The sequence below is a fragment of the Chiroxiphia lanceolata genome, chromosome 5 (genome assembly GCF_009829145.1).
Source record: "Chiroxiphia lanceolata isolate bChiLan1 chromosome 5, bChiLan1.pri, whole genome shotgun sequence".
Lineage (NCBI taxonomy): Eukaryota > Metazoa > Chordata > Aves > Passeriformes > Pipridae > Chiroxiphia > Chiroxiphia lanceolata.
Window position 1 is genome coordinate 68125382 of NC_045641.1, and position 51799 is coordinate 68177180.

The window sequence follows — 51799 nt, forward strand, 5'->3', positions numbered from 1 at the left end:
CTGTGGCCCAGTTCTGCCACTCACCCTCCTGTAGGGTCTGGAACTGCTCCACCTTCTTAGGCTGCAGTGCTGGGGCAGCCCCAGGGCTTTCCTCCTCCCCTTTTTTCACCCAGGCCAACTTGGGCACTCTGGGGGGTCTCCGCTCCGTTTCTCTGTCTGGGTCCATGGCTACCTGCAGGAGACATGGCATGGAGAAGCCTGGCTCACCAAGTTCTGCACAAGTGCCTTGAAGGTACTTGCAATAGAGGAGCCTTGGGAATGCTCTGAGTCATCAAGTTCCACAGTCTGGCCTGTAGGGGACATGGGGCAGTTGGAGAGCTGCCAGAAGGAGCAACTTGTCCACTTTCCCCCAAGGAGTCCTTCCCTTCCCACCATACTGTTGTGGCCTCGAAGGCTGAGAGGGCCCAGCAGACCTGGTTTGAGGGCCCACACAGTCCCTACCCACAGGCTGCTTACTTGAGCAGAGAGAACTCTCTCCCAAAGAGCATCCAGGCTGGGAGCATCGGGCAGGTACTCAACAGGTATGCTGTCATCATCTGCAATGCCCTCAGTCCCTGCACGATCAGCCTCTATGGTGAGCTCAGGCAGTGCCGTGTTGGAGTTTGTCAAGTAATCGGTCACTGCCATGTCACAGTTTGCTGTGCCATCAATTGATGCGGTGCCGACATCAGGGTGTGCCTTGAGCTCAGTCGGTGTAGGGTCAGGCTGTGCCATGACCTTGGTTGGTGATGTCCTGGTCTTTCTACGCTGAATGCCCATGGATTTCCGCACTCTCTGCAGGAGAACAAAGGGCAGGGAAGAGAGGGATATGCCATGGAGAGCTCTGACAGTGATGCCAGGCTGAGCAGTGACAGCAGGCCCAGCCCACGTGGCGATGGCTACAGGTACCTGATCAGCTCTGTGGATGCGGCCACGGACACAGTCCTGCTCTTGTGTCCGGTTCTGGCCTGGATCTGGCAAAGAGTGAGTGCGGTCAGAGCTGAAGGGCTGCGGGACAGGCCAGAGAAGACAGCCCAGGCCTGTGCTCCACAGGCAGGGCCAGCCCTGGCATGCCCAGTGCATGGAGCTGTCGGGGGATCAGCCCCAGGCCCTCTTCCCCCCTCCCTTTCCCTGGCCATGTCCATAGGGGATCGGATGGGAAGAGGCCCATCTGGCTGCAGCCACCAGCCCTGTGGCCCAGCTCTGCCACTCACCCTCCTGCAGGGGCTGGAACGGCTCCACCTCTTCAGGTTGCTGTGCTCGGGTAGTCCTGGGGCCTTCCTTCTTCTTCCGAAAGGGCCTGAGTAGGCTCAGGCGTCTTCCTACCATCCCACAGTCTGGTCTTGAGGGTACCCGCAAGAGAGAGAGACACCTCGGAAGATCTCCGGGTCACCAAGTCCTGCAGGCTGCCCTCGAGGCCACCTTCCGCAGGGATTGGAGACTCCCCGGAAAATTTCCGGGTCACCAATCCTGCGGTCTGGCCTCGAGAGCAACTGAATGAGAGAAAAGCCTAGGAAACGCTATGGGTTAGCAAGTTGTGCAGCTCGGCCTCAAGGGCACTTGCCACAGGGATTGGGGACACCTTGCCAAAGCTCCGTGTCACCAACTCCCACGGTCTGGCCTTGAGGACACCTGCACCACAGAAACACCACCAAAACGCTCCGGGTCAGAAAGGAAGGAGTTGACTGCGTGGGGGCTCCACACAGCACCGCTCTATCCCGTCTGTCCCGTCGCATGCTCCGAGGAGCACTGAGGCGTGGCCACGTCACCACCAGTACTAAGTCCTCACGTGTCACAAAGGCCCTGTGACAGCCTATCCTGTTCCATGCCATCGGCGATGCCCATCGTGTCACGAAGGGCCCTGTAACACACTGCCACCTGCCCTGGGGCCTCCCCCAGCCCAGCCACCTGCCCCAGGTCAGAAGGAGTCTGTTCTCCAAAGTATCTAAGACAGTTGGACACGAACTTTAGGCACAGTTCAAAGACTAAGCAAACCCTCCCCTGCTGTGCCTGCCCGCGGCAGCAGAAGGAGCCCCCCTCGGTTGCCAACGCAGCCGCAGCAGGAAGGGCACGAGGCCTCCACAGAAGCTGGCACGGGCTCCCTGGGAGAAGTGCCGGCTGGTGGCCCTCCCAAACACGGGGCTGTGACACACAGAAGAAATGTGGGGGCAAGGGCACCAATGCTGCTCCAACCCTGTTGGTCGGGGCTGCACCAAAATCAGCAGCTCTGGTAGGGCCTCGCCGAAGGAGACCTGCCACCGCCCTGAGTCCTGGCAGGGGTGGTGCCCGTCTCCTGCCCCAAAGAACTGTACCCCTGGGGGACTTCTCTGCCAGAGGGCAGCCAAAGCCAACAGGCACTGAAGTCTGTGCTCTTGCAGGGGGCTGTTGGGAGTGGTAGCTGGAGCAATTGGTGGCAGCGCTCAGCATCTGTCAGAACACAGGAGCACTTTCTCCTTGCAGGAATGATTTTTGCATGGAAGTGATGACCTGCAGCAGAAAACCACCATCAGTTGCTGAGTTTCACATGAAGATTAGATTGCTCAGAAATCCTGTCAAGCTTCCTTGTGTTATTTGGACTTTTTTTCTGCTTTCTGCAAAATAAAAGCTGTCCAGTCTGACGTTCAAAGCTCCAGTTGCTGTGTGTCTGAATGCGACTCTCAGCTGATATCCAGGGCATTGGGGAAAAGCAAAGGGGACGGGGAGAACTCTGGGATGCAAACCTGTTCCGTGTCTCTGATTAAGGTGCCACCCCACTGGAAGGAGCAGCCAAGACAAGTGCTGGAAGCAGATGTGTTCTGCCAGTTGCTGCTCTGGCATGGACAGAGAGCACACGTGTTCCCATGGGTCCAGAACACTTGATCCAAGAACAATGAGGGGCCATGCATTGGTAGGGAATGGGCTCCAGCAAGCCCAAAGTAGGATCCTCTAGTAGCAAAACCTGAGCTTGTGAAATGGGCCATCTTTGCAGCAGACACCACAGTGCTCCCTCCATCCTGGAACCTGAGCCATATGAGGCCCTGCTTCAGCTTCTGCTGCTTCTTCCTTCCATTCCAGGAAGGCCTGGATTTAGAGTTTAGAAGCCCATACATGTGTTTTTAAGGTGCCTGCATGGAGGAGACTTTCAGCAACTGCACCCCAAGGCTCATATCCCATCACAGTCTCTAAGGATGGCCCCCGTGCCACTACCTTGGGACACCTGAGTCTGGAAGGTGACTCTGCCCTCAGGCATGGCCACAGAAGTGAGCCAGGATGACAGGCTGCCCCTGAAACTGCTAAGTGTTGTGAGGTTGGGCAGTCAATAGAAGGCTGTTGTGGCCACTTTCCCTGAACCCCTTTCCAAACCCCATGCAATTGTGCGCACAGTATCCCCACTTCTGGCATCCTGGCCGGTGTGGGTGCCTGGGTGAGGAGGCCCAGGCATCGTGGGTGCTGCTGCTCCTGTGCACAGCCTCCTGCTGTTCTCTGTGATGCAGGGCTGCTTGGGCAGCAGTGACTGCGCAGCCCTGCCCTGGGAGCCCCGGGCCCTCCCCATGCTGGCAGCAGCTCTGAGGGCCCAGAGCTCTGGGCCACAGCCCCGTGGCCTGGGCAGTCACAGGGGCCTGGGCTGACCCACAGCCCAGCCTCTGCCTCTGTTCCTTGCCGGCAGCACCCAGCAGAGGTGTCCCAGCAGGGCTCCCTTTCCCTCTTTGTCCCCAGCCAGGCCAGTCTGGCCCCTTTGGAGGTGTCCCCATCCCCCTGCCAAGGCCCCCAGGGCTTCTGCCACAGGGATGGGAGACACCACTGGCAAGCACCAGAGCAGCCAGCTGTCAGGGAGCCAGGGGGCTGCCTGGGGGCTGCTTATGGCCTCTCCCATGCATTGGTAGGGAATGGAAAGACCAAAGCCTGAGCCTCTAGCAGCAAAACCTGAGTTTGTCAACTGGGAACAAAGGAAAAAGAAGCAGAAGCTGAAGCAAAGCAGGCATTTATACAGCTTGGATTCCTACTAGACAAAAGGTGCCAGGACAGAAAGCTCTTGCTGCCCATGGAGTGCCCAGGCTGGCCTACCAACTGCATCTGAAACCCAAAGCTTACAGGCTTTCTTTCCTGGGAGAAAAAGCCTGTTGTTCGCTTTTTGGAGTGCAAGGCTGAAAAAAGCAAACAACAGCCCTTATCCCCAGCAAAGAAAGCCTGCAACCTTTGGCTTTCGGGTACAGTTGGTGGGCCAGCCTGGGCACTCCATGGGCAGAAAGAGCTTTCTGTCCTGGCACCTTTGGTCTGAGAGGAATCTTCATCCATATGCAATTTTGGGAGTGGGGCTGGCAGCTGCAGAACAGGCTGAATAAAGCAAACAACAGCCCTTATCCCCAGCAAAGAAAGCCTGCAACCTTTGGCTATCCAGTGCAGTTGGTGGGCCAGCCTGGGCACTACATGGGCAGGAAGAGCTTTCTGTCCTGGCACCTTTGGTCTGGGAGGAATCTTCATCGGTATGCAATTTTGGGAGTCGAGCTGGCAGTTTGAGGGCAGGGCTGAATAAAGCAAACAACAGCCCTTATCCCCAGCAAAGAAAGCCTGCAACCTTTGGCTATCCAGTGCAGTTGGTGGACCAGCGTGGGCACTGAGTTGACAGCAAGAGTTTTCTGTCCTGGCACCTTTGGTCTGGGAGGAATCTTGGCCCCCACGCAATTTTGGCAGTCAAGCTGGCAGTTTGAGCACAGGGCTGAAAAAAGCAAACAACAGCCCTTTCCTACAGCAAAGAAAGCCTGACATCTTTATTTTTCTGATGCAGTTGGTGGGCCAGCCTGGGCACCCCACGGGCAGCAAGATCTTTCTGTCCTGGCCCCTTTGGTCCAGCAGGAATCTTGGTCTGTATGCAATTTTGGAAGTGGGACTGGCAGTTTGAGCACAGGGCTAAAAAAGCAAACAACAGCTCTTATCCCCAGCAAACAAAGCCTGTCAGATTTGGGTTTCTGGTGCAGTTGGTGGGCCAGCCTGGGCACTCCACGGGCAGCAAGAGCTTTGTGTCCTGGCACCCTTTGGTCTAGGAGGAATCTTTGTCCATATGCAATTTTCGGAGTGGAACTGGCAGTTTGAGCGCAGGGCTGAGAAAAGCAAGCAACAGCCCTTATCCCCAGCAAAGAAAGCCTGCAACTTTTGACCCTCTGGTGCACTTGGTGGGCCAGCCTGGCCACTTCATAGGCAGCAAGAGCTTTCTGTCCTGGTACCTTTTGTCTGGGATTTATTCTCATCCATATTCAATTTTTGGAGTTAGACTGCCCATTTCAGCTCCGCAACTTCTGCAAGCAAACATCAGTCTTTTTTCCCTGGAAAGAAACCCCTTACCTTCATGGTTTCTGGTGCGGTTGGTAGGCTAGCCTAGGCACTCCATGGGCAGGAAGCATTCTCTGTCCTAGCATCTGAGCAGACCAGCTCAGCTCAGCTCAACTGCCCTTTGAGGCCTTCTGAGATGACCAAGAGGACAGCTGAGGTTCTTTGTCAGAGATTTATACTGCATGGAGAAGCTCCTCCCCAGTCAGCCCAGCTCAGCCCAGCTGCCCTGCAAGCTCTAATCATCTGATCGTTGGATGGACCTGAGGGCATTTTTGGGAGATTTAAACTGCTGGGAGAAAGTGCTCCCAGCTCAGCCCAGCTAAGCCCAGATGCCTTGCAAGGCATAATCAGCTCATCAGGGAAGGGAGTCCCGGTTGTTTCTGGGTCATATAAAGTGGTCCAGGGAGTTTAAACGACCTCGACTGTGGCGAACAGGAGCAGGCAAATGTGGGTGTGGCTTGTTAGGGAGGGCATGGCGGGGCCCAGGTCGCCCAGACAGGGAGAGCAGGAAGAGCACAGGCACCCTCCCAGCTCTCTTTGGTGGCCTGTAAGGTAGGTCTGTGGCTGTCTGTGTTTTTGTGGAGTAAGACTAGCAATTTAAGTTGAAGAGTTTAAAAACAGAATGAGGGTAATTAAACACTGGAAGGACAACCTTAACCCAATGTCTCTCATGTTCAGCTGGTGGGCCACCCCTAGTATTCCATGAACAGCAAGTGCTTTCTGTCCAGGCACATTTTGTCTGGGAGGCATCTTGATCTGTATGGAATTTTGGGAGTCAGAATGGTAGTAGCAATACAGAGTTGAAAAAAGTAAAGAACAGTCCTTATCACCATGAAAGAAAGCCTTCAACATTGCCTTTCTGATGCAGTTGGTGGGGCAGCCTGGGCACTCCGTGGGCAGCAAGAGCTTTCAGTGGTGGCATCTTTTCCCTGGGAGGAATCTTCATTTATATTCAATTTTGGGGACTTGGGACCATATATGGGAGTGCAGGGCTGATAAAGGTGAACAGGAGCCCCTTCTGCAAGAAAGAAACCCTGGAACTATTGACTTCAGGTACAGTTGATAAGACAACCTGGGCACTCGGTGGGCAACAAGAGCTTTCTGTGCCAGCACCTTTTCCCTGGGAGGAAACTTCATTTGTATGGGTTTCGGGCGGGGGGGCCAGCAAATGCAGCGCAGCGCTGAACCAAGGGTCCAGCAGTCCTGTGCCCCAGGACAGAAAGCCTGTGAGCTTGGGCTTTCAGGTGCAGTTGCTGGCGCAGCCTGGGCACTCCGTGGGCAGCCAGGGCTTTCTGTGCTGGCACCTTTTCCCTGGGAGGAATCGTCATTTGGATCGGTTTTGGGGCGGGGGGGCCGGCAATGGCGGGGCGGGGCTGACCAAAGGGGACAGCAGCCCTGTGCCCCAGGACAGAAAGCCTGGGAGCTTTGGCTTTCAGGTGCAGTGGGTGGCGCAGCCTGGGCACTCCGTGGGCAGCCAGGGCTTTCTGTGCTGGCACCTTTGCCCTGGGAGGAATCCTCGTTTGTATCGGCTTTGGGAATTGGGATCTGGCTATTGCACTGCATGGCTGAAATTAGGGAACAGCAGCCCTTTGCCCCGCAACAGAAAGCCTGTGAGCTTTGGCTTTCAGGTGCAGTTTGTGGTGTTATAGGTAAATAAAACTAGGTTGAAATATAGCAGCAAAAATTTTTTATAAGATTTATATAAAGTGCAAATAAGCAAAACAGTGCGCTGGGTGGCCAGGAAGACCTTTGCTCCACACGGCCCGCGAGCGCAAACAGAGAAAACAGTAACTTTTATACCCTTATCAATTCCCCTCCCACAGTCACTTGTTATCTCTTTATTGGATCCGAGTTCGTGGGTTTTGTTCTGGTTGGTCCTTTTTTGCAGGCCCAGTTCAGTTGCCAGGTACTTTTCCATCAATAGTTTTCTGAGTCCATAGTCCTTGAGGCCTGGTGTGTGGGACTTTCCAGATGTCCGTCCTGGTTCCTCTTTATCGTCCTTGTACTTGACCCTTTGTTCCTTATCCATCTCGTCTTTACCTTATAAGTACACTTCAGATAATATACTTTTAGAAAAACAGGATACAGCATACTTGTTCAGCAAAGCATAATAATTTGTCTTGTCAGCTAGAGAACTGCAAGCTGCACGACAGTCAACCTATAATACTGACATGACGGTTAACTATTCTGCAACTCACAATCCCCCAGCTTTATCCCCCTGTATAATATATTGTATATATTATACAATAATATATAAGAATATAGCATACAATTTGATGAGCAAATTATTTTACCATTGCTTACTTATTACAGTGGCACAGCCTGGGCACTCCGTGGGCAGCCAGGGCTTTCTGTGCTGGTACCTTTATTCTGGGAGGAATCCTCATTTATATCGGTTTTGGGGCGGGCTGGCCGGCAATGGCAGGGCGGGGCTGACCAAAGGGGACAGCAGCCCTGTACCCCAGGACAGAAAGCCTGTGAGCTTTGGCTTTCAGGTGCAGTGGGTGGCACAGCCTGGGCACTCCATGGGCAGCCAGGGCTTTCTGTGCTGGCATCTTTGTTCTGGGTGTAATCTTCTTCGTCTGTATGCAATTTTTGGAGTCGGGGTGGCAGATGTGAGGCAGGTCTGAAAATACGAAACAACAGTCCTTATCACCAGGAAAGAAAGCATGGAAGCTTTTGCTTTGTGGTGTAGTTACTGTGTCAGCCTGGGGACTCCATGGGCAGCAAGAGCTTTCTGTGCTGGTAACTCTAGACTGGGAGGAATCTTTGTTTGTATACAATTTTAGGAGTTGTGTTGGTAGTTGGGAGGCACAGTTCAAAACAGGAAACAACAGCCCTTATCCCCAGGAAAGACAGCCTGGAAGCTTTGGCTCTGTGGTGCAGTTGGTGTGTGTACTAGTGTGAATTTGTGCTGATACTTTTGGTCTGTGTTTGGCCCCAGCCACCTGCATTAGTTTATATGTCTCCCTGCCGAGTTCACTGATAAAACAGTGAATTCGTCCTTGGAGGGAGAAATTCTGTATAAACTGTTTTAATTGGTGTTCTGTGATTGGCTAATTATCCGCCAAGGGTATTTGAAGGAGAAAGTGATGAGGAGGGGAGGAAGGCTCGACCCCCGACTCAATTAGAAAAGACCCCCAAAGCATGCTGCGCGTGCGTCAGGGGATTTCCGAAGTTCTCACTCATGCGCTGAAGGGATGAACTTACATAACCAAGAGGGTGGGATTGGGAACCTCTGGTGGGGTGGTACTGGCCACACCTCCCCGGGCAGAGGTGCTCAATGGATTGTATAAAAGCAGACAAGTTTTCCGTGTGCTTGGGTTGGCTTGCTCTACACGAAGGATCAAGTTGCCTTTAGCGGGGACGCCTGCTGAAGTGGGAGCCTGCCAACCCTCCAGAAAACGCAGCTGCTGCAGAGGATTTTATAGTATCTGGAGTGGGTAAGATCATCCCATAAATGGCACCTAAGTGAATAGAGTGTCGTACTTCCTCTTTGGTTTTCTCTTTCTCCCGGATGCCCGTTTATTTCAGCCAGTTCTTTGTAATAAATATCTGTTTTATTGAACTTGCAACGGCGTCATGGTTTTCAGGTTTCAGTATGTTTGAACCCCTCCCTAGTACACAAAGCAAGCGATGTGCTGGGTCATTGCGAAGCTGTGGTAGTTTATAATGTACTGTTCTGTTGTTTGCACTGTTGTTTTTTGCGCTGTTTTCGTGACCGTCTTAAATAATTGGGAAGGGGGTGATGTAGGAGGCGTGTCCAGGGGTGCAGGGGAGGCACCCAGGGCAGGGAAGGTCAGGGGACATGCGCTGGAATTGATAACCTCATTGGTCACAAAGTCACATGGTTTTAATGGATAAAAAGAGCACCAGGTTTGAAATAAATGCTCTCTGATCACCACCTCAGCGGGGAGCAGACTCTATTTCTTTATTATATAAAGACTCAGCGCGACAGATTTCCTGATATTTTTTCCTCCCATCCCTGTTCCTTCGAGTGTTTACTTCAAAACCTGCTTACAGCTTTTGTAATATTTTTAATATCCTTTCTTCCTCTTGAATTTATCCATGGATTTGGACTTTCAGAATACTCCAAGCAATTTTCCTCTAGCAAAAATGCTCAGTTTACTAAGGAATATATCATAGTTTGGAAATCCAGCTTTTGTTTTCCAACAGTTTTGAAAATACCTGTTTCGTTAAAACATCCAAATTCAAAGACAAGCAGTCTGAAAATAATCCCCTCTGAGATAAATAAAATATTTACAATTAAATATACATTATGAAAGAGGAATGCAGTAAACAGTTAGGAAAAAAAATCTTTGTGAAAACAAGCATTTTTGCTAGTTTTTCACCCATTGGAGATTACTCAGGTAATGACTTTGTTATGGTTGTAGTAAAGAGGAAAATTAAAGCATAAACCCAGAGATGTGTGAGAGAGAGGCTTAGAAGGAAGATTGCAAATGGAAAACCCCACTTAAACTCCATTTACAGTAACTAGCATGTCTTTCCCTCAAACTATGTGTTCCATGGATTCACTGAATGTGCTTTACAGCTGAGCAGATGTGGATTTTGGTGGCCAATAAAGCGCTTGTTTACCTGGAATGTGTCCAGACCTAAATAACTGGGAGATATTTTTCTGATCTGTAAAACCGTTGAAAAGTAACTTTTGTGGGACCAAAATTATTTTCTAATATAACAAAGAGTTTCTACTACCAAGGCAGGAAAAAACATTGCTAAATGTTATATTTATCTTCCAAAAATAATGGAATATTTAATATTTTTGAAGCCAAGCACTTCAATTTTTCCTTCCAGGATGCTCTCTTAGGAGAAATTAAATGCTTTATGTTTGCCTCAACTCACTTTTTAAAAAATTATTATTAAAAATAAGAATAAGTCTTTCTTTTAAATTAATCATAATTTTTTTTATTGCAGTAATTCACAGGCATAAGTTCTGCTTGTGTCACAATCACAAAAGCATTTCAAAAGTGGAAATTGCAAGAATTATTTTGTAACAAGATAAGGACCATAAGGAAGGGTTGCTACCTTACTCTCTCTGAAGTCCACTCATTTTTAGACAAGTGCAGAGACCGATTTCATGCAAAAGGCATTTTACTGTCATGTGGAAAAGGGAACTGAAAACAGCAGAACAAAATAAAACCACTGTGGCAGCACTTCATTGGTATAAACTATTTTTCTTTCTGTATCTGCATAACATTAAACTGCCTGTTTAAAAATAAATTAAAATGAAGTGAAACAAAACAATGGCCTGGTTTTTATTTAGCAGCCTTGGTGGCATCTTTTTCCTCTAAACTGCAGCTCCTTTAACATCAAGCATCTACCCTTAGTGGTTGCCTGACAGTGAAAAAAACAGCAATTCCTGAGGATGTCCTGTCTTATTCCTTTAAGAACACATTAAGAAGCAACCTTTGGAGGGGAACTGATGTCTCCACTTCCTAGAGAGGAAATCAAGTGAATGAGTAAAAGTTGCTCAGAGCCCCATCCAACCTAGCCTTCAACACTTCCAGGGACAGAGCAGCCACAGCTTCTCTGGGCAACCCATTCCCGGGCCTCATCACCCTCACAATAAAGAATTTCTTCCTAGTATCCAATCTAAACCTACTTACTGTCAGTGTGAAGCCATTCCCCCTTGTCCTGTCACTCCAGGCCCTTGGAAATAGTCCCTCTCCACCTCCCTTTTTGGCTCCCTTCATGTCCTGGAATGCCACAATTAGGTCACCCCGGAGCCTTCTCTTCTCCAGGCTGAGCAATCCCAACTCTCTTAGCCTTTCCAGACTGAACAATCCCAGTTCTCTCAGCCTTCGAACATACTTTTATTTCAATATATTTGGAGCATGACCCCTGACAAAGGAGCCTGCAGAGGAAGTCTTTTCAACTTACAGAGAAGTAGATGCTGCCATTTGGAAAGACACCTCCTGTCACAATGTCCGATCCCAGCAAGTCTCCATGAGGGCTGAATCCAAATGCCACCCAGCCAGTTGTATGGACCTGCAGCTCAAATGTCATCAGCTCCTGTTCATCATGGTCCCAGCGGAGGTGGACTGTGTTGGAAGGATCCAGGGAGGTGGAGAAATGCAGTAGTGGAGCTTCAGGCTGACCAGAACAAAAGCATGGGAGGAACAAGAGGAAGAGCATACCCTGGATTCTTGAGAAGGACATTGCCATCACCAATAGTACCACTTCAATTTCTGAGTCTTGGTGACACCTTGGGCCCAGTTTATATGGAAGTGCAGGAGGCTGGGCCTGTTGCCAGAAAGGAGGGCTGGAAACTGACTGTTCTATATCTAATTTAAAATGTAGGAAAAATCAACACTTTACATAATATGCCCTGGCATCTTGCCTGAGTGAAACTGTACTAGGTCAGCTCATCTGTATCTTTAAACACTTTTAATAGCTGCTTTGTACGACAGAACCAAAAGAAAAAGCAACAAAATGTTTGCCTCCTCCCCCGTGCTCCTCTATGTGGGTGGATGTTGGCTCTTCTCACCAAGGAAAAGGGGCCCTTCTGACTAACTTTTCTTTCCACTGCAGATTCTGAAATGAGCCCTGATTATACTCTATTGTCTGGTGTGACGATTATTGGCAAGTTTGTAGGAAATGGGCTAACTCTTAGTGCATACTGTGGTAGTTTGGGCTAGGCCTTCCTTGGTGACCAAGGAAGGGTCTAGATTTACACAGTATTCCCTACAATTTTTAAGTAAACCAGACTATAAGAAGAAAGGAGGGAAGGCCTTCGTTCTCTTTCCTTCCGACGGCTTGGAGGTGCAGGTTCCCTGCTGTTGAGTCTGCCTTGTTGGGGAGCGAGGCCTGGTAAGGCCTTGTCAACCTTGGGAGGCGGAGGTTTGCCGGCGATCGTTCCAGAGCGACTCTCGGTTGTCCCAAGGAGAGTGGTGGGATATTTCTTTGCTAACTCTTTAGTTACTAGATCTCGGGCTACTGATTGGGATATATATATATATATTTTATTTTGGTTTTGTCCCTTTTCCCTTCCCCCTTCCCTTTCCCTTGTGAAATTGTATATATTTCAATTGTAACATAAGTGTAAATATATTTATATATATTGCTTTAGCTCTCTCTCTCGTTTCGGGTTTTCTTGGTTGTTTTTCTCCCTCTTCTCCCTGAGGTTTGGAGGGGGGGGGGAACTCTTGTGGTAAGGTTTGGAGACTTGGTAGGGAGCCAGCTTCAAACCATATCACATGCTTATCTGAGGAAGCTGCTGTGGCACATAAGGAGGAAGCTCCTGTGACAGCAATCTGGGCTGTAGTGGAAGAGTAGAGTAAGGAAAATGCCTTTGCTCCATGTGCTATTCCTTGGTGAGAGGGAGTGGAAGGAGAAAAGTGCATCATCTATTGTCCTGCCTGAGACCTCTCAATGTAATGACATGAAAAACAAAGACTCTCAGCAGGTTTCCAACCAGTCCTGCCAGGAAGTGCTTTGTGCATCATCTCCAATGTGCCCAGTTCCATAATCCACCACAAAACAGAGTCCAGGTCTGTGGATTTTGAAGGAAATGGCAAATTATTCCTATTTACTTGCTGGGTAAACCTAAAAAAGCCCATATGTATTAATCTGCTGGGACAAGTGCTCACAGAACAGATGAACAACAGAGAAGGAGAGATACCTGACCTGGTCTTCAGGTATTAAAGAGATTGAGTTGCACACAGATTGCTTGAATCCCAGGTCACGTGTCTCACAGTCCTGCTGGAGACAGTAAATGTATTTGTGGTTTCTTTTTTGAATTCTCTAATACAATGATGATATTTTTTATAATCTCTGCTCCAGAGAGGCCCAAGACACTCTTAGGGGGGAACTAGGCAGGGCTGAGGGATGCAGTAAAGGAAATTTGAAGGTTAGGACTGCACAGGGAGATCAAAACTGAGAGACTTTGATGCTTTTGTGGGGACTACCAAAGATAAAGTTAATGATGAAGTGGGGATGAAAAAAGGCAAAGGAATCTGCATTGCAGAGCTGCTGGTGTGAGAAATTTTAACTGTTCCTAGTTGTCCACTTTTAAATGGAAAATCCCTTTCTCACATGGAGGGGAGCGTGAGATTGGGGATGCAGTCGAGACACTGCTGGAATAAAAGACTGTCCCTGAATTACCAGAAGGGGTGGTTTAGCTGTGTGACAAAGATTTGAATTGCATGGTCTCTTTGAAGGAACAGGATGTGGTCTTTTGCATGCCACTGCTGAGAGGCGTGGGAGAGATGTGCAGGATCAGGAAGGTACCACACATTGGCAGTGAGCAACATGCCAAAGAAGATTATAAAATTATAGATGACGTGAGAAGAGGGAAGGAGCTAAAAACTGCTTCCTTTAAAAAGCTAAATGCTCATACAGGAACCAACTGTGAAAAGGAAGAGGAGAGTCAGAAACAAAGGATGCAAATGGCACCTCTGAGGATCTGCATCAGGCACCAGACAGAGAGAAGATGAAAGGAGTGAAGATTCACTGAGTTTTCTCTTTGGGGGTTATGGTGACATACAACACGGGAGATGAAGAAGAATGAAAATGTTATGCCCAGTACTCTTTTGAAACAACCCTGACTGTTCTACTGCTGAAACCCTTTGCTGACACCACACACGTCCCTGACACACAGCCAACTCTAAGCTCATGTCTCCTGAGCTCAACAACTCCCTGCTGCAGTGCGTGGTAGGAAGCACAGGAATCCTGTTATATATAACCAGATGAAGCAACGTCAGTATTTCACTTCAGAGTTTTTGAATTTTTGTTGAGATTATTTAACACTTCTACTTATTCTTTTAGATGAAATTCTAACAAAATATTAAATTAAAAAATATGTCGGAGCCATGTTTTGGAAATGTGGAAAGAAATGCAACCTTCAAAGAACGATTTGGGTTGGAAGGGACCTCAAAGATCATCTCATTCCAACCCCCCCTGCCATGGGCAGGGACACCTTCCACTAGATTTGTAGCAGGAGGATTGTGACAGGAAGCAAATGGGTTTGAGCATTTCCGTGCATTGCCTGGAAATAGGCATGGAATGGTGAAAATGAAAAGTGGACTCCAGCCAGGTCCCAGGAAGCAGGAACCCACTTACCTCCTATGCAAACACATAGAAGCCCACAAAGGAAATTATCTGTTATTAATGCTTGTTTCTTCCTGGCAGAAGCAACAGTTCAGCTTATGACCAACCTTTTGGACGTGAAGAACTAGCAGTTTTTATGTGCCTAAATGATTAACTGTAACACCTTCTTTTTGGTTTTGTTTTTTGTAGTTTTTTCTTTTAATTGTGCAATCGAGTTCCCTGTGTATAATGTGCATTATGTCCATCCCATTCAGTGCAGTGCCATGTGGATACTGGTGCTGATACAAAGAAGCTCCTATCAACTAACAGACAAGACTGGGTGTTTTGATGGAAATAATTCTTAGTGTTAAACCAGTGATTGGTTCTTGCAGGTAGTATCCGTGGAGTACAAGCTCACAGAGCTGGCAATTGGGAAAAAAATTAATTCTAAGAGTTTAAATTTTCCTAGGTTTTCCCTATCAAAAATACCTGTAATTTATCAATTAGTTGGACCTGTTTTTATACTGTGAAAATTCTGCTTTTAAAAAACTTAATCTTCAGTCTCTCTGCAGACTGAAAAATTAAAATGTCTTTAATCCATCCAGTCTGACAAATATTAAAGGTTTGATAAACAGACGAAAATCAGCATTACAGGTAATTTATACTCCTAGTTAGCACTTTGTCCTGGGGTGGGTGATCCCTGTTTACTCACACAGATGCTACAGGAGTCACAGTGTGTTATGGTACACCATAAATTCAAGACAAGGCAAAGCTGCAAAATGTTTGTGTTAGATTTCTTGCACTTTATTTTTTTTTTCTGAGACCTTCTTAAATGCACTAATTCAGTGAAGTAATTGCTAAACTCAGTCTCTTTTTTCAGTGTACTACAGAAATATTGCTGCACTCTCCTGGCTCAGATCTGCCCTCATCTAACATGTGGTGCTTTTTTATTGTTATTTGGGTTAGGGTATAACCCTGAACACTCTGTCCCTCCCAGACAGGTGTGCTCGAACCAGGTCACAAGTTTGGTGCACCCAGCACGCTGTTAATAAAGTTCTTTGTTTCACTTTATTTGGCCGTCTTCTAAATTTTAATTAGAGGTATTTCTCACACCAGGTAGGGATACAATATTCTGGATATAAACACGGAGCTCCCCACTACCACTCATTGTTCCGTGAGGTGTTTTTGGTGGAGTTATTACTCTTTTAGAGGGGGGGCATTAAAGAAGAGCCGATAGCGATGCATTCAAAATTGAACACAGGCAGCCTGGAGTGACAGTAGATGGCAATAAGACATTAGTGAAGAATCCAAAGGCAGTGTTCAGGCAACACCTCACCACCAGCTGCAGTTCTGCATTCCATAAATTGGGACTGTGGTGTTTCACAGAATCACAGACTCCTTAGAGTTGGAAGGAACCCCTGGAGATCATCCAGTCCAACACCTCTGCCAAGGCAGGGTCACCTGGAGCAGGTGACACAGGTGGGTTTGGGATGTCTCCAGAGGGGGAGACCCCATGCCCTCCCTGGGCCGCTGTTCCAGGGCTCTGCCACCCTCAGTGTAAATAAGTTCTTCCTTATGTTGAGGTGGAACTTCTTGTGTTCTAGTTTATGGCCATTGCTCCCCATCCTGTCCCTGGGCACCACTGAAAAGAGCTTGGCACCATCCTCTTGATGGTGGTTGCAGGTGATATCTTTACTGACTCTGAATAGAGGAATTAATTCACGATCCAGCACAATCCCCATGGTCTGGTGTGGGCTCTGGCAATCACTGTGCATTTGATTTATTGCAGTTAGGCAGCCCCTAGGAGGAGGGGTGAAGTACAGTTATTGCAAAAAACATTCAATTCCAGAAAGGCTATTTTTCTACAAAAAAAACATTTTCTTGATGAGGTTTCAGAGACAAAAGCATTCTGACAGCTTGGCCATCAAGCCTTTGTGTTCTCATAGTTTGATTTCCTAAATATCTGTATCTGGCATCCTGTAAATACCTGCTGCTGCAACAGTGCTGATCCCTGCAAATTCTCTTCAACACAAGGACATGGTTTCCCAGAACTTCTCCATACTGTGATACCCTTTCTAACCTTACACCCCAAAGCAATTATCTGTGCTGTCAAATGCCCAGCAACTGGAAGATAGAATCATAGAATCACAGAATGGCTTGAGTTGGAAGGGACCTTAAAGATCACCTCGTTCCAACCCCCTGCCATGGGCAGGGACACCTTCCACTAGACCAAGTAGGCAGAGCAATGTGCAGAGATGGACAAAAGAGCAGCTATCTCATTTTCTTGGCAAATGTGATTAAAAGATGGCAATGAATCATAGAGAATCGGGTTTTTCAATAAATTGATCATTCAGTGTTTCTTTTTGCTATGAATCTTGCACTGTCTGTGTAGGCCTCAAGATTTTGTTAGTTGTCCTCTTACAGCACAGAGATGAAGATCCTACCTGTGTCTGATGGATCTGCTGGCTTCTGCAGAGGAATATGAAAGCAGTGATGATATCTCTGGGCTGGATCTTTCTGCCAAGTAATTTCTATTAATTTCTGTCATCACTGAAAAAAAAATCCAACAGCTATCCAAAAGAGCCCTTAATTGGAAAGATTTTGGAGATGGTGTTCACCGTGAAGCCTGAAGGAGTTAAAATAGAACAGCAGGTCAGGAAGGAAGACAGTAAATATGTGGCAGCTACAGTGAAATGCCATCCATCTGCCTTCTGTGAATAGAAGGATAATCAAACTGAATTACAGGCTCAGATGACTTTGTCACTTTTCCCTCAACATTAAATGCCTTGAAAAACCCTTCAGCAAATGTCATCAGAAGTAATATGATGCTGCTTACTAGAAAAAGCTATTGAAATGTAGTAATTATGAAGAAAACGTGGCTCCAGCATAGAAGCCCATATTAGGACTAAGCAATACTGTCAAGGGCACCTTGATATACTTAATCCCAAACTTTGCCCCTGAGGCAGAACAAACACACAAGTGCACAGTTGTGAGAATCACATATTTTAACTTGGAACAGCCTAAGCAGTGAAGGAAATGTAACACAGAAGATGAAGAATGAGTAGCAACCAAGCCAAAACAGTACAAATTATACTTCCAAATGGCTCAGAATCTGACTTTTTATGTTATTTGATGTCAGGATCGGTATTCTTATTTTCTTAGCCCACCTTGAACCCTTCCAGTTAATCATAAACCTTTTGCTTCTTGTCTTCTGTGTTACTTGCAAATAAAGTGTTTTCCAAATATCTGCAAAACTCTATCTGAATATTCCCTAAGCCCGATGACGTGTCTGATGCCTTCATTCAGCCCCCACCAGGGATGGGACTCTCTTTGAAATGTGATGAGGGTTCTGTCCACACTTTGCAGTACACCCACTGTGAGTACACTGTGCCAAAACACGCTGCATCACAGAACTCACTTTTCCCAGTACACCATTCTGGCGAAGAATGGGAGTATTTTATAGTTTCTGGGAGGGTTCAGCTGCAAAGGAAGACAGAGATACAGATAATTCTGGCACTGCAAGCTGGCCTGCTTGTCAGTAATGGCCTTTGGTTGTGCTGTCACCTCTTACCCCGTCAGATGATTTGTTTACTCCTGTTACATTAGAAGTGTTTGAGGACCATTTCCAAATCCTTTGGGTTTTCCTTTCGCTCAAAGAGCCCGTGGGAGTTTATTCTTAGGGTGACTCCAAACACCTACCAACACTTATTTCTCTTGGGATCACTGCACTGTCACTGCTGAAGTGGCAGCTGCATTTGGTAGGGCAATTTTCTCATCATCTCCATTTAAATGGCAGTACTATCTCTAAGCTACAGTAAATATAGGAGTTGTAATGGGGTGGGTGCTTTACAAATGCAATGAAAAGACAGCCTACTGTTCAAAGAGCAAAATGTTTAAATTAATTAAACAGATAAGTCATAGGGATCATAGAAATCTGGTTTGAGTTTTTTATTTTCATAGTATGAAGTTAAACTTCCTGTGAAGGACAATTTCCCCAAATCTTGCTTTAATCCATTCTTCTTGTTGACATGAATACTGAGTGGAATCCCCACAGAAATGGGCTCAGATTATCACCTTTCTTTGTTGCTGCTATAGAGCTAAATTTACATTTCTAAATCTGCTAGGAAGGTGTGACAAATGGTTTCCAAGCAGTAGCTGCAGTATAGAAAAGAGGAAGATAGAGAAGGAGGAAAGTGAATATACTGGGTTTGATTTCTCTTATTTTTTATATATAAGTAAATCCAATAATCTATCCATTAATTATTCCTGATATATGCTGATGTAAGGGAAAGGATTCAGATTCTCCAGTCAACACATTTGTTCTTTTAGATCCAGGAAAATATAAAATTCAAAAAGTCTGTTATAGTACCAAGAATAAGCCACTCTCTATCTCTACAGTCTCCATTTTATTGCTGCTGGTTGTGAAGAATCTCCAATCACAAGGATGTAGATGAGGAAAAGGAATGGTTTTCAAATTCTGTTTTGGTTGGCTGGATGATTTCAGGCTAAAAAGAACATTAAATATACTTACAATGTGCACAGCCCATGTACGACAGATATAGCTTATATTCCTGAGTACAAATAATACCTACAAAATATACTAGGTATGCAACTGAGCCATCATAGCTTGTGCTGTGCACTACTTAATTGGTGGGAAAAAAAAAGAAGTTTTTGGAAGAGCTGTTTCACCACTGTCTTCGGCTTGATCATATGGAACAGGCCTTTCCATTTGGTTTTCCAAATATTTCTCCGGAATAACATGCTTCCTGCTGTTCTGCACATCACTTTCTCTTGTGTCTGTGAAGGGAGTCAGTCTTTCTGCCAGTTCACTTTCTGCTTGATCAGATGGATCTTCCCAGATATTCTCTGCAATTAAAAAAAAACAAAAACAAAAAACAACAACAAAAACAAACAAAAAAAAATAAAAGGATAGGGTAAGACTGCAGACTCTTAAAAAACGTGATTGATACAAATTCACAACAAATCAGGTGGAAATTTTCCTTGGTATCTTAAAACCCCTATTGATGCATTCTTTTGCCTGGAAGTGAAATACACTACGGTGTGATGTCAGATACCATAAGTATTTTGCTCTCAGTAAGCAAAAGGTGGATCTTTAGCACTTCCAGCCTTCTTGTTGGCAGCTGCTCTAAAACATCTGGAATGCAGCTCTACACAAGTGAGAAATAGGGCCTCCACCCACCACATTTCAGTGACCATCCATTTTCACCTCATTTAACAGATGATAGCAAATACAAGGCAATCCCAAACACTGGTATAAATGGGCTTAGTTCTCCAGGTAGAACATGCTTACGAATATTCTCCTTTTTCTTTTCTGGTGCGGAGAAAGAGCCATCACTGAGTTTCCTCAAGGTCTGTGTTTTCTGCATTGTTCGGTATATTTTTGGTTCCTGGATCCAGGAATGTTTCATTGCTTCATCGGGGGTCATGCGCAGGGCAGGTTCCCACCTTCAATCCATGGCAGAGAAATAGTTATTGAACGATTTCTAACTGAAAATTAGTTTAAGCTTGAAGATTCAGTCTTGTCTTCTGGAAGTCTGGTCATGAGGGCATTTAATGAAACAAAATAATACTGAAAACAAGGAAAAACCTTATATGATCTTCTCCATCCCTCAAAACTTACTTACTTCAGTGCTGTGTACTTTGCTGATCAAACCCTCTGCAGCATCAAACCATTTTTAATATGCAGTGTTATTAGGGTAGGGACCCAAAATTACCTGTTTAAGGTTTGGTTTTTTGCTTCACTAAAGTTATTTTCTAAACTCTCTGATTCAGCTAGCAAACCAAAATGGATCAGTGATTCATAGAGACGTAGCAAACTGAGAACATTAAAAGCAACCTTCTTGTGAAACAGAGTGGGATGATCTTTTCCCCCATGTAACCACAAGTTGGCAGTTTCTTTTAGGATTTCTTTAGGGAAGTGCTACTGAACTGCTGAAAGAAACTTAAAGCCAGTGCTAAAGAAGACATAAAATATTAACCTTGCATAAGTTCCAGGTAACACTAGAAAATATATGGGACCATATGGGGTGGAGGCATGGCTGAGTATACTCTGCCTTTTTATCCTCGGCTAAGGGGAAGACATACAGTGTATTGGAACTAAAAAGAGTCTCATCTCACCCAGGTGAAGCTGACACAGGATCTTTGTGAGAATATGTTAAAAGAAGAACTGTTTTCATACATATACCACAGTGTATCACTGCCATTTCCAAGGCTTAGCACAGAAAATCCAGTCAAAACCAGCTAAATCAGCAGCAAATATAATTCATACTGGAGGCGCAAGAGTTAGATTTAAGTACAAAGCCAGACTTTGATCTCCAGATACACATTGCCTTGGGCCAGTGCACTGCCATTATCTGTGTTATCTGGATACACCTTTATCTAATAAAACAGAAAGGATTTAAAACAAAGGCCTCAATGGATAAATAGCATTGATTTTAGAGTTTAGTCTCCAGCATCAGAAGATGATCTGCTTTTAGGTGTGATGATGTTTTGTTTCACAGCCCCAGGTTGGACAGGGCTTTGAGCAACCTATGATAGTAGAAGGTGTCCCTGCCTATGGCAGGGGGGTTGGAACAAGATGATCTTTAAGGTCCCTTCCAACCCAAACCATTCTGTGAGTCTATGATTGCATGTCAGATTTCTTTCATACTTTGGTCTAATTCAATATATCTTTCTGTGCAATAATTTGCAATGAACTGTGAATAATAATGGATATACAAACACTACTATATGGAAAATGAAACGAAATAAAACAAACTAGAAACAAAAACACTCCACAAAAAAAAAAAAAACCAAAACAACAACAACAACAACAAAAAGAAAACCACCCCAAGAGATACGAAGATTTTTAAGGTACAAGAGAATGAAAGCAAAGTTAAAACTAGCCTGTTTCACATCGTATGAACTCACATTAGGCATCCTTTCAGGAAGTCCAAGAAACCAGCATCATGGGTTTTCAGCACTGTGCTTAGATCCTTGGAGTCTGGGCATCTCTTTTTTCCCTTGCTGTTAGTGACGGATTTAGGAAAACCTTTGGAATCTTAAAAAAATAAAGACATGCTCAAATAAATTACGATAAAAATCCTCCCTAAATGTTTAAAAGAGTTGCAAAAACAGTATCCATATCCATCCCACTAAGTTTTTCCCTGTTGGATTGATAGTCTGCCAGCATTGTGGCAAACAGTATTGGTTACATTCTGGGGACTTCATCCTACACTTTACTGCTTTGTTTGTTTTGTGCAATTTCCAAACCCAAATTATACACAGAGGAACAAACAACATAAATAAGTTCCCAAAGCCCACTTTTAACAACAATATTTTTAAAGAGTACAACTGGAATGGATCTCCCAATCCCTTCCCTATCACCTAGGCAATTAGAGGCCCATCAGACTTGAAGAGCACAGCATCAGGTTCATTTGTAGGCCTCATGATACCTTTTTGCTTCTCCTCAATACCCCTTCCTGAAAGAGTTTTTAATCAGCTAAGAAGTAGCAGAGGGTCTCTGGCCCTGCTCTCTGTCAGTGCTATTAACCAGTGATTAATTAGCAGGGAGGGATCCAGCAAGGACAAACAATCAGAAGCAATTACCAAAGAATGTTCGCTTCCTTGACGAAGCCTGAATCAAATCAGCTGGTGGAAGACCCAGTACCTTCAACACAGAAAATGAATTCACAGAGTTACTCCTCATTTAATAAAGATACTAAAAAACCATCAGGTGAGATGTGGTATTTTACCCGTCTTGTGAAAAGAAGTTGAACGTCTCAACTGACTGTGAAATGTCTACAAAACATTTCCTCTTGTGCCATTTATTGTGGAATGAATTAAGGGATTTCTCAATGCTGTCTGCACATATCTTTGTATCAAAAATAGCAGGACCAGGGCAGTGATTGTCCCCCTCTACTGAGTACTGGTGAGGCCACACTTTAAGTCCCCTGTCCAGTTTTGGGCCCCTCAGTGCATGAAAGACATTGAGGGGCTGGAGCATGTCAGGAGAATGGAGTGGAGCTGGGGAAGGATCTGGAGAGTCAGTCCTATGAGAACAAGCTGAGGGAGCTGGGGATCTTTAACCTGGAGAAAAGGAGGCTCAGGGGAGACCTCACTCTTTACAACTCCCTGACAGAAGGTTGTAGCCAGGTGGGGGTCGGGCTCTGCTCCCAGGGAACAAGGGACAGGACAAGAGGAAATGGCCTCAAGCTGTGCCAGAGGAGGTTCAGGTTGGACATGAGGAAGAATTTCGTCACTGAAAAGGTTGTCCAGCATTGGAAGGGGCTGCCCAGGGAGGTGGTGGAGTCCCCATCCCTGGAGGTGATCAAGAAACAACTGGAAGTGACACTCAGTGCTCTGATCTAGTTGACAAGATGGCGACTGCACAGAGGTTGGATTTGATGACCTTGGAGGTCTTTTCCAACCCTAATGATTCAGTGATTCTATGATCTCATAAATGATGACACTGGGATCTTCACCACCACAGAAGGCTCTAAGAACAAACATCTCTGTTGGTGGCAACTGCAGTAGCAGGCCACATGGAGAGATGCTGCCTTTGAAAACACTTGTACAAACTAAGTGTCACTAGAAGGATGAGACCTCGGGGCTGAGTTCCACATGAGGCTGCAGTTTAGGGATTCATATGGAGTAACTAAGTAACTTGCTTTCATGGGTAGTTTTGCACCCATTCTAACATTTGCGCTGTGTAGGTGACCCGAGGTAGGAAATGTCACAGTACATTCTTAAAACTCTTTGCAAACATTTACAAAAAATGATAGAGCCAAACTCCTTGGTAGTTTCAGACAATATAAGGTGCAACAGCCACAAACTGTGACTTGAGAAGTGAAGAATGGCTATTAGGAAACAGTTTTTCCACCAGGAGAGTAGAGCAGCAGTTGTGCTGGTCACCCAGAGTGTTTATACTCGAGGCTTTGAGGTTTTCAAGGTTTACTAGTCAGAGTCACAGCTGATTGCTCAACTGCTAGTAAAAATCTGTCTCAGCAGGACTATGGACTAAAGACATCTGATTTGACTAGCACATATCTGATTTCTATGAGAAGAGTGGCCTGTAATAATTTGGATGGGTTTTACTTCACCTTAGATATGCTTATTCTGTCCTAACTTCTCCGTCCAGAATTAAAGTATGTTTCCTTCAGAAGCAAGACAGGGAGTGTACAAAGCAGCGTTTGGCACATGAAATGTTCCAATAAATCAGTTTTATGCTAGATCCCATCCTCTCAAATTGCCAGCTGGCTGCATTAAACCTCCCTCTGAAAGGCCAGGCCACAGCAATATTTCATTATCTCTTGAGATTTCTTTTTGTTGCTGGCATTGCAGTTTACCAAATGAGCATGCAAATCAAAAGACAATCCCAAAAGTTACCTCCATGATGCAGGCAAGCTGGTCAACCTCATTTTCCCCCGGAAACAGTGGGTAGCCTGTGTAAAGCTCTGCTATGATACAGCCCAAGCTCCACATATCAACAGCCATAGCATAAGGATGACCAAGAATCACTTCAGGTGAGCGATAAAACCGGCTCTGGACATAGGTGTACACTGGATCAAAACAGAAAATTGGACAAGAAGCAAAATGTCATAATTGGGATTGAAATGTGGGTTCCAGATTTCACAGAAGAGTGAAATACATGTTCAGGCATCATATCTCTGCTCTATCCAGAGATTGCTCACAGAGGCTCTGAAAACTTGTTCTAATCCCATCCTAAAATTAATGGGTGATTTGCTTTACACTGTTCCATCTGGGAATTGTTCTGATAATGCTATGATTCAGCTCGCTCCATGTTCATTTTCTTGTTTGAAAGTCTTCCCCTTGCATCAATCAACAGGTCTTCATTATCACTGCAGGAAATATTGGTTTCACTGACAGTAGGACCTATCTTCTACTGCCTTCTGATTTCCCTATTAATATATTATAGCACCAAAGGATCTCATTCCAAGACTGAGACTCACTGGAGAGAGTAAACTAATTCTTCTACCTCTCGACATTCAGACAACTGAACATGATTACAGTGTATAAAATTTGTTATTTTCTTATTCCTATCTCTCTGAGGGTCACTTTGTTTATATTCCTGCCTTTCTTTTTCCAGGCTACAGTCTCCTCAGTCATTCTCCATCTTTCACTTATTTTGTGTTTCAGTTTGTTACTCTCCACAAATATTCCAGGCTGCGTCTCAGACTACATTCTTCTCAAACATGGCCAAACCTAAACGGATTACGCCCTCCTACAAAACTGGGATGTAAATCCAAAAGTCTGAATCCCAAAATATAGATTAGCAGGTTTGGCTTAGTTTACATATCAGTCTTTCATAAGAAAAAAAATTAAGCCATTTAAAACTAGTTTTGTTTTTCTAAGTTAATAAAATGCAATGCAGATGTCCTTCTTGGGTTTTGGTTTTTTTTGTTTCATTTGTTATTTATTATATTACTTCTCTTCCTGATGATGATATCATTTTTACTTTACAAGGTGTTTATTGTAAATCAAATATGTCTATTGTAAATCTGTTGAGATTTATTATTAGGTTAATTTTATACATTCATTTCCTTTTTCAGATTTAGGTCTTGTTAACTCCTGCTCATTTTATTCAAATCTTTGATAGAAAAAAACCCAAAACTGAATTTAGACTTTCTAAATTAAAAGCACAGTTCCCATTCCCCTCCCTGTTGTATTTATATAAAAAGTACCAATTATAATTTAACCATCTCACTGAGAAAGAGTCTCTGTACTTCACAAACTTCTGTTAAGTGAAATATTTGCATTATCATCATAGGTCTGTTTCAGTAACCATTTTTGCAAGTGCAATTCTGATTCCAAAAGGAGTAGAGGAGCTGATCAGGTTTGGGGCAAAGAAAAAGCAGGGTAATGTCTTTTTTGTCTCCTACCAGTATTTATTCCACCACCAGTGGCTTAACCACCAGTTCATTAGGTTCTAATTAGGGGCATAGGTCAATATATTAGCCCAAGCAAAGATAAGTTTAACTACATCATTTAAAATTGAGAAAGCTTATTAAGAAAATTACATCAACTTGACTTTTCTGCAAACCTCTTTGGTCTTCATAGCAGCTTGATCCAAAATCAATAACTTTAACTGAGCCTTGGCCGTTGTGGTATAATAGAATGTTCTCCTAAAAATAAAATCACAGGGAAAAGAGGGTTTTAACACCATATTAAGTCAGTGAACACTGGAAAATAAGCAATGCAAATCACTAACTCAAGAATATTTGCACTGATGAGCAAACATAACCTATTAGCTTCCTCCTGCAGAGTTGAATTTTAACCTAATTGAAAAAAATCTGTCTATATCGAGGATTTCCTTTGATTTCCCTTCTCATCATACATTCTTCTCTACTTGTCAGAAGAGAGATGGCTGCCTTTATCAACCTTTATAATGAAAGTCAAAGCTTTGAAGGCCTGAACAGTTCCCAGGTGGGTGCCAAATAATGACAAAGTAGTTTCTTGGCTAATTAACTCAAAAGGATATGTGCCAGGAAGGAGAAGCTGCTAATGACGAAAGTCAAGGCAAGGACTGAATTCCACTACCCCGATGCTCTTGGTTCTTGGTGCATCCCCCTTCTGCAGATAAATATCCCTTCGTGCTCATGGTAGGACTCTGTCTCTAGTATTGAATCCTTCACAATGCCAGGGAGCTGATCAGCTGGAGAGCCAGGCTTTGGAAGCAGTCATTAGTTAGCTTTAAATCCAGAGAAACTCCGCATTCTACCTTATGTTGTGAAATATCACAGGAGGCAGATGGGATAACAGATGTGAGTTTCAGGCAACATAAATTAAATTCTTAAAACTGTACAATTGTTGAGTGACAACAAGATTCTCTTTTATTTGACTCACTAAATTTTCACTAATGTTACTCTGTTTAAATGCAGACTACACTAATTGATGTTGCTGACCTCAGTCCTTCTCAGTGGCCACCTGGAAACACATTTCCCTTGGGTTAATTGTTTCTGATTCAGATACTTCAGTTATCTTGCAACCCTCACTTCTCACTGCAGATTGATCTGGCAAAGATATTGGCAAGACAATGGGTACAGACAGTATGTGACTTGTCAGAATTCTGAATTCAGATACGTTAAGCAAAGTGAGAACAGAATTTCATCCTTTGCATTTTTATTTGAGAGCTTGCTTATTGATTTAATGGTTCATTTGTCCTTTTGAAAATGAAATCAATATTTATCTGAAATGAAAATGAAGTTAAAATACTTCGGGAATCTCAGAAAATTGCAAAAATTTAAGGTTGGGGCTTAAGGAGAATGGAAATGCTTCATGTAGCAGGAATACTTAGCAGATCCAGGTGCAGAATTTGGATGGCAGATGTTCCTCCAGAAACAGGTAGATACCCTAAATACTGTTCTACAGAATTCCTTTGTCATTTACTAGGCTACTTAATTTTATAGTTAGGCATATGAAATTAAATAGACTTTACAGGATAACAGGCTGCCTTGTGAATATTAACATTACAAAGTCCCTCATAGCAAAACACTTAATTTTACAAGTATTTTTTTTCTCTAAGCAAAATGTCATTACCTGAATTGGATTCATATTTGCATACCTTTTGGGTACCAAACAATCTTGTCTAATACTTCAGTGAATGAACTGAATCAATGGAAAAAATCAGCCAACTGTAGTACTAATACTAACACGAATAAATTATAACTTCTGTACAAATATCCTGCCAGGTTTTATGGATTCTTCTTAGAGTTCCTTCAATAAAAAGAAAGATAAGATGAACTAATGTATTCTGTACAGAAAAACAGGTTATGAAATGCTTGTACTTACAGGCTTCAGATCACAGTGAATGATTCTTTCCTGGTAGAGCACTTGTAAACATCTCAGCACACCCCGAGTGAAGTGTCGGATTAAAGACAGACTGAAACCTTGGAAGTTGTTCTTTTTGATCAGCTCATACAAATTTATTCTGTGGAGATGGAAGAAACAGAAGACAGAAGGCAGAAAAGAGATTAGGGGAACTTACTTTTAAGGCATGATTAGTTTCCACTGCATTTAGAGGGTATTTAGCTTTTCTTCTTACATGAGGGAGGACTCATGAAGAAGAAAATGACAACTATTTTCCTCCTGGAGAATGTGTTCTGCATGTAATATGCACAAACATCTCCCACATCTGAAGATGTACTGTCAGTGTGTCAGAGACTGAAACGGTTAATGATTTATGCATTCTAGGAGACTTTTGCAGGCTTTTGACTTTTGCATTACACCTCTGATGGGCAGTTGGGCCCGTCCCTCCCTCCAGTGCTGAAGGTGTCAAGCCCTGAAAAGGCAGGAAGAGGCGAGTTTACCATGTTTGTTGCTGTGCCCCTCAACTCTGCCATCATGATTGCTTATCATGAAAGGCGGGAAAAATATTGGGGGTTCATGGCACGGCCGGTGACACTACTCCATGGAAACAACTCCCCACCTCGGGGGAGGTGCAAAAGCATGCTGAGGGTACATAGATTGACTGGTGACTTTGGGGATTTGGGTTTTGTTCTTCTCCCCCACCACCTGCAAATTGAGACCATCGCTTTCAGGATTACCAAGTGTCATCACTGGATCCAGTGGGCAGTGACTATATATGTTTTTTCCACTCTTTTCTTTTTCCTTTCTCTCCCTTACTCTTATCCTGTCTTTCTCTCCCCTATGTATTTTCTCCCCCCCCATCACCCCAAAGGTTATCTCTATGCCACATTGTTATATGACAACACACAAAATGCTAGCATACCTGTTGATACAAAATTGTTAAAATAAACCTTCAGACACTGATTATTCAGTGTCATTTCACTCTAATCCACCCCAAGGGAATTATTGATAAGAACCTGGGTTACCCCCCTCCCCTTTTTCTGGGGCAGGTCATAACACAGTGAACTTGCCTGCTTGCTAAACTCTGTGCTATGTTATGCAGCTGTGCTGATTTTCACCAAGAACAATCAGCATTCAGGAACATAAATAAATTTTCTTCAGTTTCCTTTCAGTTTCTCTTTGCTGTGGTACCTTGTGTAAATCATCTTTCTCTAAAGATCTTTAATCAGCAGTAAATATTTCTAGATAGACTCCTCCGTAAATTCAGGTCTCGTTAGGTTTTTGTATGCCTCCTGTGACCATCATATCTTAGCTCCTTCCAGTGGGGCTTTAAATGAGGTTGCTGACTTCTGCCAGCATGTGAATGCACAAGGGCCTGGAGTGACAGGACAAGGGGGAATAGCTTCACACTGACAGAGAGGAGGTTTAGATTGGATATTAGGAAGAAAGTCTTCCCTGGGAGGGTGGGGAGGCCCTGGCACAGGTTGCCCAGAGAAGCTGTGGCTGCCCCACCCCTGGAAGTGTCCAAGGCCAGGTTGGATGGGGCTCTGAGCAACCTGGTCTAGTGGAAGGTGTCCCTGCCCATGGCAGGGGGTTGGAACAAGATGATCTTTAAGGTCCCTTCCAACCCAAACCATTCTAGGAGTCTATGATTCTATGAAGTACTGAGTGCTTAATCTGTGATCATTTTTCAGAGGAGGAAATGGCCACAGGGCTGGTGGCTCTTAAAGGGATGCACCAGTGTTTCCTCAGCAATATGATCTCAGGAGGTGTCCTCAGCATGACCCCACGTGCCTGGAAGGACATAAAACAACTGCAGCTTTCTGTCTTCCCTGCTTGTGTGTCCACTGGCCTCAGCCAAGGTCCTTTCCTTTGGATCTGAATTTACCAGGACTTGACAGAGAAGGAAGATCACAAATGAAAGGCTTTTCACTATGTTTTAAAGGCAATAAAAATTTTACCAGGTAAACATTTTTCTATGACAACCAGTCTTCAACTCCTCTGTAAAGAGTTAGACATAGTGTCTGTCCCATGAATATTTTCCTCTGTGTTTCCATAGCAGCTTTCTGAAAAGATTGGTCTGTGTCTTCTCTGAAGAGGAGTCAACTCTTACCCCGTGTGTCTCTAAGTGACAGACTCACATGTAACAACACAATTAATTTAGGTTTCTTTGAGATCAAGTCATCCATAGGGTGCTGAATCTTCAGCAAGGCTGTAACACATGTAGAAATGGGGGTTCTACTGTAAGGGATGGGGAACTGTGGATAACCTCCATAATTCCAGGTTAATTCTCTCACTACAACGAGGGTGATGACTAAAATTACCTGACTTCTCTAAAATTTCTCCAAAATTCCTCCTAAGATGTGTCTTGCAGCAAAGGTTCATCAAAAAGCAAGAAGGAGCTTTATTTTTAAATTATTTGATATTATTCACATTTATATACCCTGAAGTTTACCAGTCCTGAACTCATCATTTTACTCTTTTCCTCAGAGGTCTTTCAGGGAAGAATACTTCAATACACAGCACAGAAAATAAGGGATTGTATCACATCACTCTCTGTGTGAAGTCTTTTTCAGTTCACCTTGGGTGATCAAAAGGCTCAGTGTGTGTTCAGTATTCCTTTCTTGCAACATGAAGAGCTGCCAATTCTTCTGAAGAAGACATAGAAATTAAAGCTTGTAAGGCACAAGCTCTAAAATGCTCTGTAAGGTGTGTGTAAAGGAAAATGTACTTTACCCCAGCAGTTCAAAGGAAATACAGAAGTGGTTGCGAAAGTAGAAGTATTCCTTCATGTGGATGATGTTGTGAGTATCATCTTTGTCTTTCTTCAAGAGAGCATCTAGGATCTTCACTTCCACCAAAGCCTGGCTGTGAAATCTGAAATACCATGTGACACAGGAATGATAACATTAACTCAGTGTAGTATTTGTAGAAATATAAATGTTACAAACACCACAATCTTACTGTAAACTCAGCATGTGGGACAATGATTAAAAATGTGTCATTTACCCCCGATAACTACTGTAATTTTGACTCATTATCGTTGGTTCCTAGTCTTACATAACACTTAAGGGCTGCTATTTTGACTGGTCTGAAAAAGCCTTTAAATGAAAAAGTTTCAAATGAGCATCCAGAGTAAAATCCTGGTGCTTTCAAAGTCCATAAGAACGCTTCTGTTTACTTGAACAGGGCCATATTTCACACCTAGCACAGTCAGACAGTCAGTTTTGAAGAGTGTCTTTACATTTAGTGTTCACTGAGGGGGAAAATGGAGCAGCTAAAACTCTGTTGCTGGAGTCAACAGCATCATTCTCATCTGCTTCATTGACTCTGGTTCAAGGTAACATCAATAAAAAATTTGTGACCAGCCATACAAGAAGAAGAGGTTGCTTGGGATCCACAGTGTAGAATTTTTCCTATTAAAGTGAGAGAGGGGAGCATCCCAGCATATTCCTGTGGTTTTGGGGTCTTGAGGGGAAGTGAAGGCTCTCAGCTCTCAGTCATTCAGGGCTGGTTACCTGGGCTGTGTGTGAACTGTGTCACAGGTATAGAGACCTCCATGTAAGCCTGGAAAAACTGTGTTTGCTTTCATAGGCTGTGTCTTCTCTGGGTCTAGGCCAATTCTGAGTCCCTGACATCCCTTTTCTTCACTCTGATCTCACTGCATTTAATGAAAACCTGTTGTATAGGAGGTTTGATTTTGCTTTGCTCACATCGTTGTGGTTTGTCACTGCCTATATACAACACAGAAGATTGTACTGCTTTAAAGGCAACGGGTGCCTCACCTTTTCTTATTCCTTATTATTTTCAGTGCCACCAATTCATTGGTTTTGTGATCCAGGCATTTGGCCACCTGCCCAAAGGACCCTTTCCCAATGACTTCCAACACTTCGTATCGATAGGCAATGTGGTCATGTAAAACCTTCAAAAAGAAAAGAAAAGGGTTCAGATTCAAACAGCATAGCAAAGATCAGGCTTTAAAAGTAGCTCCTGTGTGTGGGAGTTTGCTGTCTATGAAAGATGATGGACCAGTAGCAAGTGAAGTCTACATTAAACAAGGGTTTAATGAGAAAATCACAAGTGATGCTCCAATAGTCCAATGCTAAGTGGATTCTCCCCTGAGCTTTGAAGTGATTGGTAATGATTTTTTCACATTTATCTTCTAGAAACAACATTTATCTCATATATAACACTTAAGAGTTGGCACACAGTCACTACAAACTTATTGAGCTGAAAATAAAAACCATGATTTTTCCACTTACCTTTAAGTAGGAACCATGCTCATCATCATAACAATTATTATTCTGGGTTTCAGGCAAACCTTCAATCTTTTTAGCTTCCAGGCCAAGAAACCATAGCTCTGTATAATTGAAAATTTCTTTTTGCTCATAGACTGTTAACTGGTTTCTAAAATTTTTCAAGGCTTCTAAATCAGAAAACAAGAATGTAAAAGCAAAAATCAATAAAATGTCAGAAACCCAATTGCAAATTGCTTTTACAGTGGAACATTTTACAGCAGAGCACACCACTTTGAGCAGGATGCTGAGAAAAGCTGTTAGAGGTCCCTTCCAACAAACATTCTACAATTTTGTACAAATTTATATATAATTTTTATTTGTTTTTTTACTAAAAATATTACGTTCAGTAAAGCATTCCTCATTTGTCAGCAAGACTTTTAGAGAGCTTAGGTAAAAGCTACTTGATTCTGAGGGAAGTTATGTGCTTAGGTGTTTTTGAAAATCCCATCTGTTGCCTGTCAGATTCATCAAGCTTCATAGCTTGCATAAAAAATATATGTTTTTAATGGTTTGATTGTCATATTTATAAAATGGCAGTAAGGTTTAATTTACTAAAGCTTTCAAGTGCTTGTTTTTCTGATAAAAAATATCAAGTTCAGATGCATAAGGGATTACATGGAGACCAAATCTGGTTCTCTTACTTCTGATTCTTCCTGCATGGAATCATTTCAGCTGCCCTAACACCTCCACTTATATCATTTAAATGTGGATATATATTCAGACAGGAGCATTATAAATCAACATGTTGCATGCATGTGTGGGTGTTTTGTTAAACAGTGGCAGATCTTCATCCAGTAATGCAGGGCTGCTAAACCATTTCAAAGCAAAAGGCCACTACTTTTTTTTCTTAGACTCCTTCTAAAAATAGATTATCTCTGCCAGAAACTTTCTAGAACTGAGAACTCCCAAAATGCAGTTTAGCCCACACCAATAAAGTGGGACACAGCCACCAGCAAGTGGGAAAAAGTTTTATCACTGTGATAGAATACTGCTGTCACCTCCATGACCTACTCTTACACAAATATACATTCTTTTGTATAATTCATAATTCTCTCCTATATTTATATTAGCCTATTCATTCTCTTATTGTGCACGTATTTAGAAATCTCTGAGCCCATCTGTATTCCTTGTGCTCCAAATGGTTGGTTAAACATTCCAGTAACCATTTCTCATGGAACCTCTACTCCCTGAGTATCCTGATTGCACACACTCCCTGTCACTCCAGTTTTTTTAGCATGTCCAGTTATATTCTACCTGAAGCTGTCATAGGCAGTTTGACCCCGTCGCTGGTGCTTTCCAGTTCTGATGGTTTTGTCTGGGCTCTAGTGTCACTTTCAGGAAGACTGTCTGGAAGGCTAAATTGGGAAAAATTTCCTTGAGGTCCATTTTCCTGCTGAGAAAAAAAAAAAATAGAAAATATATATTCCCAAAGACAAAGCTGCAAGATATTTATTTTGAATTTGTTGAGTAATCTCTCTGCAAATTTTGTGCTGAGACAGAACAAGCAAGCGTGGGGACCAGAATGTCCTGCTTACCCAGAGAGTGAATTCTGCCAATAGCACTAGAGGGTATTGAACCATGGAAAGATAAATCTCTATAAATAAAAGAATATGTGAGGGCAGAAGTGCTAGAAGAAAGAAATTGCAGAAGAAAGGACATACAGATGTCACCTGTATCAGCAGGTGACCAAGATCCCAGCACACACAGATTCTCATGACTCCCAGAATGGGAAAACAAAGAACAGACTACAGGATTGAGCCATGAAGAGATGAAGGAGATAAAAGAGCACCAGATAAGCAGATAGAAGAGTCTGGGACAAGGATGCTGGATGTGGGGGTCCAGGCCATGTTCAATTCCTTCACTAAAGGGAGAAGACTCAGCTGGAGATGCATCCAGTGGATCCATACTTGGCTGAAGATACAGGGAGGATGGATGGATACATTCTATGGATATAGGACGAGGAACAAGAATGCCTGAGCAGAAACAGAATCGATCTGATGAAGCAGAGCAAGAGTGTCTGCAAAGAGCTTTGCTAGCTTACTGAAGGAGGGTTTTAATGAGGCACAGCAGGGAAGAGTCATCATAACCTAAAGGCTTACATGGTAATTCAGTCACCCCAGTACCTGCTGATGTGCAAAATCATTCTGGGAGATTTTTGGACTGTGTTCTTAATGCAGGTGACCTGACATGAGCTGCTGGACAAGTTACTCACACACAAGGAACAGCTGGTTGAGGATGTGAAGGTCAAGGAAAGGGCAGCTTTGACTGCAGTGACTTTGTGATTGTGGAGTTTAAAATCATCAGAGAAGTGAGACAGACAAAGAGAATTACAAACCCAGTGCTTCAAGAAAGCACCTTATTTATGTCTTGTTCAGGGATCTCCTCATCATAAACCCATGGAAGACTGCCCTGGAGGGCAAAGGAAATTAGTAGAGCTCATTGCTCTTCAAAGTCAGTCTCCTCAAAGCACAAGAAGAGTCCATTCTAACAGGCAGAAAGTTGCACAGACACTGCTGAAGGCCAGCAGGGATGAAAAGGGAACTTCTGACCAAGGGCAAACACAGGAAGGAGAGAAAAAAAGTGGGAGCAGGGATGGGTTATCTGGGCAACATGCAAAAGACACCAGCTGAACATGCAGGCAGGATTGGGAAAGTCAAAGCTTAGCTGGAATTGCAGTACATCACCAGCAAAAAAACACAGGCTACGGGAAATATGAACCCAGTGTCCAGTGGAATATGGGTCCTAGTGACCAAGGATTTGGAAAAGAACAAGGTACTCAATGCTTTTTGATGGGAATTTTTGCCCTCTGGCCTCCCAAGTCCCTGAGTATAGAAGCAGTTTGTGTAATGAAGTGGAGGAAGATAATCAGGGAGCACTTAAGTAGCTGGACATACCTATGTCTGCAGGACCAGGTGGGATGTGCCTGAGGGTGTGGAAGGGGCTGGTCAGTGTCATTGCAAGGCAGGTCTGTATCATCTTTGGAGGTCCTTGGCAATCAGGAGCAGTTCCTGACCATTTAGAAAAGGCAAACATCATACCTACCTTAAAAAAAGGCAAGAAGAAGGCTTTAGGGAACTACAGGCTGGTCACCCTTACCTCAGTCACTTGGAGGGCTATGGGACAATTCCTCATGGAAACCATTTCCAGCCAAATGAGAGACAGGAATTGATTTGGAACAGCCAGTATGGATTTGCCAAAAAATGGTGTCTGAACAATTTAATTGTTTTCTCTGATGAAGTGACTGGCTTGGACAATGGGAGAAAAGCATTGGACATGGTAGGCTTTGACTTGAGCAGGACCCGTGACACCACCTCCCACTGTGAATGTGAAGCCCGAAAAGTGAGAGATGAACTGGATAAATGGATCATAATGTGAATGGAAAATAAGCTGGAAGGTCAGGTTCCAAGGACTGTGGTCAGTGGCAATTGGTTAGTAGTGAAATTCCTCAGGGATCAATACTGAAGGCAGCGCAGTGTCTTTATTAATAACCTGGACCATGGATGAGTTTACCCTCTCAAATATGCAGACCATAGCAGGCCTGCCATCCAGAGGGATTTCAGCAGCCTGGAAAAGAGGGCTACAGGCATTTTCTAAGGTTGATTGAAGACAAATGCTAAGTCCTGCACCTGGAAAGGAATATATCCATGCAACAGGACAGGCTGGTGGGCAACTGAATTGATCCAGTTTTGCAGGGAAGGGCTTGACAACAACCTGAGCACGAGGTAGAAAAGAAGGCCAAACAGATTCCAGGTCGAATACAACCAAGAGAACAGCCAGCAGCAGGGTGGGAGAAGTGATCTCCTCTATTCAGCATCTGTGAGACCACAGTGGGAGCATTGTATCTAGTCTGGGGTTTCCCAGTACAAGAAAGACACTGACCAACTGGAGTGAATTCAGGAGATGGTCAGGAGCCTGGAGCACAGGATGTACAAGGAGAGGCTGCAAGAAATACATCTGTCCACCCTGCAGAAGAGGAAGCTTCAGGAGGGACCTCACTGCTGTCGAGATACTTGACAGGATGGTACAGGGAAGGCAAAGCCAAACCCTTCTCGGGTGCACAGTTCTAGGACAAGGTATGTGTCTAACCAATACAAGTTGCCATACAGGAAAAGCTGATTAGGTATTAGGAGAAATATTTTTTTACTGTGAGAGCGGTTCACTATTGCAACAGGTTGCTCTGAGAAGCTACAGACTCTCCAACCTTTGAAATATTTGGAGGTAAGCTGGTCAAGGCCCTCAGTAACCTTCTCCAAGTTTGATCTGCTTGTAGTGGGAGGTTGGGCTAGATATCTCCCAACCTAAATTATTCCTTAATTTTTTTTGCTATTTGTCATCCCTTGAGAAAGTCCTGATGACTCATACAAATGGGACAGGATGGAGATAAAAAAGATCAGTTTATCTCAGTGTCAGAAAGGTACGAAAGATGTATTCAATAACCAGCACATGGTTGCCAAGACAAGAACACAAGTGATGTGATATGGACTAACCAGTGGGCAATCCTGGGCCCCTGTGTCCTTGCAAGAAGTCCTGACTGGTACCACTTTAATTTGTGCATCTTGATGCTGGTGAGCTTTGAGTTAAAAGTGTGTGCAAGCAAAAACGGTTTTTTTTCAAAGTGAAATTGTCTTTCCATACTTGCCTCTAATTTTTCTACTTTTTTTTTTCAGTATTAACTGGTACAAAAGCAGGGCAACACCTGGACAGCTCAGGTCTGTGCTGAGGCAGGTATTTTTATCCTGCTGAGCTGCACCTTGAAAACTCCCCTCTCCCCTTTCCAACACAGACTCCCTTAATTCAGCAATGCTGTGTTATTTCTAAGGAAGGGTAAACAAAGAAGGTCTCCAAAACAGAAAGCACATAATCATGCCATCCAGACTAAAATGTTTACTGTCCCCTGGCATTTCTAAGCCAAGCAAAAAGGCTTTCTTACTGGTGTTTACACAACTTCTTATGTAAGTCCAGAGATTCCGTTTAAAGAATAATAATAATACAATCCCCTCTGTAAAATGCTTGGCTCCAATCTTTTCACAGCAAATAAAATGGAGGGATGGTTTGTTTCCTCATGCAAAGGTTAATCATTCAGTTTTGCAGAAGTTGAGAGCAGATTTGATTTAGGAAGGCCACAGAATTAAGCTTTAAAAAAAATTTAAATTATTTTGAAGACTAACCTGTTCCCCTTTATGCTGTTTTGTGTCTTGTAGCTTTGCCCAATGACACAATTGAAATAATTGCCCCTAATCAAATGAAATAATTTTTAGTAGGAGCAACCTGCCAATTTGAAACTCAAAGTATTTGATAAGGCTCTTGACCTCCCAAACAAAATGCTTTATGTGGGGACTTCCAGTAAAAGAGATTTGAAAAGACTTCACATCACAGCCCTATAGAACCTGTCAAAACTCTTAACAAAGAGACTCCATTGGAAAAGAAAGGTAAAAAAGGTAGTGATGATGAGTAGTGCAAGCTCCTGATGTGCTCGGGAGAGAAGCAGCAAAAGAAGAAGAGTACAGACAGGACAGACACAGGATTTGTGAAAAACAAGGAGAAAAAAGAAACGGTGAAAGTGCAGATGACCTCAAAACCTTCCTGTTGGGTGTCCTTTAAAATATCTGACATTATAGACAGCCGTGCTGGTAAGTGATCTTTCTGGTTGACTCTTTACAGTTCTTACTTTCTTTTTTCCCTTTTTAACTATGGCTGAAAAGAGAAACTGGAGCAAAAACTGACACTAAATGATTTCTCTCTTCCCCCACACCAGCGCTTTTGTGACACTTTGCCACTGACACTCTCAGTGGTCCTTAGAGAGAGGCTGTTAACCAGGCCAACATAAGATGTCCAAGAGCTTTATAACTCACCTGAAGAGAGGAGAGGACACTCTGCCAGCTCTTATTTGCTATTTGAGGCAGGCTGCCCTCGAAGGGGGGAGGGTTTGCAGAGTCTGCAGCCAAGTCATGCTTTGCTTGACCTTCCAGATGTGGGAGGGAGAGAACACCACGGCTGACTCTCTAAACGGAAAGCAGAAGTAAACATATATAACGACCTAGCAAAGCAATTCTGTGCCACACCTACAAAAAGCAGAGGGGTTTCAACCTTGGGAAACGTATATAGTTCGCTCCTGACACCTAATGGCAAAGGGGAAACGAGCACATGTGTTCTGGCAGCTCCCGGTTGTACCAAATGGCAGGAGGAGATTGTCCGGGCAATTGGGCAGCCTGGCACATTTTAGGGCATGAGCTTCCTCACAAGAACACGTCCATGTGTGCTTGTATTCATCGGAATAATCCAGAATTATCAGCCTTTCCTAACCTCTCCCATTCGTTGTTTGCAAAACACTTCTATGCCACTCATTGTTTAAAGCCAGTCATTTAAGGGCACAGTTTTATGAATGTTAGAACCTCTAATACCCTTGAATATATAAAGTCAGAGAAATCCCACTTTTAGCAGCAAAGAGAATTTTTGAGGTAGACTGCTTTTTTGGTAAATGATTAAAAAATTATTTGAAGTAGATCAACTCTGCACTGTGAAATGCAGAATGAGGTCCAGAGAGCTGAGGCTACAACCCTTATAAACCTATGAAATTTTTGTCATTGGGCAAGGATAGAAACAGGTTTTTCAAGCTTTTGACAACAAAGGTGAGGTTTGATCTTTCCTGAAAAAGCAAAGAAACAAAGCTCTCAATCCAATCAACTTCAGTGAGAAAGTGTTTTATTCCAATACCATGGATAAGTCTTTAAAACCAGAGAACTTAGATCCTGGTGGACTTTTCCTGAAAGCTTCAGGAAACCAAAGTGATTTGGCAGAAGAAATGCCTCAAATGCTACTGAACCCAGTAAAACCAAAATAGTTGCAGGCACTTGAGACAGTCATACAGTGGAAATGGAAGAAAGCAGGGAATAGAGGATTTGTCTCTGCTCATACTCCTTTATTATAAGGGATTTCTTAGTAAACAAGCACTCAGATATTTTTAAAGTGAGTTGAAGAGTCACATACCTGATGGAAGACTCTGTTAGATCCCAGCTGATGTCTCTCTTGAACAGCCAGTTGAGACTGAGAAAAAGCATCCACGTGGGAAGACTGCAAACATGAAGTGATGCTTGAATAAAAAACTGTTCTGGAAAAAAAATGTCATGAAATCTCTGTATGGTTTCCATGTTTCCTTCCTTTGTGACAATACCTGTGCCAGTGTAGGAGAGAGGACCACAAAAGCTGCTGAAAACACGTTATGGTCTAGCAATTCCTCTCCCAGTTGAGCAGCTGTTTTGTGGGCAGGTGCAGAGACAGCTTGCTTTGTTATTATTCCTCTCAGAAGGCTTGATATGCTCATGTGGTCAGTGAAGGGGAAGGGGGCCCTTCCCATCCCTAAATATGTCCTCAAAAGCTGGCAGTGAGTCCTCTTGGAAGGACAACTTTAAACTGCCCCACCAGGTAGATTGTGAGCTCATCCACTGTTAACAGCAGAATTAAACTGATTCAGCTTGTGATTTAAACACAAATCAATGTTTAAATTTACTGAAATATATGGGAAAAACTCTACTGGTTCCAATGGACAGATAATATTAGCAACAGATACAAAAAAACAAAGCCATGGGGAAAGTGCTAAGCAGCTCAGCATTTTTAAGATTTTGCTGGTGCTTTCAGTAGTTTTTTAATAAACATGATAAGTAGCATTGCACATTTCTGTCCAACAGCAAACTGCAATGAAATGCAGAAATCTTTACAATAATTTAGATACTGAAAAGTCTTGTGATAATTTAGATACTGAAAACTCTGTGGCTAAAGCAGTTTGGAGCTCTGCTCTATAGGCTGGAGTGGACCTCACTGTGTTTTAATAAAAGTGCTCTCTTGTCTCCTGGGCTTTGAGACACATTGTCATTCTACTCATAGTGAAAAAAAAAAAAATCACCTTTATCCAAATAGACACACCAGTTCCACTGTAGAAGTTGTAGAACAGCAACATTTTCTTGAGAAACAGAGGAACTCTAGAGTTTCAAGATGACAAACATGCAGTCAAAATTATCTTGTGGATGTGAGCTGCAGATTAAAAATACTTGAATGAAGCAGCATGGTATTTTTCTTTATTTGTTTTGCAGCCAGGCCTTCCAGGGCCTGTGCCTGTCACACAGTCTTAAATGGGCAGAGTACCTGCTGCTGATAAAGTCTTCGCTCCTTGCAATGACTTTTAGCCTATCCAGTGCCACTGCCAATGCCAGGGGATCACTTTTATATATATAGATAGGAGTAAAATCATTGAATCATTGAATCATTAAAATCATAGAATGAGTTTGGGTTGGAAGGGAGCTTAAAGATCATCTCGTTCCAACCCCCTACCATGGGCAGGGACACCTTCCACTAGACCAGGTTGCCCAGAGCCCCAGGGTTCAGACATCCACAACTTCTCTGGGCAACCTATGCCAAGGCCTCACCACCCTCACAGGGAAGAATTTCTTCCTAATATCCAGTCTAAACCTCCTCTCTGTCAGTTTGAAGCCATTGCCCCTTGTCCTGTCACTCCAGGCCCTTGGAAATAGTCCCTCTCCATCTTTCTTGTGGGCTCCCTTCGGGCACTGAAAAGCTGAAATTAGGTCACCCCGGAGCCTTCTCTTCTCCAAAGTGAACAATTCCAATTCTCTGTGTCTTTCCTCTTAGCAGAGGTGCTCCATCCCTCATCATCTTGGCATCCCTCCACTGGACTCAGTCCAGCAGGTTGCTCAGGATGGATGGTACATCCATCCTTGGACAAGAGTTTGGATTAGAGACCTTCAGGAGACATTTCCAAGCTAAATGTGGAGATAAAACTCCATGAAGGAAATGCTGCCCTTGGACTGTCTCACCATCAACCACGAAGACACCATTCAAGTTGGGCAGAGCAGCTGGAAACTGCCTTTTGAATAACTGTGATGTTCATGTGTCCTTTCTTTTCATTTGAACACAAATAAATAAGTCCTTCCTCAAGCTTAGAGGGTAAATTTAGGATCAAGAACAAACGGAGAACAAATTTGAGCCTTATTATGCCAATTAGGTACAGCTTGAGAGGAAGGGTCATGGGTATCTCTGAAGCAGAGGAGAACCTTAGGAAAGGGATGTGTACTAAGACCTGTCTTTGCAGGACATAGTAATTCCCATTTTTGGAACTGGAGATGAGCTTGCCAGGGGTAAGGGATTATATGCTGTAAATCCAAAACATTCCCAGAACCACCAACATCCAGAAGAGAACCACTGGACTTCTACATCCTACATGTGAATGTCCTAGAGCCTAGCACAACAAAGATTCTTGGGTGGATTTCTATAGGTGACCTATGGAAAACCTAGTGCCAGAGTATTCTTATAGAAAAACACTCCACATGGAAACTACATTTCTTGCATTTCAAGTAAGAATTGCATGTTATGAAGGTGAGTCTGGGATGCACATTCAGAACTCTACCAGATATATCAATATAGCTCTTAGTGAGACTATTAATATTAGTGCATGTTGTACTTTTCCCCACACTTCATCCGTACTTTATTCTCATCTAGCTTTTATTTTCAGTTTCTGGAGCTGATGAAAATGTACCAGTTCATTTCGAGACAGTTTCTTTTAACTACTTCATACTTTTGTAACTATAAAGCCAGGATTTTAGAGAGAAACAGCTGTGACTGAAACCCAAAGAAACAATGGACTTTGCATACCTGTACAGACTGCAGAATCTTCACTCCAAAATGGCATTTATTCCTTTTAAAAGGCTAAGCATTACTAAAATACTGTTAATTTTTTTATCATTATTATATTTACTAATGAAGCATGAAAAATTCACCAAATGTCTTTAAAGCCCAGTAAGGGCTAAGGAAGCAGGCGAATGAGCTCCAAGATGTGCTGCCAGAATTTGGAATCCATTTGATTTCGATTCGGTGGGGAAAAATTAACAAGATTTTGATTTCTCCTTTCACACTGCAAAAGCAAAATCAGGCTATCCATCATCTGGGACACAAAAGCCATGACTTCTTTATCCTAGAAAATTGTGATTCTTTTTGTCTCTCTTTCTCAAAACCTGGTTATTAAGGGTTTATAGCTCTCCATTGCTCTTTGAGCAATTTATTCAAAACATCTTAAAATCAATAACTGATCAGCCCTCATAAAATTCCCCCAAATAGTTAAATAGAATAAGATTTTTTCTGTAGAAAAACTGATCTGTGCCTGCTGGTGGCTGAATGGGGAGCAGGTGGATTGATCAATTAATCCACACAGTGGCTTATTTGATAGTCTTGATCCAGGTGACACATTAGAGCTGCTTTAGCAAAATCCTGCACTTCTGGTACAGGGTCCACAGCTGAGCTGTTGTGACTAGTTTCATTCTGGCACATGCACCTCAAATTAAAACTGCAGCAACTGTTACTATTCCACACCATTTCATTCTGGTTGTCCTACTCCCATGGCACTCAACCTGTCCCACAGCTCCAACATTGCACTTCAATTCCAAACTATCCGCTCCTGCTATTCCAGCCCTTCAAATCACGGATCACCTTGATAATTCCAGGTATCACCAAACAAAAAGAACAATGTCCTCATTCACTGCCTAGTCTGCAGTCATAAGGACTATGTGCTGAGCATATAGCATTCCGGAAAATCAGAAATCATGATATATTTTCATAATTACCAAAATATCCCCTGATTTTTTCAATACTACGTTGACCACAGAAACCATAGAAATGCATTAAACTTTTAGAAATTATTAAATACACAACTACATAAAATATAGACTCCATTGTCTCCTCATTTAAATAGGCATTCTCTTCTCTCTGTTCTCACAACTGAATAAAGCCTGTAGAATGCATGGAAAGAATACAGTATAGGTGTCAAATCATGCAATACATTAAAAAGCCATAGCAAATACACTCTCACTCACTCAAAACACAGTAGGAACATAAACATTTTCCCCACCTTGTCAACTATTTCTGTCAGCATAACTGCAAGATCTGTTAACTGGAGGATAGAAGTTGTTTATTCCATTCAACGAAGGCATTTCAGGAAGCCCACCTTCATCTAGTCAGAGCATAGCAGGAGCAGTTCCATACACAGTGCCCTGATCAGGAAAAAATGGATGATGCTTCTGCTTGGCTTCAGATTTAAATTTTCACCCCGGAAATATGCCAGTGACTATTAGCTGCTCTAGTATTCTTTCGGTGGCCATCTGTTCCCTTTCTCAGCCTCCTTCTAGCCAAATATAATTTTCCATATTTATCATGGCAAGTCAGTAATAAGAAAGACAAATATAACAGGATTGGCTGTTCTCCTTGTCATCTCAGTCTGTTCTTTCTCACTGAGCTCATGTGCTTGTGAAACCAAAAAACACTTGAACTTGTATTTTGTCAAAATTTGTCACAGCGACCTCGCTATGCAGTGAGCAAAATCTTTTCAATGAGATTGACAGACTGGAAAATGGAAATAAATTAATTCCTCAAGGGTTGGTTTCTCCTTGGGCATTATGTGTCAACTAATGAGGACCAAACTGTGGCACCTTGGGCTGTGGCTCCTGACGGCATCAATGCAGAGATGCTCTGTCTTGGGAGATAATGAGGTTCTCGTTTTGCTGTGGATAATGAGACAGAGCTTAGCTGCCACCTTGTCTGTGCTTTTCATCTTCTAGATGTTGTGCATGGGCGATGGAGCACTGATGGAGGTGTCCCTATCTCCCCACTGTCCTAGGGGAATATCTACAACTGAAAATTCAGTGTGCTCCCTTCCTTCACACAGCCTGTTCCGCGCTGTTCTTAAATCTGTCAAAACCCCCGAATAGTTTCTACTTTCACTCAGAAACCAAGCTTTTCAAGGAAGAAATACATGTTCACCCACAGAAGCTATTCTAGAAGGCTGCCACTTTTGTGGATGTTCCTGGAATGGGCACCACTTTCCACAGCATGGTCAAAGGAAAAACAGTTATTCCTTTGCATTCATGGTGGTCTGTGCAAGGCCTTTGCCTAAAGTAATTGTTGAGGTGCACCATCTGAAAAGGCACATCACTCCCTTTTCCATCAATCCCACTTTTCCACTCTTTCAAGCCTGGCGACACTCCAACAAATCCTCCCCAGTGTTATACACCTCACATGCAAGAGAATCTTCTCATTTTCCAGCCAAACAACCACACCGGCTGTCATGCCACCAGGGAAGGCATGGACATCATGGAATCATAGAAGGGTTTGGGTTGGAAGGGATCTTAAAGACCATCCAGTTCCAATCCCCTGTCATAGGCAGGGACACCTTCCACTATCCCAGGTTGCTCAGAGCCCCATCCAACCTGGCCTTGGACGCTTCCAGGGATGGGGCAGCCACAGCTTCTCTGGGCAACCTGTGCCAGGGCCTCCCCACCCTCCCAGGGAAGAATTTTTTCCTAATATCCAATCTAAACATTCCCATGATAACCTATATAGAAAGGAGTGAAGGACAGATCTACCCAAGCATTCAGTTGTCCCCCCACTAAGAAGAACATCCTCTACTACCCCATCCCTGGAAGATCAGGTTGGATGGAGCTCTGAGCAACCTGGTCTAGTGGAAAGTGGCCCTGCCCATGGCAAGGGAGTTGGAACCGGATGATCTTAAAGTCCCTTCCAACCCAAACCATTCTATGATTCTATGATATTTTATTTTCTTTATTCCCCTTTTTGCAATGCTTTCTCTTCTCCTCATTTTATTTTATTACATTCTTGTAAACGTATTCAAATTTGCTTTGCTAAGTCATGCAGGAATAAAAACAATCTTCAGGATGATTATTTTCTCATACCTGAAGAGGACCAACTAATTTTTGACAACAAGAGAAACTGAATGAAGTTTTCTCATACATTTCTCAACAATACTCTCAAAGCAAGAGAAACCTGCCAGGATTACTGCAAAGTCTCAGTCATGATATACTGAAGTAAAAAGCAGTGCATAAAATGTTTCATGTATAGTTTAGAAATTTAAAATTTGAAGGAAATATGTGTGGCCTTTGTAACTAATTTTACTAAAAATGAAATTCCTTCTAAAAGGAATTTCATTAATGGAGCTACGTACAGTGGTAAAAAAATTCCTTGTGGATATGATCACTAGCAGTGCTTATCACATAGACAACACCTTAATGACAAATTTATTAAGTTTGGCAACAGCACTGTGAAGTAGAATAGCATAAGTGGTAAATAAAGTTAAAGAGATTCTGATGCAAAAAAACCCCTTTCTGGAGTGGAAAGAGGATTCATTCCATCTTAGCTAAATATTCAAGATAAATGAATTTCCCCATGGAAATGGCCCTGTCTTTTTATTGGCTTGGCTTGAGAAAGAACCTATGCAAATAATGTAGACTGGCTACCCTAAATTTTTACATCCCAAGAAATAGATTAGATCAATTCTGCTCTTCATAGCATTTACTGTGCTACTCCTGCACTTCAGTGTTCCTGATCTGAGCGAGGGCAAAAGGCACAGAGGAACAATGAGCTGAGCACTGTCTCCAACCCTGTGCTTTTGCACCCACACAGGCTTGAGCAGTGCCCCAGAGAAAGTCAAATGCTGCCACTGCAGGCTGAAGCAGGGAAGATAAATATCAAATTCCCCAAAGTAGTGTGAATGGAGTTGACAAAAATCTTCTTAAACCATTCCTGCTCCATTTGCTGCAATAAAGCACATTAACTGTGTCAATAAGGCTGTGGCAAAATCAGTGCAAAAGGAGTGGGTGATTTAAGGTTTTGCATACATTTAGTTGGGCAAAGATCCCACCAGATGAACCAATCAGTCCAAGTCTGCTAGAAATGGGAAAACCAGTCACAGTTTTCACAGTTTCTGGCTTCTTTAGAAAATGTCTTCCACTGAAGAGTGCAAAAGCTTGGGGTATGGTAAAATCAAGATTCTAACATTTAAAATAATTGCTAGTAAGTTGGCTCTTTATTAACAATCCCTATCATGGTTAAGATCTGCTCTTTAACCTGGCAAACAAGAAAAAATTTATAATGCTGGTTCTAAAAGGGCTCAAAAGCTGGATAAGAACCATGAATGTAATTTTACATAGGAGGGAATTATGTGTAGCTAAGGATGTAATGACCATAACTCTTTGAGATAATTCCTAACATCTGAGCAAGGGTCCTCAACGGAATTCAAATAGAATTTGGGGATTTTCCAAACAGCTCTCTGACTGCATAAAGCCACAAGGACCCCTAGCAACATCATCATTTCTAGAAAACAGGCTGGGTAAAGAAATGACAGCTCAGAAATCAGTGCTCCAACAGGCTTTTCTAATGCATCAATCTGTTCTTAGGACTATTCCAAGAGCAGAAAATATGGTTATTCCTGGACTCCCAAAATGAAGAGAAATCACATGAGAAGCAGGAATTGGACATGGACCAGATAAGCTGATTTAAATCGAGTGGGGTGCACAGATGAAATGAAGCTCTGGATATGGTGAAAATTCATGGGCAAAAAAAAAAAAAATAGTTGGTAGGCAAATGAATCACAGAATCATAGAATACCCTGAGTTGGAAGGGACTCACAAGGATCATTGAGTCCAACTCCTGGCCCTGCACAGACACCCCAACAATCCCACCATGTGCCTGAGAGCGTTGTCCAAATGCTCCTTGAGCTCTGCCAGGCTTGGTGCTGTGACCACTGCCCTGGGGAACCTGTTCAGTGCCCAAACACCCTCTGGGGGAAGAACCTTTTCCTGAGATCCAACCTAAACCTCCACTGACACAGCTCCAGCTGTTCCCTCGGGTCCTGCCACTGGTCACCAGAGAGCAAAGATCAGAGCCTTCCCCCTCCACTGTCCCTCCTGAGGAAGCTGCAGATGCTGTGAGGTCTCCCCTCAGTGTCCTCTTCTCCAGGCTGAACAGACCAAGTGACATCCTGTGTTATTCCCTGGAAGGGGAAGCTGGAGAGGCTGGTCCAGGAGAATCAAGGCTTCTCAGTCCTTTTATAGTTCATAACTATACTTACTAAACACCTCCCCAGATACTCCTGACATCAGATATTCACCTATGCACTCAGATATACCTTCTGAATAGTGCCATCTGGGGAGGAAAACTAGGGGCATAATTTCACAACTTCATCACTTCTGAGGAGTTATACAAATACGAAATTAGTAGCTTATCAATGAATGACCCCTCATGTTGATTTTCCTCTAGAAGGTCAGTTTAAACAAAATTATCAAATGTCAGCTTTAAACTTAGAATCACACTTTTTTATAAGGCAGAACTTTTGATTTCAGAGTAATGTAAATCACTGGGATTTCTATAGAGTATCTTATTTTTCTCCAAAATAAAAAACAGGCCAGCTGTCTACAATATACATATATTTTTAATAAGCCACAAAGCCTTTCATATAAACCTGAAGTTTATTTTGAAAACTTTTGCAGGACCGTAGCTACTCTGGGTCTAGAAATCAATCATTTGCTTATCATTTATGCAGAAACCTTTAAGATACTCCTGTGACTTAAAAATGTTAAGTTTTTATCTTTGCAGCATTACTGATGTTGCTTCCATTAAAAATTGCCATCACAGAATCACAGAATATCCTGAGTTGGAAGGGACCCACAGAGATCACTGAAGTCCAGCTCCAAGAACCCCACATCTTGATTCAACTTCTCCAAAGAAATTTATGGTTAATACAATAAAAATATCATATGGAGTTGATGGCAGATGATGCAACTCATCAAACTATCTTCTGTTTTCTAGCAGTTATTTTTCTATTCCTCACAACAGGTGTGTCACAACCTAATACAAAGGTATGCACAAAGGTATCAAAGAAGAAAAACAAATGCCAACCACTATTACCTTAGGCTGGATTCTTTTATTTCTCCTCACTCGTAAACAAGAGTTACTGAAGAAGCTGAAATCACAGCAGCTCTCATTGTTTCCTTCTTTCTTTCCCCACCACGACAAAGCTTTTACATCTGTCTCCATTAAATTGTTCTTTTTGTCATTCAACTTCTGGCACTAAAGTTAATCTAATCCAACCTGTGCCCCTCTATGAATAAAAGCATGGGCTGAATGATGATTATGATGCGTAAGGTGGCTGGAATCAAGCCCCATATTGTTTTGCCATGTTTCCCAGCACTGACACAGTCTAAATGCTATTAAACTGAACTGTGGATGGTAGCAGAGCTGCTGACGTGCTATGAAATCTTTGAGGACTTAGCACAAGCACAACATGTTTGTCAATTGGGCTCAGCAGGATTGCAAAACCATCCCTTGAGAGTCATTTGTTTTCCTTTCTTCTTCTTCTTTTTTTTTTTTTTTATTCTTCCTCAAAGGACACAGCTTTACCTCACCTGCTATAAACATTAACTGTCTAATGAAGGTAATTCAAAGGTAATTCAGAGTATTTAGGCTCACAGCTCTCTCTTAGCCCTCAAAACTACTTACAGTCTTGGAGTGAGTGTTTCTAGGTAGTCCTGTCTCTGCTTACATTTTAATTCTCTATGCACCCTTTATGTATTAACCATCAGCAAAATGCCTACAGCAGAAACAGCCTTAGTTTGGAATATTAAGGGAACAGACTTCAGTCATGTTTTATTCACCTCACTATAGTCTATTTTTATACTCCTGACAGACTCCATGGGGAAGTAGGCAACACTTAGTCTCAAGTAATTATTTTCTTTACTCTCTTTGCATATGAGAAAGCAATTCATATTTCATAAAAGGCAGAAAAATGCAGACACAGTCTTAACCACAGAGAAAGAAAGATTTTAAAAAACAGAGGAGCAATGCTAGCCTTAGGACAATAAAGCCATAGTGGGTTTGGAATAAAACAGAGAAAATAAACCTTAAAATCTCCTTCTTTTTTTGAATCACAGGATCATGGAATGGTTTGGTTTGGATCACCTGTATGGGCAGGAACACCTTCCACTATCCCAGGTGCTGAGCCCCATCCAACCTGGCCTTGGACATTTCCAGGGATGGGGCAGCCACAACTTCTCTGGGCAACCTGTGCCAGGGCCTCACCACCCTCACAGGGAACAATTTCTCCCTAATATCCAATCTAAACCTGTCACTCCAGGCCCTTGGAAATAGTCTCTTGCTGAGTTCATAGTGACTGGAGTTCAGGATGTGAGGAACAATCCACGAGGCTTCATAAAAAACTTACTTACTTCAGTTTCTCCATTTTCCATCACCTACCTTGCCTCCTTTCCAGCTCTAAATTTGACTCCTGGAAACAGAAGAGCACTTCACTGAATTGGAGCAGGATATGAAGACAAAGGCAGAATTTGTTTATTATGAACTTTATAGTGCAAGCCCTTCCACTTATTATTTTATTGCTGTATTTCCTGGCTGATTCTCTAAAATATTTTTCAAATTGGTTTTCTATTTTTGATTTTTTTAAGAAAAGTTATAGTCTTCAGATTTTATTGTTTGTTTCTTTACATTTTTAATTTGTTTTTGTTGGTTTTTTTCCTTTAATTAAAGCAGTTTTGGGGTTTCACTTCTTGTTTTGTCATCCGATTATCTTTTTTCTCATCCTTCTCTTTCCTTCCTTCCCTTTTTTTTTTTCAAACTTCCAAAAGAAGTAAAAATTGAACAATGACAAAATATAAATTTAATCTCTCTGTGGTCCTGAATACTTTTTGCATTAAAATATTTTGAAAGAAAGAGTAAATAATATTAGCGTTTGTAAAACAATTTTTTTAACAATAAAAATATAAGAAAATTAACTCTTATTAATTTCAGTATTCTAAAAAAGGAAAAGACAGGACATGGACCTCTTGGAGCAAATCCTGAGGAGGCCACCAAGAAGATTATAGGCATGGAGAACCTCTAAGGTTGGGAGAATTGTGATTGTTCAACCTGGAGAAGAGAAGGCAGCAAAAAAAGGTGTAAAGTCTGTGACTTCCTAACATTTTTAAATCACCTCTCTCCAGACCTCAGTTTACATATAACCTTAATCATTGGAATTGCAACTACATGGCTCCTACTAAAAAAACAAACACCATATATATTTTGACTAGAATTAAAAACAGGTCTAATGATCAGGTGGAAATATGTAAAGGCAGGATGCAACTTCCAGGCACATCCCTCTGCCTACATTTTGCTTTAGACCATCTCTGACTGTTCTGGATAGTTCTGCCTTCCCGCAAGGAATGGATGTGAAGCCCAGGGATTTTATTTAGGGAGGCTGGACTGCGTACTGCTGGGATCTACTTTTAGCTCTTGCAAGATGTCTACATTTATCTGCACAGGCTCTAGTGGACAAAATCCAGTTTTCAGGAATGCTGTAGGCACTCAGGCACGTCAGAAATGCAGTGCAGTGGTTCACTGCTGTCTACTTCCTCTCATCCAGTGGACACCAAGGGAAAACCCTGGGATCCAGCCTGCATCTCATGTGCTGTTATTGAACTGAACTCTGAGATATGTCTTGAATAACATGGTTAAGGCAACACCTCTGTGGGGGAGACATGAGTTAATTACCAGTGAGGCTCTGATTCAGTGAGATATTTCAGCTAATTTGGAGTGTGTAAGTGGTTCTGTGTACTTCAGAGTGAGTGATTACAGTTCCTGCTAGATCCAGGTACTGGCAAAACCTCACAGAATCACAGAGTCATTTAGGCTGGAAAAGACCTCCAGGATCATCGAGTCCAACCTGTTCCCAATCCCCACCCTGTCCCCCAGCCCAGAGCACTGAGAGCCATGTCCAGTCCTTCCTTGGACACCTCCAGGGATGGGAACTTCACCACCTCCCTGGGCAGCCCCTTCCAATGCTGGACAACCTTTTCAGTGAAGAAATTCTTCCTCATGTCCAACCTGATCCTCCCCTGGTGCAGCTTGAGGCCATTTCCTCTTGTCCTGTCCCTTGTTCCCTGGGAGCAGAGCCTGACCCCCACCTGGCTACAACCTTCTGTCAGGGAGTTGTAAAGAGTGGGAAGGTCCCCCCTGACCCTCTTTTTCTCCAGGCTTAACACCCCCAGCACCCTCAAACACTCCTCATATGACATTTTTCAGGAGAAATATGTATTTAGTAAAAGAACTTTCCTATTATTTCTAGAAAATATTTTAATAACAGTCTCTTAACATGCATTGTAAATTCACAGAATATTAGGGAGATTTTGAAGGAGAGCTATTTCCTTAATATTATTGTCCAAAGAATAATTGAAGCAGATGATCTCAAGCACTGCCTTAGAATCTAAGTGACTTAGAATCTAAATGGTGTTGCAGTACCACTGTTTATTACACCAGACCTGCATTTTTACTTGTGTTACCACAGTCTTGTCTCACATTTGGACAATAACACTCACTTTCTCATTCTTTGTCTTGTCTTTTAACCAGGGAGTGCAAAATAACATCATCATCAGGACAGTAATAAATCATATCACATGTTATCAAAAACAAAATTTGCTCATAAATCCTTTTTGTTCCAGAGGAGCTACTGCAGTATATGCTGGGTAACATGTCTCAGGAGTGATATGGGTGAAAATTTGGGAGTTAGGCAGTGTTCCCACTTGGGAACAGGCTGACTGTGATGCCATAATGCTTCCCATCTCTGAAACAACATACCACCCCACTCTTTTGGGAGCAGCTGGAAAAATCTGCCTCCACATTTCTTTGGCAAGAAAGACAAATCTGAGCAAACGAGAAAAGGGGAAGAGGGAGCTGATCTCAGTGGAGACAAGCTCACCCCTGTTCCAGAGGGAACATAGTTCTGCACAAAATATGTGCTCCATTATCACTTATCATTACAACCTCACTGAGTAATGAAGATACAGAGCACAAAGGTGATGAAGGAGGAGAATCAGACTTTCTATGCAAACTGCATAAATTAGAGGTGGAAAACACATCCCACACAGATTTTTTCTTATAATGATCGTTCCAAACCCATTCAGTGCTTCATCTCTATCTTGCTTGTTCCCAGGATCTTTGGCAGCTCTCCACATTTGTACTTACTTTGCAGGTGTCCTAAGTGCAGCCAACTCTTAGGAAATACACCTCATCTGCCTTTGCTTTAAGGGTACATTTCACCCTTCCTAGGAAAGACTTTGTGTCATTTTGTCTTCCCAGTGATATGTCAGAAGGGCAGGTGGAATGGGTGGGGGCAGCCAGGCAAGGCACAAGAGCACTAAGATCCATCCACGTGGCAGGCAAATGAGCTTATAAGTGTTCATTTAATGAGCTTTCTCTCAAGCATAACAGCTGGCCTGGCTTTCCAAAACCTGAGGGCTGGCAGTGCCTTCATTGTTACTCCTCCACAGCCATGTGAACACAGCCAATGGGAACACCTTCCACAAGGGAATTGAGTTCTACCTAAAATCACTGCAGAACCTCTGGAGATTATTAGAGATTATTTAGGAGAACAGGTAGGGAGAGGACAAGGGGGAACAGCTTCAAACAGACAGAGAATGGGTTTAAATTGGATATTAGGGAGAAAT

At 43.1% G+C, this 51799-nt stretch overlaps 2 protein-coding genes and 1 long non-coding RNA gene across 12 annotated transcripts in view; 1 reads left to right on the top strand and 2 right to left on the bottom strand.

The window, feature by feature from the left end:
* Window positions 1–1924, bottom strand: part of LOC116787646 (maestro heat-like repeat-containing protein family member 6) — an 8990-nt gene extending 7066 nt beyond the window's left edge. For 4 of the 9 annotated variants that reach the window (XM_032689432.1, XM_032689434.1, XM_032689429.1 and 1 more), the window contains exons 1-4: window positions 1194–1924; window positions 889–953; window positions 457–774; window positions 25–172 (exon numbers count right to left, since the gene is read on the bottom strand). In XM_032689432.1, the coding sequence (XP_032545323.1) occupies window positions 25–172; window positions 457–774; window positions 889–953; window positions 1194–1308 (646 nt within the window). In that variant the 5' untranslated portion in view covers window positions 1309–1924. Of the gene's footprint in view, window positions 1–24; window positions 173–452; window positions 775–888; window positions 954–1193 lie in introns of all 9 variants that reach the window. The other 5 variants (XM_032689436.1, XM_032689435.1, XM_032689430.1 and 2 more) reach the window with 4 other exon arrangements.
* Window positions 1355–2611, top strand: LOC116787647. Its single transcript, XR_004357360.1, has 2 exons — window positions 1355–1896; window positions 2358–2611. It is a non-coding gene; the product is annotated as an uncharacterized LOC116787647 (long non-coding RNA).
* Window positions 2612–18714: 16103 nt separating this feature from the next.
* On the bottom strand, window positions 18715–42715 carry DYRK4 (dual specificity tyrosine phosphorylation regulated kinase 4). Of its 2 annotated transcripts, none has more exons than XM_032688870.1 (14): window positions 42370–42714; window positions 38445–38528; window positions 37310–37459; window positions 32712–32850; window positions 31422–31585; window positions 30945–31081; window positions 29896–30036; window positions 27142–27280; window positions 25394–25475; window positions 23719–23891; window positions 21940–22000; window positions 21262–21391; window positions 19643–19797; window positions 18715–19197 (listed from the first exon to the last, which is right to left on the bottom strand). In XM_032688870.1, exons 1-14 carry the CDS (start codon window positions 42391–42393, stop codon window positions 18971–18973), a joined length of 1806 nt encoding a protein of 601 aa, XP_032544761.1. In that variant the 5' UTR covers window positions 42394–42714; the 3' UTR covers window positions 18715–18970. The 2 variants fall into 2 exon arrangements, with proteins under 2 accessions (XP_032544761.1, XP_032544762.1); XM_032688871.1 differs by having other exon boundaries at window positions 18883–19197; window positions 32712–32847; window positions 42370–42715.
* Window positions 42716–51799: the final 9084 nt, after the last annotated feature.

Coding starts and splice junctions, on each gene's coding strand:
- DYRK4 (XM_032688870.1), bottom strand. CDS start 42,393: ATGCTGACAGAAATAGTTGACAAG. Junction 31,586..32,711: donor ACTGCCTATGACAGCTTCAG/GTAGAATATAAC, acceptor TTTCTGATTTAG/AAGCCTTGAAAAATTTTAGA. Junction 23,892..25,393: donor CTGCTATGAAGACCAAAGAG/GTTTGCAGAAAA, acceptor GTTTTGATCCAG/TGTACACCTATGTCCAGAGC.